Source organism: Coloeus monedula (assembly GCF_965178545.1).
Source record: "Coloeus monedula genome assembly, chromosome: 16".
Classification (NCBI taxonomy): Eukaryota; Metazoa; Chordata; class Aves; order Passeriformes; family Corvidae; genus Coloeus; species Coloeus monedula.
The window spans coordinates 9,209,537-9,280,561 of NC_138796.1; the positions used below are offsets into that span (position 1 = coordinate 9,209,537).

At 51.9% G+C, this 71,025-nt stretch overlaps 1 protein-coding gene across 1 annotated transcript; it reads left to right on the forward strand.

Annotated features, from left to right (window-relative positions):
• Positions 1–4,539: 4,539 nt before the first annotated feature.
• HS3ST4 (heparan sulfate-glucosamine 3-sulfotransferase 4) lies at positions 4,540–56,337 on the forward strand (the record flags this gene model as incomplete). The annotated part of the gene is made up of 2 exons (XM_082292038.1): positions 4,540–5,180; positions 55,701–56,337. The coding sequence occupies 2 exons, from the start codon at positions 4,540–4,542 to the stop codon at positions 56,335–56,337; spliced, it is 1,278 nt and encodes a 425-aa protein (XP_082148164.1).
• Between the last annotated feature and the right edge of the window lie 14,688 nt (positions 56,338–71,025).

Sequence of the window (71,025 nt, forward strand, 5' to 3'; positions counted from 1 at the left end):
AGAATACTGGAGTAGATGACCCCATGTCTAAGCAGCGAATGCGCTGGCACTCAGTCATCTCTGCCTTGGAGTGGAGTTCTGTTTCCCCTCATGAGCCAGGCCACCAGCCTTTGCACAGCACCAGCTGGGGCAGCAACACCTCTGAAGGGGCTTCCCAGTCTATTATGTGTGAAACATGGCTCTAACTGGAGCCTGGTCATCAGCATGTGCAGTCAGACCCTGGCAGCTGGTGCAGGGAAGGGCTCCCAGCTGCCTACCATTACTTATTGTCACGTCTCCATAACCAAGATTCTGGGACAAATCTCAGCACTGCTCTCCCTGTGGAGATGAGAGCATCACAGGCATATCACCCAGGTGGGAGAGCCACAGGTCACTCCAAGTGATGGGAACTTAGAAAAAACTGCATGCAAGGGGTGGCTGCTCCATGTTGCCCACAACAGAGTTCCTTCCCCTTTGTCAAAACCAACTGATCTTGATCCCTGCCAAAATGTAGGGCATGAACTAGGTGATGCACTGACCAACCTACCCAGGAAATTCCCAGTTGGCCTTGCTAGACTGGTCACTGCTGCCCGCCTTGGAAGTGCTCCCATTGCTAATTGATGTGCCTTGGAGGGGCAAGTATGCAGGGTAAATACAGAAGCCTTTAAGAGCAGAACTGTCAAATAAAGTGTTACACTCCATCAGCTCCTATTGCATCCATGGCTGAACAGCACTAGCCAGCACTGGATAACACTCAGATCTGCTCATGGATGCGTTTGACATCCGTGCAGGAGAAATACACACTCTGTGATGAATCAGGAGCCGGAGCCCAGCAGCAGGCATTTAATGCTGAACCATTTGTTTTAGAGGGCTTTACATTCTGGTTATAAAATTTCCTCTGGGCTGGAAGCTGGTGCCCAAGAAGAAATTGTCTCTCTGTTCGGTATGGCTTGCTGTAAATCCTGTTAGTCTCCTGTGCAGCACGTCACGGGAGCCGGAGCCACAGGGATGTCAAGCTGGGGCATTCTGCTAAGTGCTGCAGTTTGGGTGTGTGCTCAGTGTCAGAAAGACCAAAGCACTGTGACTTCATTAAATAGGGTCTAGTTTGATGTTTATCTTATATTTTTAGAACTGAAAACTATTTGGGTTTTGGCTTGGGTTGGATTGGGGTTTTTTGATACCGGGAAACTCGAGAGCAGGCTTGTGGCTGCCAACAGGCTCTCAGTGGGTTCTCCAGTTTGGAATAAATTGGAAGGATTCATCTCTCTCAAGGTAAATCCATACGTCCAGAACAATTATATGAGAGGCCATGTGTATATGCTAAGCAGAGCAGCCAAGCAAACCTGCTCTGCCCAGGTCTTCCTGAGAGTGTCTGCCTGTCCCCAGTCCCGCAGTGTGATCCACACTGCACCTACTGGGATTCTCATTTAAGGTTCAAGACTAATTTCCAAATTTGCAGCAGCCTTCCTGGGGGGCTAGGGCTGTCCAGGATAGGAACCATGCTCCTCCCGGTGAGCTCTTCAGCACCTGAGGGGACGCCCAAGGCCAAGTGCTGCTGCCCGGGGGTGCAGCTGTGCTTCTTCTCCAGCGCTGGGGTGGGACACTGTGAGAGGCAGCACTGTGAGCAGGGGGGGACGTGAGGCTTCGCTTCTGTCAGCTCGAGTTAGTCCCCAAACATTCACATTACTGTAATGCAGTTGAAAAGGAATCCACAAGTTACAGGAAATGATTTACAGGACACAAGACACTGCATTTCAGAGGTCTCATGTGTGCCATAAAAAATATATTATGAAGGAATAATCTCCATTGGAACTGGAGCTGCACAGAGAGAACACATGTCCAGCTGAGAGCAGCATTGAGCTTTTGTTCATTATGGGAAACGTTGGTGCTTTTCCTCTTTTTTTTATGAATACATTTCTCAGCGATGGGTAACTACCTAATATTGGCACTTAATTTTTGTTTCCAAATGTTGCTTTTGCAATGAGACCAAGTGTAGCTGGGACTCCAAAGGCACGTTGCTCTGGTGGAGCTGGCAGTCCTGAGGGATTTAGGTCAGGCGAAGAGTAAAGTCAGGGCTCTGAATTTTAGGAAAGCAAACTGCCAACTCTTCAAGGAATTAGTCAGTGTGACCCCTGGGAAACTGCCCTCAGGGAGAAGGAGCAGAGCAGAGCTGGCAGGTCTTTAAGGACACTTTCCATAGAGCACAAGAGCTCATGATCTCCAGAGACAAGAAATCGGGCAAGGAAGGCAGAAGTCTGACATGGCTGAGGTGGGACCTGCTGGTCAAAATCAAGGGGAGGACGGAAATGCACAGGCAGTGGAAACAGGGAGAGGTATCATGGGAAAAGTATAGGGAAACTGCCCGGTTGTGTAGAGGTGGAAGCAGGAAGGCCAATGCTGGAGCTGAGCTTGGCAAGGGACATATAGAATAACAAGAAGGGCTTCTACAGGTATGTCAGTTGAAAAGGGAGGTCAAAGAAAGCAGTGACTGGATAAGGGGGAATGGCTTTGCACTTACAGAGGACAAGGTTAGATTGGATATTGGGAAGAAATTCTTCCCTGTGAGGGTGGTGAGGCCCTGGCACAGGTTGCCCAGAGAAGCTGTGGCTGCCCCATCCCTGAAGCATCCAAGGCCAGGCTGGACGGGGCTTGGAGCAACCTGGGATGGTGGAAGCCCATGGCAAGGGCTGGACTCTGTGACCTTGAAGAATCTCTTACAATTCAAAACATTCCATGATTCCATGTTCCCTATGCAAGAGCAAGGTTTGGAATGGGCTTCCCCTGTAAAACCTGGGCAATCCCTGGGCTTCCCCTGTAAAACCTAGGCCATGGCTCATCAGCTGGGGGAGCACGAGGAAGCTCCGCCAGCTCTCTCCCATCCAGCCTCAGCCAGAACGCCTCTGTGTGATGGAATGCACAATCCAGCAGTTCCCCAGAGTGGTGAGTGGAGAAGTGTCACTGCCTCCAAATACTTGTCCTGCTCACAAGCAGGATGAGGTACACAGCATTCACAGATGCACAAGGCTGGAGACAGTCTGCATTTTCCAAGTGCTGGCTCAGAAGTGCAGCTGTGGCCCTCGCATGTGTGAACACGTAGCTGCTCTGCAGCTTTTGCCACTGGGGTCAGATGCTGCCTCTTTCTGTGATCTGCAGCCCTCAGGTAGTGCTGGTAGTGCAGGTGCACAAGGTTAGATTGCTGCTCATTCACCTGTGAGGGTTTTAGCAAATAGCCGTGTTCCTCCACTCATCACTGTACGTGGCACTGCCCGCACTGTTCTGCTGTGGGGCAGGATGCCAAGAGCTGTAACATGCCCCGATATCCTAGGGCAACACCCATGATGGAGAGACTCCTGAAGACCCCAGACGAGGTATAGGAGAAAGCTGAGAGACAATAATGCATTTCTTCCCCTCACAAAATTCATCCTAAAGCCAAAGCTGAGAACTGGAGGTGGGAAGTGACAAAACGTGGAGCTGGAAAGAGGTGATGGCTGCTCCAGAATACTGTGAGGAGGGAAGCTGTCAGCCTCAGCCTGCTCCACCAAGGCTAGGGACAGAGTTCCTGGAAGAGCATAATGCGAGGGTGTAATTGGCCTCATCTACTAGTGCAGCTCCTGGCACCTAAACCATGAACCCTCTACGCTCCAAATTAAGTTCCTGCCTGCCCCTGCCCACGGTCTGCCACCTCTCCTCAGGATCCCAGGAAGAAGGCAGGCTACCCTAAGAAACTGTCCTCTCTGTCCCAGATCCCTGTAGGGCCAGAACCAAGGGACCTGGGCCCTGCTGCATGGGGCTGTCCCAGAGGACCTGTCTCTTAGCAGCTGGAGGCTCTGGACAGGAGCCATGGGCTGGGGACAGAATAGACCTTGGGGGAGGTGGAGGGGAGAAGGCCAGAACAAGGGGCCAAGGAGCTGTGGCGCAGTGATTTTTGCAGGGGAAAAGGAGGAGGATTTGTAGCCTACAGCTGGCACTGCCCCTGTTTCTGAGGCCCTGCGTCCTCCCTGTGCCGTGGGTGCTGACACGGGTGGATGTGGCACGGAGGGTGGGTCTGGGCAGCAGGTGGGGCAGGCGGGGTGTGGGGCAGCGGAGGGCTGTCCCCGGCGAGCCGGGTTGGCCAGCGGGACTGCGGCAGCTGGGCCTGCCCGGGCCGGGGGTCTCCGGGCTCCCGCGCCGCCTCCCGCCGCTGTCCGCGGTGCTGCCCGGCCGCTGCCCCGCGGTGCCGCCGCCGCCGCCCGGCCCGGCGCGCTCCCCGCGCTCTCGGCGGCGGGGGCGGGCCGGGCCCTCCCCGCGCCGGGAACGCGCTCCCGCCTCCCACCCGGCACAAAGTTTCGCGGCAGGAACTCGGGCGGCAACAGTGCGGAGCCGGCGGCACCGGAGCGCGGCCGCGCGGAGCCCAAGCGCCCCGGTACCCGGCGGGGGCCGGCGGCGACCGTGCCATGCGGGCCCCCCCCCCACCGGCGGCGGCGGGGCGGGCGGGCAGCGGCGCCCCATGCGGCTGGGGCGGCCGGGCGGCGGCTGACACCATGTGCGCCCGGTGCCCGGGGCGAGGAGCGGGGAGCAGCCATGTCCCCCCCCGCCCAGCCGGGGGTGCCGGGCGGGCGCGGCTCTAAGGGGCCCCCGGCGCGGAAGCTCCTCTGCATGTGCAGCCTCTCCCTGTGCCTCACCTACCTGTGCTACAGCCTGATGGGGGGCACCGGTCCGGCCGCCCTGCGCTCCCCCGCCGCGCTCCCTGGCTCGGCGGCTCCCGGGGCCCCGCGTTCCCCCACCGCCTCCCCCGTCACGGTAGCCCCGCGCTCCCCCGCCAGCGCCCCGGGCAGCTCCGGCGCCCCGGCCCCCTCAGCCGCTCCGCCGCGGGCCTCCAACGGCAGCCGGGAAGGCGCGGCGGGCACCTGGCTGCGGACGCAGCTGGCCCCCGGGGAGGTGATCACGGCGCAGAGCGGAGCCTTCGAGAGGGACCCGCAGGAGTCGAGCACCACGGACGAGGAGCTGAGCCGGGCCGGCAGCCCGGGCAGCCGCGGCGGCAGCGGCAGCACCACGCCGGACTACGGGGAGAAGCGGCTGCCGCAAGCCCTCATCATCGGGGTGAAGAAGGGGGGGACGCGGGCGCTGCTGGAGGCCATCCGGGCACACCCCGACGTGCGGGCCGTGGGCACCGAGCCCCACTTCTTCGACAGGAACTACGAGAAGGGGCTGGAGTGGTACAGGTGAGGGCGGGGGACTGCGGGCGCGATCCGCGGCGGGGGGGGGGAGGAGGAATGCGCTTCCGTGCGGGGCGGGGGAAGCTCCTGTGTGGTCCCGGGGGTCTTCTGTTCCCCCCGGCGGGACCCGGGGCGACGGCGCGGGCTCCGGGATCCCCGCGTGCTTCCGCGGGGACGCGGCGGGTGCGGAGCCGGAGAGCCGAGCCGCGATGCCGGGGCAGGCGGGAGGTCAGCGGGGGCCGCGCCTGGCAGCGGTGGCGATTGAAAACGCGGTGTTCTGGTGGGAAAGTAGGAAATCTGTAATAACATCCCTCTCGGTTGGTCAGAGTGTGTGAGCAGACCGTAGCAGTTCAGCTGTACTTGGTGTAAAATACGCCTAAATAGGTCGGTAATTAATAATTACTGAAATAAACAAGATCGCAAGTTATTCCAGGTGCTGCTAGGGCTGAAGGATGCTACCTTCCTGCGAGCACAGGCTTTGCTTCACAAATAAGGTTTACTCTTTATTCAACAAGTTCCACATCAGGAAGTTTTCTCCATTGACAAGATCTAATTCTGTTCGTGAAGAAGTCTCTAAATACTGTTGTCTGATGGTGGGTAACATTTTAAAGGAGTTTTATGTTAGAAGTCCTGGTTATTAGAAAACACTGGACTGCAGTAAGGAAGTGTTAAGTGTCTTGGCAGGTTTAGCAAATCAATGGATTGTGAAGGCTCAGTGTTTCTCTTTAAAAATTTCTGAGCAGAATGCAGCACATCAGTAGAACTTTAAAATTCTCAGTAGTTCTGTAGTTCACTGTTCAAGACAAACTGTACTGGTTCTTGATAAGAAGTGATCTGTGGCTGAGCTGGTGAAGTTCTTGTTGTGGTTAGTATGGCAGCTGCTTAGTTGCTCTGAAAATGAAGCTAAAAATAAGAGGCAGCAGGTTAGTTACTGCCTGGTTTATCTGGTCACTCTTTATTAAAATAAAGTACATGGTCTTCGTGTCAGGGGTATTTAAATGTGAGAAACTCCAGGCAGTCTTCTGTGGGGATTGTGGAAGCAAAGTCTTCGTAACACTTGGTGTGGCATCCACTTGGCTCTGGTGAAATGCTGTGGGATTTTCTGGAGGGATTTCAAGAAAGTGGACCTCAGCACTGAGAAAGTGAGGTGGTCCCTGAGAGTGTTTTCAGTGTGCTGCTCTGATGGGAGGAAGAAATAAAGGACTGGCTATGGTTATTGTGTTTATAGATATAATTTCAGACACAGTATTTTGTTGTATTGAATTTTCCTGGGGGAAAGGCTTACCTTGAAAAATAAGTTTAGAAAACTTGCTAGAAGATGATAGAAAGTGGCATATTAAAAAAAGTTTGGTTTTATTCAAAACAGGCAGAAGAAGATCAAGCACTGAGTATGATGTGTAGCTGCTTTTTCATCTTTAAAGTCAAGCTACTAGAAAAGGGCTAGTGAGTGGGTGTAACTCCTCTCGTGGAATAAGAGGCACACACAGGTTTTCATTTGCAGAATTGCAGTTTGAAATTTTCCATCCTTGCAGCAGCTTTCTGGTGTGTGCAGCTCATTTCAAGCCCTGGAGCTCTGCTGCTCGGGGGGGAGAGGTGGGAGAAGAACAGGTTGGGGCACCCTTGGTGTGTGAGGGTCTGGGCAGAGCAGGCTGTGGGATGGATGCTCTGGGCACAGGACAAAGAAATGACTCTGCTGCTCTGTTGCTATTGCAGCCCTGGCTGCCTGACCTACAGTTACCTTCACACCTGCCCAACCCCAACACGTGCTTCTCCCCCTCTCCTTCCAAGAGTGTTCAGCCTTGCAGGGGCAGGACGCTGCTGGTGGTCTGTGCCTCAGCAGCAGCCACAACTTCCCTGGTGCTGTTCTGGTGCCAGGCTATCGTCATGGACTGGCTTTTAGTGCCGTACAAACACAAACCAAAAGCAGAATGGGGAAAGATCGCTGTCCATCCCAGCAGCTGTTTCTTCCTGACCTTCTCTGAAATTACCTGATTGAGTGCACCAGGGAAGCTGACAGCTCACAGCTGTGTCCCAGGTAGAATAATTGGAGATTTTTCCTATCCACAGAAATGTCAATGTTCTTTTAGCAAAGAAGCAACTATTGAAGTTTTTACCAGCCTCTACTTATGGTGACTTCTGCATTATACACTGTGAGCTTTTACGTTTTCAAGTTTTTTCTTACATAGTGAAATAAGGGAATGGCAGACCTTCAGGGTTCCTTGTTCAGTCCCAAGATTATCTCCCAGCCTCGAAGAGCTGGAGGGAAGGGAAATGCCTTCTCCACCTGTGAAATGGAGATGGCACCAGGGCATTGCCATTTCTCTGTGTGTACCCCATGCTGCATTGCCTGTGTCTGTGCCGCCTTGAGATTGAAAAGCCTTGAACGCTCTGGGTCTCTGTCCAGGATCTCTCCCAGCCACTGGAGATGCTGCAAACACTGGGCCAGGGGACGCCAGCTTTGTGTTGCCGGGGGCAGGGTGTCATCTCGGGATGGCAGTTCCACGCTGTCTGCTCTGTTTTTTCCTGGTAACCTGTAGGGAAAGCCGAAGGTTTGTAATGCTGTGTCTGACTAGCTCAGTTCATGTGGCAGTTGCAAACAGAGGTCTTCCCATACATGTACTGGTGCAAATTGGGCTGAGATTAGTTTTGGTTAGTTTCTGTTATGCTGCCAGAATTGTTTGTGTGGTTGCAGTTTATGATTCTGTCCATCCTAATGCTGGGCTGTCTGAAGGACAAGTTCCATGGTACAGCTTTCCTTAAACAGCATCCAATCTCCCTCTGTCGTTCCTTTGTAAGTCGTTGTCTTTAACTTGCTCCTTCCTTCCCCAGGATATGGCATCTTTCCTGCAGGAGCTGCTGCTGATTTTAATCCAGTGTCCAAGTGTCCCCCTGCTCTCTGACATGCCCAGGCACAGAGTGATCTCTGCATGTCCCCCGTGGCCAGGTGGGACTGCAGGCATTTGCTCTCTCCAGTGTGATGCTCATGCCTCAGTGGGCATGTCCCATGCTGTGAGCTCTGCCCTGAGCTATCCTGCATTTGGAAAAGCACTGAGAGCACAAAAAGGATGGCAGAATGACAGAGAGGCCTCTGAGGCCAGGGAATGGAGATTACATTCACAAATGCTCATTATAAGCACAGACAGGCGCATCATTTGGGTCATGCCTGAGTTCCCTGCCCGGGTGTGGATCAAGGGCACACAAGTGTGTAGGGATGTTGTGGATAATGGGAACTGCAAACTGCCCACAATATCCAACACCTGGACAGGTTTGTCCCCTTGTGGTGCTGGGGGCCATGGTTTGGTCTCAGAGAGGAGAGAACCCAGGGAGCTGGGCAGGGGTCTGCAGGGAAGCCCTGGAGTCAGTGTGGTCCCAGTGGCTTTGTGTGACTGGAGGAGGTTGGGGGTGATCCTGTTTGGTACTGCGCAGTGGCCATGCTGCTATGCACCAGCACTGTTGGTGGTGGACCAGGTTCTCCTGTGCAGAAGCCTTGGGATGCTCAGATGCTGCTGGTGACTGGTCTGGGGACAGGTGGCTGTGTGAAGGGAGTGGGAGCTCTGAGCACTGGCGTGGGGGGGCTTTACTTGTGTCTTTCTGCTGGTGCAAATGACCAGCACAGGAGACCTCATCAGCTGGGCACCCTTGAGGCTCTCTGAGCTGAGTGGAAGAGCCCAGTGCTCCCAGCCACCATCCCCAACTGCCTGCAGGCTCAGCATGGTGAGGGGGTTCAGTTCTGTCACATTACGTTTTCAAGGCTGTCTTGACATCCTGACTTTAGCAGAAAAACTGGGGATTTGTAACAGTATTTTGAAAACAAACTTGCAGTTCTAACACGAATATGATTTCCATAACACAAAGAGAACACCTGATAGTGGTGAGTTGAAATTGAATTTTAAGGTTCACTGATTGGAAGAGTTACATTCTGTGTGTACATGCACATTGCTTTACTCCTTGCTTCCTCCTCAGTGGAACCCTCATGGAGAGGCTGCAGCTGTGTCTGTGAGTAGATCACATTCCCCTCTCTGCCCTGGGCCTGCAGTGCTGAGCACTTGGACAGGGTGTAGCTGTGTGCGTGGAGTGGTCCTGCTGCAGGAACAGTCACTGTGACAGGCAGTGGAATGGCTTGCACGTCTAATGCTATTTGCACCACCTGTCTGGGTTTTTTGGAGTGCTCTCCCAAGCAGTCAGGCCTGCGTGTTATTTGGTGAGCTGCTGCCCTCATACAAATAATGAATAATGCCATGACAGGGAGCTCTTCTCTCAGTGATAAACATGCGCTCACGAGTCAGCGGTTCCGTGGGGCTGCTGCCGGTGGCTCTGGAGCTGGCACACCCAGTTGCATCCCTGTGGACCCTCAATTTGTCTGTATGGGGGAGGCAGCTGTTGTTATTGCTGCCGGGGGCTCTGCTCCCCATGGGGCCATCTCACCTTCCTTCCTGTGCTGACCTGGAGGCTGGGGCAGTGGGGCCACCCCTGTATGCCCAGGGATGACTCAACCTTGGAGTACCTGTCTTTTGCTGCCATGGCTGCTGGCAGGAATTGTGTCCAGGGATGTGTGGGGGGACTCTTCTTCAACATCCCCTAACAGCTGTTGGGCAGCAATAGCTTGGGGCCGTTTCAGCCTCATCCCACACAGTGTCACCTCGCTGTGAGCTGTACCTTGCTGTGAGCTGTAATTGTGTTGTTGGGTAATGCCTGTGCTGTTCTGATCGGCTCAGGGCATTCAGGAAATCAAACCCTTTCCATCAGCACTGAGAGCCTGTGCTGACAGCACTGTGGGAACACCTACAATGGGCAGATGGATTGGGGTCTGCTGCTCCCCACAGGCACTGCTGCAGAGCCTGGGAACTGCTGTGTTTCTCTGCAAAAGGCCTTCCTAGAGTGTTGTACCCACTGCACTTTTGGTAACTTAGGGAAAGTGTATTGATTTTGTTTCTGGGCACTCCTGTGAATTCGCTTTTGCTGAAATGTAGTGACTCAGCTGCCTCTCTCCTCTGTGGATCCAGTGTATTGGACTTTGCTGACACCTGGGTTGGGTCTGGGCTGGGGACTGCGAGCAGGGGTCAGGCTCTGTTCTGGTTGGCCCCCATGTTTCACCCATCTGGGGATTGATGAGAGGCCACTCCAGCAGTAGGTATGGATTTTCTTCTGCACCCAGAGCTACTGCAGTAAATCTGCTGTGTGCCAGAGCTGGGAGTCTCCTGGCTCTGCCCCTGCCTTGTGTGCTGGGCCGGGGGAACCCACCCTGTACCCTTCCTGAGCAGCAGTTGTCTCCCTCCTTTCTGCTCTGTTTTAGCTCAAGGAATGGGATGAAGGAATGAATTGTGTCTACTTGCGGTGTTTTATCACCTGATGATGGTTATCCACAGGCTGCTCAGTTGTAGCCATGGGAATGGCAGCTGCTCTCAGCACCTGCAGCCCCTATGTGCTGCGCTGGCTCTTCCTGCAAAGAGGGTGAGAGAAGTGCCAGGGCCAACACACTGGCAGGATGGTTCCGGAGCACCCGCTCCCACAGGGCTTGTCACTGCTTCTGCCTCCATGTGAAATGTATTTGTAGTTGACTGTGGGCACAAAGTGCTGAGAGAAGGGTGGGAGCAGGAGGGGGAGGCAGCAGGGTGCTCTCTGTGCCCCTTGGCAGCCCCCAGGCACCGGCCCCACTCCGCCTTGGCAGGGCAGTGACTGACCCCATTCCCTCAGAAGGGTGGAGGGGAGTGACCAGGGCCACATCCCACCACCATGCCTGACTGGGGTTCTGCCCTGCTCCCACTCTGATCACGGTGTGTGTGGGGAGCCTGTGAATGGAAGCAGTGACACAGCTCCCTTGGGAGGGTTACGGACACAGGGCTCAGCGCAACCAGCCACAAGTGCTGGGGATGCCTCTTACCGTGACTGTTGGAACATCCCTTGGAGCATGTAGGAAACTGGCATATGTCACCAGCCCTGAAATCATTGAACTGTTGCACTGTAGTCTCAACAACATCCTTTCTCTAGGATTTTGCTCAATAACCCACTCTGTAAACACTCTGGTGCTTTGCTGCTAACGGTTTAAGTGTTATCTGTGATGTCAAAGTTTGTGAGCTTCGCTCTCTTTGTGAGTGCAGTACTGCTCATGCACGTAGAGTTACAGAAAACTCGAGAATAGGCCTGGGGAAAAAACAGCCCCTTGGAGAAGCAAAAGGGGAAGTGTTGGGTGGTTACATTCTCTGGTTTACATGAGGCACCTGACCTGTGCTTGCTCCCTGGCTCAACAAGGCTCACTCTGCTCTGTGCAGAGCCCAGACAGGCAGAGAAGGACCAACAGCTTCTCAAAGTTATGGGCAAAGGCTTTAGGTTTTTGAAGTCAAAATTCCAACACGAATTTGTGATACCTTGTATCGACAAAGGTCAGAGTCTTTTTCTTTTCATGGGTTTCTTTTACCTCTTCTTGTCATGGGGACTCCTTTTCTCTGAGTCATTATTTCATGCGCTTCAGCAGAAATTTTATTGCTTTGGGGGCTGGGCCGGTTCATGTGGGACATTTCTCACTGCTCGGAGTGTGATACACAGAGGTAATTTCTTTCAGATGATCTTTGCTTGAAGTGGTTTCAATGAATTGCAAAGGGTGTGAAGGTATGAGCATGAATGAATGGCTGAAACATTTATGTGGAGTCCAGGTGAGGAACCTGCACAATCAAGCTTTCCAGAGCATCCAGTGTGGATATTGTAATTTCACTGCCCTGTGCATGTGAGCAGCAGTTCATTTTAGCCTTTTTATCCACTTATTAAAAAGTATTATTTAGGGTTGTAAAAGGTTTAAATTGGTTTCCCCTATATTTCAAAAACTTTAAAGGAAACTCCAGACTGTAAGAGGCTTTTCAATCACAGTGAGAAATTCCTGTTTAGATCAAAAGTGCCTGTCAGGGGTATAGGGGGAGTGGCTGGGCAGGATTGGGCCCTGATCCTGCCAAGAGCAGCTCCTCTCCCTGGGCATGGCCAAGCTGTTGCCCAGACCCTGCTCCACGCATGATGGCATGTGGACACTGCTCACCCCGTTTGTTAGTTAGGTAGCTGCAGTTTCCAAGCTGAAGGAGAGTGTTGAAAGCTGACTGTAGAAGGCTGGGGAACAGATTCATATTTATGAAAAGGAAGAAGAAAAAAGCCAAAAAACGCCCCTCAAAAAAAACCCTCCAAGCTTCTTTTTCAAAGTCTTCCATTTCCCTCCCCAGTGTCAACACACCAATTTAGTAAATGTTGCAAGGCATAGTATTTCCCCCCTTGTCGTATTATACATCCAGGCATCAAGGATGGATCATAAACTTGCTCTTTATGGCTTTAACATTTCAATTGCTAGTCACATTTTATGTAAATGAAGGTATTTACCTTGACAAGCTCTCCTGTGAAGTACAGTACTTCTTTACAGAATATATTTGGCAGTATAAACAGGCCAAATGCTGGGGGTGGATACAAAATTCACAATTGATTTTTACAGCTAGGTAGGATCCTCCCAAAATACACTGGAGTTGTCTGCTCCAATCTTGTCAGTGCTTGGAGAAACTGAGGCAGGGGGACCTGCGGGAAGAGGAAGTAGCAAAGGGACATCAGTTATAGCCACCGACCTACAAAACAGAACTAGCTTTGGATAAAAATAACTCCATCTGCCAGACTTTATTTTGTATTACAGAGATTGCTGTAACACATTTCAAGCCAAAATCTGATTTCCATTCCCTTCAGAGCCAGGCTGGACTGGACTTGGCCCCCTCCTTTATTAGCAGTAATGATTTTTGGATTTGAGCAGAGCAGCACTGCTGTGGTTGCCCAGATCCACAGTTCTCCTTTGCTTTAGTGTATTTCCTTTCATTTTGCATTGAGATGGGTACAGTGATGTATTTAGTATTAGTGTTCATCCACATCTGCAAATAACTTTATTTCAGCCTCAGCTCTGCCCTTTCTGTATTTGTTCTTGATGGGCACTCATATAATTAAGCGGAGCCGTGAGCACGCCCGTGGGAAGCCAACGTTAGCATCAGGACTGGGTGTTGAACCATGCTTGGATTCCGCAGCTGGCAGCAGGAGCTGCTGCCACCCAGCCAAGGGGGAGACAAACCCACCCAAACTGTGTGATACCAACATGGGGGGTGCACCAGCCCCAGAGGCTTTGAGGCTCTTCCAGGTGCTTCTGTGCCCCAGGAGGCTCAGCTGCTTCACCCCCCCCGCCATTCAGGGCCCACCACTGAGCCCCAGAGATGTGGGAAGGGGTCACCTCCCAGCTCAGTCCTGGGTGGAAGGTGCTGTGTGACAAACTGTCAATTACTTGGCTCTGGTCCTGCTTGTTCAACAACAAACTGAGCGTTTTCCATCCGAAGTGCTGACTCAAGAAATGCTGGTGGCAGAGCATGGATCCTGAAGTCATTGCTGCTGGAGGTCTTTAACTGGCTATTGGTTCATCCCTCCTCGGTCTCTTCCCCCAGGAGTGCCAGAATCGATCCCACAGTGCTGCTCCCCTGCACTGTCAGTGCTTGCACCTTCAGCCTCATTTTGGGGCTCTTCATTTGTACCTTTTTAATTCCCAAATTACCAATCACCACCTCTGCTCCATGCTCTGTGGCACTGGGGCCTGCAGAGTGGAAGGGTGCACTGAGGTACACTGGTACCTCAGGAAAGGACTCTGGGTACCCTAGAAAAGGGCTCTGCCTTCTCTACGTGAGCTGATCACCTTGCACAGAAAGGCAAATCCACAGTCAGGCATGAACTAGAGGAGCTCCCGGGCGCCGGGCCATGGGTTTGGGATGGTGATTTTGCAGCGTGAGGGAGGATGTTGGGGCCATGGGTGGTGCTGGTGCTGAGCTGCACCACAGAAAAGAGGGTGTTACACATGCCTGGGACCCAGCAGTGAAGGGAGGGCACTCAGCAGTGTTCCTGCTCTTGATCTTTGTTAATGGGTCCCCCAGAGAAATGGGTATCTGGCCAAATGAGCACAATCCAGGGCATCCTGGCACCTGCTGCAATCGCTGATGTACCTGTGTGCATGACCCCCCAGGAGCTGGGTCTGGCAGGGCAAACCCCAAAGGGGCTGGCGCACTGTGGAGGGGCACAGACTCCAGGGCTGCACAGCCCCTGAGATGGGACAGCTGTTGTTTGGGCTGCTCATCCTCCACTGCCAACGTGGGGAACAGGGTGCAGGAGCTCTGTTGCTGGGTCTGCCGCACACGCCAGGATCTGGAATGATAATGGCTCCTTACTCAGCTCAAAATCATCTAGAACCCCCCCTAAAAAATCAAAGCACTGTGAAAAAATGCCTGAGGCTACAATTTCATTGGTAAACTAAAGCATCTTGCTGAGAACTTCATAGACCCAGCAAATCATAACGCAATTTCCTATGCAAAAAGGGTTTACCTCTAACTAAATATTATTCTGCATCGTTACTCATCGTAGGGAAATTATTGCTCTCCTAGGTTAACTGACTGAACTTTGGAAATAGAGCTGCAAGCTTATTGTACAGACGGGAGCTTGACTTTTATTGCTCCTAAATTGTAGTGATACTGTTAGATGTGAGTAAAATATACACTCCATTAGAAAATATTAAAGTTTGGTACCACTTTAAAATTAAAAAAGATTAAAAGAAGCATTTCTGCAGTCTAGCCCACCATGAAATTGGAGTCTATTTGGTATGTGAAATGTGTAGTACAAATAGCCTAACAATTAATGACAAAGGAAGAGCTGGGATGAATTTATGGCTCAAACTACCCTGGATTTCACAAGGCTGGAGTGGCAGCAAGGGAAATGTGTTATTAGATCATTACAGGCTTTTCTGCTAGAGCCACTGCTGCTAAAGTTACAGCAAGGTGTTTTATTATTGCTCTGTTCCCACATAATACTCTGAAGCACTCTTGTCTTGGGATACGGTTGTCTCAGTGGGAGGCGATCCACGTCTCTGCTGCAGATGGGTTCCTTTGGAAAACCTGATCAGGAACTCCTCAGCCATTTTTTTGCAGTAGGCAGTGGTGAAGAAGTGCTTTCCCACGGCCAGGCTGTGTAAGGAGCTTGTTTATTAGTGTGTAAGTTCAGAGCTGCTGGCTGTCAGTGGGGTGATGGATGCGGGAGAGGGGGAGGGCCCCATGGCACCGTGGCAGGTCCGTCTCCTGCTGCCCGGTTCAGGGTCCTTCCCCGGGGTGCTCTGGCGTGGCATTGCCCAGTGCAGCTCCCCCCATGACCCCTATTAACTTTTTCTAATGCTTGGAGTATGTTGCAGGCAGAGGTGGGCCTGAAGCTCTTTGCTGTGCCCAGAGGGTAAGGATTTGGAATGCTGGTGTAGGGAGGAAGGGGGGGCTCTACGGAGAGGTGGATTTCACCTGTGCCTCTGTCTTCCAGTGAGCCTGGGGAGAGCTGAGCCCCCCATTACCCCGAGGCTGGGGAGACACCCTCATCCTGCAGCGCTGCTGCTGCTGTTGGGGAGGGTCTCAGCTGCAGCCCTTCCCCTCCCGCGTGTGCCTGTCAGCATCCAGGAGGGACCAGGGCACTGTATGGCCCCACCAGCACACCCAGGCAGCTGTGTTGTGCCTTGGGCTCTTTCCCGGGGTGCGGAAAGTAGATTGAGGTAGGACTGGTGTTTTGGGTGCCTTTGGGGTGCCTTTGGCACCTGTGGTGCCAGATGAACGTTGTATGGCCCTTGGGAGTATAAACTGCATTTCTAATCCAGCTTTCTCACCTTGCACTTCATATGAGAGTCATCTTGTACTGGTGCCTCTGTGCTGGAGCATAGAGTGCAGGATACATATCTCCTTCTTCATTAACAGGATTTATATCCTTGGTGTTCCTTGATGGATGACTTAGTATTGTAATGAAGAACATGAGTGCTGCCTTAATTAAAATGTAACTCCCCACATTAATATATATGTTTCCACTGAAAAGTAAAATTCACTGAAAACTGAGTTTAAAAGCTTGTGGCAGGTGTAGCTGGCGGCATGTGAAAGGCGAGGTGATTTGGGGTGAAGTGCCCCAGCTCAGCAGCCCAGCCATGCAGGACCACACTCAGCCCATGGCAGGGTCTGAGGTCAGAGCCGCCTTCATAGCCCCGCCAGCCGCCTGCCCAACTGCCTGGGGCACCAGAACTATCCCAGGGCTATGTGCTGCCACCTGCCCTGTGCTCAGCACCCGTGGGAACCTGTGCCAGTCCTGGTGCTCACTCCCAGGATGGTCTGTTTTACCAGGGTGGTGCAAAGCAACTTAACGAACCAGAGAATTTGTTCCATAATATTACTTAAAAAAAAAAAAATCTTGCAAATGCAAACATTCCAAGCCTGTCTCCGAGCTGTGCATGCATTGCCATTGGCAGTATGATCCGTTATGAAGATATTTTGCATTCAAGGATTTGCAGTTTCTAGGTCCATGAATATTCAGGCTCCAGCTCGCCCTTTTTGTCTGTGCTCCACACCTACCCTTTTCATTCCTTTGCTCCTTTTTTTTTTTTCCAGTGGATTCAATTAGTTCTATTTGCTGCTTTAGCAATAAAACAATTCCCTCTGTGGCATTAAAATGAGTTTCTTTCGTTATTTCATTTGGCTTCTTGTTATATGTGGAAGGAAGGTAGGGAGCTGTGCTCTGTGCCCCAGCTCACAGGGGCTGCCAAGCCCTGGAGGACATGAGATGTACTTGGGGCAGCATTAGGAATTAATGAAGGGCATTGCTGGCGCAGAGCCGCAGGAGCTGCACTGACAGAGCCACATTCGGAGCCACCAGGAAAATGTGACTGGTCCCAGAGACTTTCAGTAGGACTTTGGCACCTGAGTCACCGCAGCTTTCGATGTGCTGTGCTCCTGACCATGCTTGACTTGTTGGGTCTGGTCAGTTTTTGCACGGCCTTTGCATTACCTGTTGGTAATGAAATGCAGGGACTGCTCCCCTGTTTGGCTTAGATGAGGCACAAGTCAATCTGAGCTGAAACATCAATTAAAGCAGCAGATCGGTCTGTGGAAGCAGCGTGGCTGGTGCGTAGCGGCAGGGGCTGAAGCTGGTCAAGGGTCTTGATCCCATTTCCTCCTGAAGCAGAGCCAAGTGCAGTGTGAGGAAAGCACAGAGGCACTGTGAGAGCCAGGATAGCAGTGACTGTGTGGGCAGGGTGTACAAAGAATTACACACAGTGCCAGAACGCTCTCATCTGGCTACTCTTGGAGTGCCCTTTCAGGGGGCTGCAATGGCATTGGGAGTGTGTAGTGTGGACAGACCCATAAATCATTCGTTTCACACAGTGCTAAACGCAAATCCTATTAGTGCACTGAGGAGCATCTAAGTAGAGAAAAGAAAAAGGGAAGATAGAGGAAATGAGATTTAAATCTAATTGCTTTTCTGCCTGTGTTTCACCACTGTTTAGCTGGGACATGATGAAATGCAGTGGAGGAGAGCTGACACAGGTGGGAGTGGGAGCCAGTGGTGTTCCTGCTCCTCTGCCCTGGACAGCTGATGCAGGTGTTGAAGGTCAGTGAGAGGAGATGTGGCTTTGTGTATTCAAAATTATTTTTTGAATTACTTTTCCTCCTCTTTCTGTGACTGGGGAAGGTTAAACCAGTTGTGCTGATTCCAGTTCCTTTTTAATTCTGAAGTTAAATCTAAAACCAAATGAGAATTTCCAGGCTGGTGGAGGGGCTGCAGACCCTAGAGTCTGACAAGCACCCAAATTTTTGGAAAAAGAGGTTTGTGCCTTTCCTCTCCCCACAGAAAGGCCTAAGCCCCTCTGCAGCGGAAAGCGAGCGACCACTGGTGCTGGCTGCCTCCAGATGGAACTGCGGAATCAGGCAGGATGGGTGGTTGCCAGTATGATGGGTTAGCGACAGCAGGTTTCAGAGGGACAAAGTGAAGGAGCTGAAAAAGGAAAGGTGTCTATTAGGGATGGAAAACCATTTTAAAAGGGAGCAAAATTAGCGTGTGCACTAGGGTAAGTAGGACTGCAAAGTTCCGTAATTAATCACACTGTTGGAACTTGGAAAGGAAATAAATGTGATAAAAGGATTTGTCCAAATAGATTACAGGCAAATTAGAAAAAAAAAAAAAAGGTGGGGTCATCACAGCCTTGGAAATTGTGCTCTTCAAAAATCTTCAATCATTCTCACAATCAATTCTGCGTTTCTTTAATAGCACTGTCTTGGATTAACCGCTGCCCGCATCCAGACATTAAATGAAGTATCGAGTATTTGTCTCTCAACAATACACTTGGAAATTGTTTATTTCCCTCCTTGTCTTTTGCAATGTGTTTCAGTGCTGTAACCCAAGCTGAAAAACCCAATTTGCCTGAGGTGCCCAGTGCTTGGTCCTGCAGGCTCCCGCCCCAAGGATCTGCAGCACAGGAGGGTTTTCTCATAAACCACTTGTTTGTTTGTGCAGACAATTACACTGGCTTTGCTATACAACAGTGTGTTTCTCTGTAGCAAACAATCTGCTTTATGGGTTTTCCTAGGAAAATATCAGCTCGCTATGCTCACTAATATGATTCAATTGTGTTGTGTTATCTGACCTTTAAGGAACTTGCAATCTATAATGACATGGTTCTACAGCAGAGCCACTAGTAAAAGCCCTGGCTCCTGGGGAATTCCAGCTGCAAATAAGTGAAGTCTGGCTACAGAAGCAATAACAAGGCACTTTAACCCCTTGGCTGCTGGCCTGCGGGGGTGGGTCACCATCCCCCTGGCGAGGTGCTGTAGGGATGTGTGTGTGGGCAGCTGGCGGTGGGAGCGCAGCTCTGTGTGTCCCATCCAGGGGCCCCCAGACCTGGTGCCTCTCGCCCCTCTCCCCAGAGGCATGGTGGGACTCAGGGGACAGGGAGGGGACCCGCTCTCGGCCAGCAGAGCTGTTGGTGTTGGCTGTGCTGAGCAGGCAGGAGTGGGTCACTGGTGCCCTCGTTCCCGTGTGCAGCGCTTGGCAGCGGGGCAGTGCAGGCTGTGCGCTGCTGCCTTCGTGTGTGGTGCCACGGAAATGATTAACGCTGCTATCATTGCCACCCACCCACCATTCCCGTCTGCCCACTGTGCTCCGGGCACCCTGCCACGTGTGGAGGCACCAGCAAGCTCCAGTACAGATGGGGGACCCCATGTGTGTCTGCTTGCCCTCCTGGTGGTGTGGGGGTCATGTCACTGCCAGTGCTGGCTCTGAGCTGCCACTGGAGAGCGTGGGACTGTCCTGATCTGGCATAACATGGCCTCTGGCCCCCCATCTCCCTTCTGATCTGCCAGTGTCCCAGAGGGATGCAGTGCTGCGACCCATTGACCCCATGGCACAATGGAAGCTCAGGAGCCAAACTGTTATGTGTCCACATCCCACATCATCCCTTAGCTCTGGCTGTTCTTCTCGCACTTGGAATTTGTCTGCAAGGTGCTTAGGGGAGGTCTGCAGGTCTTGGTCTCAACCAAGACTGGAGTGACCCCTGGCTCGTAGATCAAATAAGCCTGTTTTCTCAGGAAGGGATGTGCCACGTGCCAGCTCATGCTGCTGGTCCCTCCCTGCATCTCTTCCAGCATGGCTGGGAAGACCTCAGGCTGGAGCAGGACACGGTGCTGTTGAGGAGGCCTTGGGAAGGCTTAGGGTGTCTGTCCACAGTGCTCTGTTTGGCTGTATTTTCAGCCCACTAATCACTGTCTGATCCCTCTGATTGCTTCTATCTGACCTCCCTCTAAGGCTGAAATGCTTTACCTAAGAGGCATTTCAGGGATTTTATTCAGCTGAGTGAAAGATGGGAGATAGGCAGGAATCTGTCAGACCCAGGAAGCTGGCAAGAGATGGGGAACTTGAGCAGAGAAACAAACTCTCCAGAGATTCACAGAATGATGTGGGTTGAAAAGGACGTTAAAGATCATCCAGTTCCAACCCTCCTTCCACCCAGGTGCAGGGTGGTGTGGCTGGAGTGCTTGCTGGCAAAGACTGAGGCAAAAAAATTTTAAAGGATTGGTTCATCAGAAGCTAAGGACAGCCTGTGCCAAGTTCTAGGTGCTGGGTTTTAAGAAAGTTTCTTCAGTCTGCTGTATCGGCTTTTGGCAGAAATCTTTGCGAAACGACTTTTCCACTGAGGAACAGGAGATCAGAGTACTGTTCCCTTTAACACTTGAGTGTGCATGAACTTGCAGGGATATCGTTTGAAGCTCTGCTACCCTTGTTAAAGGTCACTTTTTGATCCCATCAAATACCCTCTTTACCTGGAGATAAGATTTAAAAATGAAAGACGAAAGAGAAAGGGCTTAAGGAAGAAGGAGAAGCGGGAAGCTGGCTGAGCAGCCTGCGCCTCACGGGCAGCAGGGGGGAGATGAAAGCGGGCGCTGGCACAGCTGGGAAAATGGCTCTGCACGGTGGGGACAGGGTAGAAACAGAGGGGCCAAGGCATCTCCAGGGCTGTGGGGCAGCCCTTCGGCACGTGTGGCACCAGGAGCACTGATCACCCTGTGCTGCTGCTGCTCCCTTGCCCTGCCAGAGCCTGCTGCCGCCATCGCCACAGCGCAGAGGAAGGAAACCGCGCTGGGCCAAGGTCGTGGCTGAGGTCAATAAATTATACATGACAATTAATCTTAGAAACCTGTGATTCGGGGGAGAAAGGCGAGGACACTGCGGATCCTGAGCTGGGCTGGCAGGCAGATGCCTTGGCTCCATGTCAGCCCGGGGAAGTCAGTGAAAAACAAGTCTGTGCTGGGATGCTGTGAGTCGGTGTGAGTCACTCAGCACGGCTGGCACACTCTCGGTGCCCTTCCCGGCACGCAGGGGGGTGGTGGCTGTCACTGCCCGGGTCGGGGGCTTGTTCCCACTGCCCTGTGGAGTGGCTGGGCTGTGGTCCCAGGGTGCCCACCCGTGGGAGCTTCTCAGCCTTTGTGGATGCTGTGAACCCTCCATGCTGGGGGTTCAGCAATTGTTTGCCTGTTACAATCAATTCCCATTTGAGATGTTTTAAAATGTATAACTGTCTCTTTGAGACTACGGCATTCAGCAGGTGGTAACACTCAAAGCTTTTTTTTAAGTCTGTATTAAGGATTTACAAAGGAAACCTTGACTTTTAGATTGATTTTTAAATAAGCATATATTTAGCTGTTAGTGCTTGAAGTACATATTGGATTATATTCTTCTGCAAACAGAATATTCTAATTGATCTTGCTAATAAATAATGAAAGCCAGCCCTGCTACATATAATTCAAGGTTACACTGCATTTGTATTAGCAGCACTGGGGAGTTTTTTAATGCTTAAAAGATTATTTCTTTTGAATAAGGAAAAAAATGGGGGTGGGGGTGAGACTAAATGCTGAGCTTTTCTCTAGAATTTCCTTTTGTTGTTTTCTAAACTGTAGTTAGTAAGTGTCACTGTTTGAGACCCTCCTGTACATATGAAGCTATACCTAAAAGCCTTTCCCTCAGCCAAGGATGTGCAGCACAGCCCTGGCTGCCTGCAGCTGGCCCTGGGGCTGCCTGGTGGGTGGGAGGGGGCCAGGAACCCCCGGGGAGGAGGGCAGTTCTGCCTCGGGGACCTGAGAACAGTTGGAGGATCGATGTTGCTGTTTGGCCTCGCATTGATCAGCGCTGTGATGGGTCACTTGGCTGGGGCAAGAGCAGCTTCTGGGAGCCTCTGGGATGGGACAGGTCTGGGCCCTGCACACCCTGGGGACACAGAACTGCCTCTGGGGCTGGGCAGTGAGCTCCTGACAAGGGTGCAGAGCAGCTTTGTCAGCCAGTGCTCTCTGCAGCCATGCTCTGGCCCAGCATGAGCCAGGGACACAATGGCTGCCTGGAGCTGGGACACTCAGGGTGCAGGTTATTGTGGTTTGCAGATGTGGTGCAGGTTCTTGGAGGCAGAGCAGGCATTAATCACCCAGTGACATTGCAATTACCATAGCAGACAGGGCATTTATTTGGCATTTAAGTTGTAATTAGGGGAAATAACTATTTCTTCCCCGTTCACAGAAGTTGCATGTTGCAGCTGGCCAGCTTTGACCCAGTGAGTTTGGGCAGCTCAGCTGCATTGGCTTTGCCACGGGGCACAGAATTCTTGTGTCCAGTGGAGGTGATGCCTGCTGTTACAGGGACATTCACAGCAGCTGTCCCCACTCTGTAACACAGCCTCTGCCTCTGGGGTGGCGGCAGTGACTGGAGCAGTGGAGAGGGCAGGGCACCTAGCCCAGGGTCACGCCATCCCACAGGGACCACGGGTCAGGGACACAGGACAGTATTGCTCCCTAGTTCCTACAGTATTTCTCCAATCTCAAATGCCCTAAGCCTGAGGACCAGGACGGAGGCCAGCCAGGCACCCAGTGGGGACTGGCAAAGGATAAAGCTGTGTGGCTTTGCATCCCACTGGCTGCTGGAGGGAGAGTGAGACCTCCAGGGCTAGGGCAGTGTCCCAGGTGGCCAGTGGGTCAGGGCTGAGTGGATGCAAAAGGCTCCATTCTGCTCCACACCCCTGAGACCAGCAAAGCTCCTCATTCCTGAGCAAAACCCTGCGTACCTCATGGCTGGGACCTGCCACTCCATTCCCCGTTAGGGATAGGGCAGGGATCCATGGCAGCACATGTGTCTGCTGACCCTCTTGCTGCCGTCCTGCTCATGCTGCAAGAAGCCATTTGTTTGTGGAGTCAAGAGTGGTGCAGGAGGATGAGCCAGTGCCGGTCTCCCAGGCAAGAGGAGACATTGCTGTCTTCCTTTTCCCATAGGCAGCTGGCAACCACTCTCCCACCAGCTGGAGTGACAACATGATTGGCCAGGAAAGGCAGCACAATATTAAAGAGCTGCTGACACCTCATGGGAAATTCACTTTAAAATATTTTATTTAGGTGTGTATCTGTGGATTTTTCTGCTTCTCCTCCCCTTGCTCCACACCTCAGGAAGCACGCTTTGGAGTGCAGGCACTGTGCTGAATGGGGTCTCGTAGTTCTCAGAGGGGAGAGGATAAGGACACAGAGCCAAGCCCATAGAGTGTCCAGAACCCCCATGCCATCTCCCATGCTTCCAGGGCTGCCTCATGCCCAGCACACCCAGGTGTGGGAGCAGATTGACGTGGAGCTGCAAAGCCCCATGGGCTGCGCGGGGTTGCTGTCCTGGGTGGGAGCAGAGAAATGGAGCGTCATGGGATGAGGACAGATGGACTTTTCTGGGCCTGGCCAGGATGAAAGGCTGCTGTTGATGGCTGTTTATTAGCAAAACTTCTCATGGTTTTGCCTTTTGTCTGTTCCAGGAAGTCATGATAAATATGGATGTGAGTGCACAGGGAGATGGGATGGTTAATTAGAGTGGAGGGCTGGGAGTGGGATCTCCTGGGCTGTAATCTCACCCTGGGGAGGGAGCCAGTCCTGTGGGGACCCCCTGCGCACAGCCAGGCTGTGGGACCTGGGGCTATGGACGTCCCTCTCCATGGATCTAATTGTACCTGCCTCCCAGGCTTGTTGTGTGAGTTGGAGTTAATTAATGCTCATAAAGCCACTCGGCATCTTTGGAGGAGAGCAAAGGTATTGTAGGTGCTGTTATAATTTACTAGGCAATGCAATTAGTTTAATTTCAGAGAGTTATCAGCCAGCCAGCCCTTTCCACAGTCACTGTGCTGTCCCTGTTTGCCCACTGCCACAGACAGGTTCACAGAGAGCCAGCTTGTGCTGTCTGCTAGGGAGGAGACAGCAGCACTCTATGTCTGCTCCTCCTGAGCACCTCTTCCCCCCTGCCCCATCCCTGCTTCTTGAATCATCCCAGTTGTCACCCTTTGTCCTATTAATGGCCTGATGTCATTGTGACCTGTGGCTCTGGTCACAGCAGCCACCAGTGCTGTCATGAACAGATGAAGAATAAAAGTCATCCCATTTATCCTCAGCTGTTTACCTCAACATGAGCTCTGGTGATGCCAGTCCCTCTCCTCCAGCTATGAAGCTCTCTGATGACACCCCCACACTACAGCCTGAACTACTGGGAGCCCAGATGAAGGATGTGAATCCAAACTAGCCTTTGCTCTGGTGACAGTCTCCTTTTTTCATACTGCTTCTGGTCAGCGGATATGTGGGACAAGCTCTCTCTCAGGCTAGGTCCAAGCTCTTTTAGTGGTGGAATGTTCCTGTATCCCAGAGACGTGGAAGTGGAGCATTAAATCCATCTGTCATGGGAGGAGAACAGGGTGAGCATGGCTGGGGAACGCGTGGCTCAGCCCAGCCTTGCATGTCTGCAGGATGGGGGGGTAGAGGGTGTCAAACTGGCGGGTGTATTTATATATATCTATATGTATGTACGTGTGTCTCTGTGTGTCTGTATACATTTATTGGGTTAAGAACTTGAGGACCATCTGTTCCAGCTTTTGGGGGAAGCTAAAGCCATTTCTGGCATATGCTGAGGCTGTAGGTGATTAATCACCAAGGGCTCGGTGGTTTGCTGCCACAGAGTGGGGTTTGCACAGCAAACCCCAGAGGCTGGCTCCACCATCCCATGCTCTGAAGCCAGGGTGACCTCGGGCCCCATCACCCTCCCTAAGCATGGGCAGTAAGGCTTGTGGTGGGTGGTACTGTCCCCTCCATGTGTTGCATCACAGGGCCACACAGTCCCCAGCCCTCGGGGCGAGCAGAGCTGCAGCCCCTTGAGCTCAGCCTGAAGCAGTTAGACTGGTCACTTCTTTCCAGGCTGCCTCAGGGAGAACGTCTGGCCTCTACTTTTGTGCCCCATCTCTGCACAAACCATTCTTTATCACCAGCTCTTTTTTCCTCCTGAGACATGAAAACTGAGACCTGTCGCCTTTCTCTTTGCCTTTGCAGCAGATGAAGATGTCAGGAGCCTGACTGGCTGTTGAAGAAATCTGCCATTACCTTTTTCCTCCAATTTTTGAAATCATTTCATAGGAATCCAATTTTCTCTTTCATATTCACTTCTGCAAACAGATTTGAAAAACTCTTTGTTAGTCAGAATCATCTCTGAAATGTACTGCTGTATTTCTTTTTGCTATTCTAATTAGCCTTTTAACTCAGCACTGCTTGTATTTATAGCTAGCTAATCCTCCCTCTCCAGGCCCCATCCTCCTCCATAGCAGAACATTTCCACTGTTTAGAAGCCATTTGCTCTTTCCTGTTTTCTGTTTCCCAGTTCCTTTGCTGTCACTGCTTCAATGTTCCAGCTCTTGACTGAGCTCCCTGATCAGACGCAGGGTCCTCTTTGCTTCAGCACCTTTCCTGGAGCGAGATTCAGCTCCAGGCTGGCACAAGCCTTTGAGCAGCTGCCTTGATTCTCTCCTTCAAGATTATTTCAAGACCATCTATTTTAGCTCCTCAACTCCCACCATCCGCTCCTGCAAAATGGGCAGCCCAGGGTGGGCACGGATGTAGATACAATTGCCTTGCCGATGCCAATGTGGGCAAAGAGCCTCTGGCACGTTTTTGGTGGCCACAGTCGTGTCCTGCCATTCTTCGCAGTGCACAAGTGTGACCCCTGTGTTCTGACCTCCCTGGGTTCCTCCACTTAGAACAGTTCCTGCATCTGTGTAAAGAAGGCAATGGAATCAGATTTTTGTCCTCATCCATCATCCTAATTAATCACCATAGTTTAGAATACATTTTTACTTTTTGATGCTTTTATGTACTTAGGAGCCAGGAGGAATCGGTTTGCTGGAGTGTTTTAGTAAAGCCCTCCAGCTTAGCATTGGTAAGCGTCAGAGTTTGCCTGGGGGGGGGAGGGGGGTAAATACACACTTATCCCCCAAAGCCAGTGGGAGAGCACCCCCTAAGAACCCTTATTGCTGTGCGTCTCTAACCCTTGGCTTAGGAGCAATTCCCCTTGCTAATGCTTTAGCTCTGCATTTCTGAAGCTTAAGATAACTCAGAGCTCTTCTGGAGCAATGCCAAATGCTGGCATAAAATATCAAAATGTCTTGTATGGTGCAGAGCTTTATCTGTGGGCTGGAGCTGTGGGGCTTTCCCTTTATGTGGCCCTCCTGCCAGAGCTCCTCAGAGTGGGCTTTCAAAGAGCAAATACGCAGGAGATCTGCTGGCTTAGCACAATTCCTAAATGCAGATAAGGCTTAGAGCCTCACACCAGGTAGGAAGATTCCAGTGCCAGTTAAATGGGCTCGATTGTGCAAATCTCTGGCTGTGGCAGGGAGAGATGGGGAGCACTGACAGATGGTCTGGCATAGGCAGCGTGGGGAGCTACTAAGGCACTCTGGGTAAAAGACATCCTGGTGGCCTTGTGGCACAGTCTGGGATGACCTGGAGGTCCCAACTCCCCATCTCTCTGTGGCTAGTCCCACCATTGTGGCCACTGTTTTCACACTCCCTCAGCACATCATCTTCCCCTGGGGTGGTCTCAAACTGTCCATGAACAGTAACCACAGAAGTGTAAATCACTAAGGCTGCGGAGCTGAAGAGCATCCTGTGCCGAGAGAACAGCCCCTGGCACAGGGAGTGGGGCTTGGGGCAGCCCCTGGTGTGATGTGAGGATTGGGGCCTGTGGGGTGGGCTCTTCTGCATCCAAAGTCCACACACGGCGTTGTCTGTCAGACTTTGGGAGAAGGTGCTCCCTCTCCACACTGAAGAGCTGGAGCCTCAGGCCCATTCCAACATGGCAGCTCCCATGGGGAGGAAGGAGAAGGTCAGGGAAGAGGAGGGTGTTGGAATACAAGGCAGCACTGAGGGCAGGGTGAGGAGATTGTATATGTCAGGGACTCAAATGAGAAGTAGGGGAAATCAGGACTTCTTCCTAATACCACATTTTTAAATGTGCAAATCTGTTACTACTGAGTTATTTGCTTCACATAAAACATTAGTTCTTGTCAAGATATATCTTTCCTGTGCATAAACTGCATAGTTTGATGCCTTGTTTTTTTTTATTCAGTCTCTCTGCTCCTGAAAATTCATCTCCATTTTATCATTTGCTCAGTTTTCATGTTCGTGTGGCATTTCTGAGATAGTCATGGCATCAATCCTCTGCTTCGGGAATCTCAAAGTCCTGGCAGGGAAGAGGGGCTCAGAGTGCCCCCAGTCACAGATCTGCCCCTGGCATCAGTATCCACATAGCAGGGTTTGGTACTGGTGGATGGAGCATAGAGAACAGATGTGGGTGGGTGACAGCTTCCCAGGGGCCTGGGGATTAGTTCCATGAGTGGTGCTGTGATGCTCAAACATGGACTGTGGCCAGAGGCACAGAGCCTAGCTCACTCTAGCTCACTGGGCACCAGGGCACAGTGACCTGCCATTTGCTCCTCAGCAGCCTCAGGCTGAAGAACAAAGCACCATTTTCAGGATGAAAAATTGTTTTATTGCATGTAGCACTGGGTCACAGCATAGAAAAAATATTAAAAGAGGTAAAGCAAGAAATCCCCCTTGGAGCATATTTAGCCACCAGGATTGGACATGGCTGCCTCAGTATTTCAGCTGTCACAGCCATCTTCAATTTCACCTTCTCAGTGTGGATGTGATGCCCCAGTCTCCCTTATCCAGCCTCCATCAGATCTGGAATGTCAATGCCCTGTATCTGACTTTGGGATATCACATGGACCTGGAAGAGATTGCTCAGGCTCAGGCTGCTCCTAACCCTTCCCCACCCTCCCCAGATTTGCTTCTCAGTCCTTCCCCCAAGCTGGCATTCCCTCAGCTGGTGTTCCAGGCTCACAGCCTCTTTAAGACCTTGCAGTAAAACTTTACACATCATTTATCACGAGATGTATTAATGGTACAAACAATCTCTTAGCTTCCTTTTATCTCAGCAGGCCCACTGTGTGCTCTGCCTGTGACTATTGGTAGCACAGATGACAGTTTAGGCAGTGAATTGATGTTTTCTAGTTTCTTTTCCTTACCCCACTGTATTAGTGGGGGTTCTACCACCAGCCTAATGTGAGAGTAGACCAGGAATTTTACAGCATGCAGGGGGTTAAAGTCCTGTGTGTCATTGGTGTTAAAGTCTTGTGTGTCGTTATGCACAGACCAAGATTTCTGTCTCCCAGTCCAGTTGGTGCTTTTTAAGCATCATAAATCTGTCTTCTTGCTGCTGGAGCCAGCAAGAAATCACGCCTCACTGTGTCAGTCTCCAGTTGGTCTCTTGTCCTGATTTAAGCAAAACCATGCAACTGGTGTTACTGTATGGGAATGCAAACGTTAGCGCCTCATCTGCGATGCTGCTGGTGGTTCCGCAATCATTAATCTAATGAAACCGGTAATAACTCCTGGGGATGTGGTTCTGGGTGAAAACTTTACCAGAGACATGCTGGGCAGCCCGTCGATTCAGGCAGTGATTTGTCATCTGCAGGATGGAGGCACCTGGAATGAGATGACTCCTGGAAAAACTCGATGCTGCTTCTTGGTGGGGAACAGGCTGGGAAAGGTTTGCTGAAGGAGCTGCACACGAAGCACCGCACCAGCAGCCCCAGGGCAAGGATGGGCAGGGGTGGCCTTAGCAAGAGAACCTACAAAGCCTGAAGTCTCCTTGTGAAACCTGACCGGGCACCTTGGAGCCAGGTGTGTCAGCACCTTTCCAGCAGTGTGAGATGTTCCTCCAGGTGGTTTCACAGTCAGAGGCCAAGGGGAAATGCAAGTGCTCGTTCTCATTCTCACTCTCAGCGAGGAGCTGAGAAAGAGCAGCCAGCGGAGAGGCAGGAGGTTTCTGCTGCCAGGAAAGGGGCTTTCAGTGATTTGCCCCCTTGGAAAGGTTTACTCCTGTCTGGGGATGATGCACCCTGATGTCCATGGTGGCACCTTCTCACTGCTCATCCAGGGACATACCCCACGCGAGGGGTATCTGAGTGCAGTGGGGGCCAGTAAGGGCCCAAGCTGCTGATGCAAAACCCCAGGGACACAGAGTCACAGCCGTGCTCTGTTAAACAACACACCATTTTGTTGTCTTTATGGCTGGAGGCTTTCATGAGAACATGCAGTTTTTGTCTGCACTCCAGCAAGAGGAAGAAGGATGCTTATAATCCGGTGCTGGAGAAATTGGCTGAGAATCAGCGCTCTGTGCCAGCCCCCTTTGCTCTCCCAGAATCTGCAGCAGAGATGCCTGGGAGCGTTTCTTAACCGTTCTTTTTGCCACAAAAAAAGCTGCTAAATCAAAACCTAAACAGTTTGCAAACTAAAGTTGATTTTGATGAACCTTCAGTTTTTACAGTGTTTGGGGGAAGGAGTTCCATTGTTGACAGAACACCTTCTCTCAGCTGCGCTGGTGAACAGGCTGGAAAATGAGTCAGAATGTGAAGGCTTAATTACTTCAGGCCTAGCATGTAAAAAAACCCAAAACTAATAGGGCTGAAATCTGGGATGGCTGCATTTCCATAGACGCCAAATAATTTACTGAGAGATCATAAGATGTTGGTCTTCCATCCAGACAGGGAAAGCATTTTATATTTTAAAATCTTTTCAGGGGAAGAGAACCATTTCTGGCTTGTCTGTAAGCAGGAATTCCTTCCAGCCAAGCCCCAAGAGGTGTTTGTGTGAGCCGGGCAGGCTCTGAGAGGGACCAGGAGCTGATTTCAGGCTGGCAGCCCTTCATGCCCAGAGGTCCCACACCCCAGCGCACCCTGGCCAGAGCCTTGCCCAGGGACACCTTCCCAGGCAGCCACTGTGGATGTGGAGAGACTCTTAATGTGCAGAGATCCAACTCCCTTGCTCTGTGCTTGTCCTTTCCTCTCTGCCCAGGCTGGCACAGGCTGAGTGATGGTGCCAGCTCTGGGAGCTCCCCATGAGATCTACCCATCTACTGAGCCCTCTTTCAGCTGTTGCCTCCTCAGAGGCCTCCCAGGATGATGCTGGTTATCCCGCTGGTTTTATGCACTTCCGAGGGGGCAGAGGGAGGAAAGTTTATGGCTGCATTTATGAGGAGCTTGAGATTATCTGCATACGCTAGAAAAATCACAGAGGCTATATAAAAAAGGGAAAGTGCCATCCCTCGGCAAGCGGAGTGAATTGGTATTAGCCTGCAGTCAAAGAGGATCTTAAATTATTGTTGTCTTTTTGTATTGCTGTACAGTAGTTTAAAGATAAAAGCCATCTGGGAAGAGTTGAGATAAGTTGTGGGGGGGCCATCTGAGCTCAGAGCTCAGACACTGACTGCAGCATGCTGGAACGAACCTGCTGCCTACAAGGGTTTGTGCTTCACCTCCCTGGGCTCAGTACGATAAAGCTGGAACACCCAGGGAAGCAGGGTAAATCCTACCTGGGTGCTTCCCCCACAGCTGCCTCTGCAGATCCTGCTGGCTGCACCTGCCTGTTGCAGACACCTGCTCGTGAAGCAGCACTGGCTATAAATTCGCTTGCTGTCCTTGGTGCGTATTATCACTGCTCTTTCCCCAAAACAGAAGCTGCAAGCCCTGAGCTGGGGCTGCTGGCTTGTCCCCATGTCCCTTTTGCCTGTGACATCTTCTCCATCATTGGCACAGACCAGACGAGGTGTTTGCTCCTCCTCTCCCAGCACTGAGACGTGTGGCTGGGCATGTGGTGAGTCTCTTTGGCTGTCCTCGGGCCCAGGGGACATAGCTGATGTCTCACCCAGTAGAGGAAGGGGGGCTGCAGGGCCCCATCCCAGCTGATTGTGGGGGTGCAAGTGAGGGTTTTGTCTGGCCCAGTGCTGACTGCAGTATGGCTAACAGAGTGAGAAGCCCCCAAATCAGCTGGCCCCTGCCTGGGTTGGTAATTTAAACATGGGTTTATTAGAAATAATTAATTTAGCCTGCAGCAGAACAGTGCAGGGAGAGCAGCAGGAGCTGGCATGTGGTGGGAAGGGGAGCTGGTGGCAGCTGTGCTGAGGAGCCAGGAGTGCCAATCTCATTGGCAGCCCTCTCCCTTGCTGCTGCCACCCATGGCTCAGTCCCACAGGATGATCTGGGAGCATTGCTCCAGGCTGTGGTCACTCCCTGAACATACAACTGGCGTTTTGGACCTTTCCTGGGAGGAGGAGGTTTCTGGCAGCTTTACCCCATGCAGGGAGCGTGTTGGGCCCCACGAATGCCAAAAACGGTTCCACGCAGCCAGGTGTGATGGCAGCCTGCAGAGAGTGGCAAGCAGGGACAGGAGACTGTTGGAGAAGTCATCCTGCTGAGGCTGTTGGGAAGGCAGCAATGGAACACCTGGGGCTCCTCTGCCAGGGGCAAAGCCTGGGTGAAAGTGGTGCTGGGCTGCTGAGCCCCTTGCAGCTGGGACAGTGGGGGCATGAGGAGCACAGACTGGGCTGAGCACTCAGTCATGCTGGTAGCCTGGAGCACTCTGCTTTCCAGACCTGTCCAGGAGGGAGACCCACCAGGAGCAGCCCCAGGCAAGGTGCTGGGTTGATGATGGGCACAGTGGGCACGATCTGTGCTGCCTGTGGGGCTGAGGGCTGGTAATCAGCCCTCCTGGCAAGCAGCAAGGCATTACTGTAATCTAGTCTGCAGGAGATAAAAGCTCAACGAGCTTTGTGGAGTCAGACAAGGATAAGCACTGACAAAGTCTGGAACGTTTTTTCAAATGATAATGGCTCTCCTTAATAAAATGCCAAACACAACACTGGGCAGGGTTGAGAGCAGCAGCAGCGGAGGCTTCATGGCCATCCTGAGCATGGCCACCCCAGTCCAGGAGCCAGCCACAGGCTGGCTGGTGGCAGGGGCTTGTAGCTGGCCATAACATTGATCTGGCAGCCCAGCTACACCTCAGCCAGCAGCACCCACTGACTCCAACACCTCACCAGAGCCCACTCCCACCCTCCAGCAGCTGGAAGCAGCACCCCACTCCACGGGCAGTGCCAGGACTGACCCTGCTGCTGCCGTGTGATGGACAGTGTTGGGAGGGACTTCTGATCTGTGGAGGCCTTGCTGGGGCTGAGTCACTGCCTGGGTACCAGCAATGCTGAAACACAGCTCAAATCCGGCAGGACAGGCGCAGAGCAAGGGAGTCTGAGAAACTGTTCCTGATTCCCCAACGGCCTCAAAATCTGTCTTTGTCTGGTGCTGCTTTTTGAATTCCTTCATTCACACAGCAGCTTGAGGGGAGTGATAAGGCTCATGAATATGGAAATTTTTCTCAGATGGGGGAAGGGGGTTTGCTGGGACCTGGGGTGCTTTCCTGAAGCGCGCTCCTATGCTGCCTTTCTTGGAGCACCATGTGCTCCAAGAAGTGATGTCTGAAGCAGCCCCAGGTGCTCACACCCACCCTGGCTCTGGGAGCCAGCACAGTGCTGGACCAGGGGCCCAGGGAAGGGTGTGGGAGAGCTTTATGAGGATAACAAGACATTACCTGTGCCTATGTACAGACACCCAGTTTTCCAGCAGCCACGGGGGGACTGGGATGCACGCCATGCTCTGCAGAAACAGGCTCATTCCATTCAGCACGCACTGTCCCCACCAGCAGCACAGCCTAGCATCGTGCTGTTTGCCCAGTGAAAATGGTTTTCCAGTTTCTTGGCTTTGAGCACTTCTCTCCCTGCTAATCTGCATGCCAGTTTGAAGCTAAACTTCCCCTCGCTCCTCACAGCCATCCACACACAGCCAGAGCCTATGGCTCAGAATAGACATGTAGGAGCCCTGTTGATGGTTGGGCTCCATGTGCCCCCAGCCACAGTCCGTGGCAGCATGACTTGCTGTGCCCTGGGAACCCCCACCGGTGCTGGCCTGGTTTAGTTCTGCCCAGGTTCTCTGATGGTTCCAGGGCTCAGTGTCAAGAGCCCCCAGTGCCATGGGGCTCTGCATCCCCGTCCCTGGAGCCCTTGAGCGCCATGGTGCCCCTCAGTCCCGAGCTGGGACAGTCACCACCACTGGGCTCAGCAGGGGTGCTTGTTCCGCTGGTGCTGTGCCCCGCTGCTGCTCCAGCCTGCTCTGCACACATCCACTGGTTATTGATCACTCTAAAAATCTTTAAAGATTAACTTCTGGGAACAAATATGACATCTTTATGGAGAGCCAGAACAAGCTGCTTTAGCATTCGGGTGGCTGCTTTGCTGCACGGAGACATCTGTTTGCACCAGGACGCGCAGAGCAAATGATCTGTCAGCGTTCAAGGGGCGCGTCCTACGAGCGGCTGCTCCCCTTCTGGCAGGTACAGGTAACCTTGCCATCCGTGCAGCTGCACAAGTTGCACTCGTGACACTTGTTACTACACCAAGTTCCTGGCATGTGCTGTGAAATCAGCCAGTGTTTTTGCTGTGTTCGACCTCCAGTGTAAAGCCAGGTAGGGCATGGCCTTCCAGAAGTTTGGAGGGAGCAGCTGGCAGCAGCTGAATACATCCCAATCCTTTGGATTAATTTCTTTACCACAGCTAGAGAGAGCTTTTCTTGTGGCCACAATTGCAGAGCACACCTTGGAGTAGGGGACTCTGGCTCCCCAGGGTACAGGCAACGTGGCACAGGACAGCAGAGCCTCCGTGGTTATTCTGCTGCAAGAGGATAACCTGCTGCAAAGAAATAACTCCCCTGGTGCAAAGCCCAGCCTGTGGCAGGGCAGCAGACTGTGTGAATGAAGGCACCTTTACCCAGAGCAGTGAATCATCATTAGAAATCACTCAATGATTTGTGTCAGGAAGAGCAAGTCACATATTGGGTCATCCTGCCCATCTCACTAGCCAGCATTTGTGCATTCCCTCTGGGATATTTGCCAGGGATCTCTGATCCATCTCATGCAGTGGAGTTTTCCCCCTTTCCCTAGGATGGCAATTCCCTGATTAACATGGTTTGCTTCCAGAAAACTTTCTCCAATATACTCTCTGTGTTTTCCATATGTTAATTTCTTGCCTTTACAGCACCTGATTAATTACTCTGTTTATGCCACTAGAATATTTGCAGGCCATTGCCATTGATGCGGGGACACTTAATAGAAATGTCTGTAGGTCTAATTGCTTAATGAAGGGATGAAGAACGTTCTATGCTCCTCTGGATTCTGTAGGACCAGCAAATGTTTCTGTGGTCTTACTGTGTCCCCGTTGATGATCCCCTGGGCTGGCTCCAGCTTTCTGCTCACCCTTGTGTCTCCTTCTGCAGACTCCTTGTCCCAGGGAATGCTGCTTCCGCAATGCAATCCAAAAATGGGACTGGGTTTCTGTATGGCTTTTTACTGACTTGTAAATTAGGGTTAAAACCCACAGGGAAGATGCGCAGCAGTGAGTGCCTAGGGGGTCCAGTTTCCTTGGCCCCACTGCCCAGGTGTGTGTGCATTTGGCACTCCCTACCTGTTGCTGAATCCGTCAGTTCTCTCTCTGTTTCCCCAGCTCTGGCTGTTGTTTTTGCTCCCCAGCACGTGGCAGTTCCTCCTCCGCAGACATGTAACGCTGCGCATCCCCAAGCAGGAGCTGAAATCCAGCCCAATGTACATTTCCCAGTTATCCCAGTTTTCCTGTGGCACTGCTGAAGCCACACTCCCTGTGCGGCCGAGGGTGCCAGCTGGGCAATGCTGGCACCTGAGCCTGGAGATCAGTGTGGCTTCCTGCTGCTGCCCAGGCACCTCCTCCATGGAGCAGCTTGCAGGAGCTCAGTTCCCCTCGGCTGAGATTTCAGCAGCCTCAAAGTAAAAAGAGGCTCCAAAAGGTCTTCTCACCCCCCTGCAAGGCTCCCCAGCCTTCTTGAGTGGAAGGAGAGGATCCATTAATGTTTGGCTTCATTTCTGTTTATCAAAAAGAAAAAAGCTTTTGTCAAGCATCAAAGTGGGGATTCAGGACACAAAGCAACTGCTTTGCTGTGGTCTCTTGAGAAACCTGAGGAAGGAAAACACTTGTTTGAAATTCCCCATGAAACTGGTGAATCTGAAGACCCCAGTTTGTGAAAAGAAGAGGATCAAGAAATTCCCTGTCTGCTGTAAGCCTCTCTGGAGCTCCATCCAGGTCTGAAATCCTGGGCAACAAGGATGCCGGCACCGCACCCTGTGGGGATTAGGGGCTCCAGGCTAGGCTGAGGCTGGAGCTGGAGACAGAGCCAGTTGTGCACAGTCCTCAGACAGACCAGAAACCCCAAACAGGCTGAAGCAGCTGCAAGGGAAATTTAAAATAAACGTGTGGCCTGAAGTCCGGATGTGCAGTTTATTTTAAAACCTAATAACTCCAGATAATTGATAGTGGAGTGCAGTATTTTCCATGCGTTGGATTACGAGCGTCTGTCGCTCACCAGAAGCTGTAACCTTGAGCTATGAGACATTATTGGCAGTATTTAACACAAATCTGTTTTCCATCATTGTCAAATCCCACTTCAATATGCACCACAGGAGGAAAGCCGAATACTAAATTGATTTCTTTAATGGGAAGTGTTCTTCAGGAGATACCGACCTGTGTGGAGATGCATTAATAGGATTACAATGGAACCTTTTTATTTCGCTTTATTTTTTATGGAGATTTCCTATCCTGACACACCTGCGAGATGCTGCTTGGCCACAGACATGGTGAGTCAAAGGCAAGGCAAGGCAGCATACCATGAGGAGAGCATCTGTCTCTGGAGATGTAGCTCCTGAACTTGGAATGTTACTGTGGTGGCTCTGCCAAGCCGTGGCTGCAGGGAACAGCCTGGAAGCAGCAGCATTCGCCAAACACCAAAGGAGATCTCACCAGGTGCTGCTGACTAGGATAAGGTGCTGCATCCTGCTGGCACCTGAGAGCATCCAAGACATCCCTCCTCCTCCTGACCCAGCATTCCTTGGGAGAGCCTGGAGAAGCATCTGGAGAGAAGCAGGAGAGAATGGAGCACAGACTCAGTGTGGAGCGGGGTGTGTAAGCTAGGGGCTCAACACAGGCTGTGCTCAGCCTGTCCCAGTGCTGGTGCTGTGCCTGGGCAGCCAGTGGCCCGAGCAGTGGAATCAGCAGCACTGGCCACTGTCCCCACAGGCACTGGGTGATCAATGTGGGGATTGCTGGTGCCAGGCAGGGAGGAGGAAGGTTTGCTTTCTCCAGGAGAGTGGGAGTTCTGTAAGCAATAAGGTAATCACCTTACTTCAGCATAAGCTGATTGACAGTGAGCTAATTGACTGTTAAAAAGTTACTGTTTGTTCTGCCCGGGTTGGGCAAGAGCCCAGTGAATTTCTCTCACTTGCTCCTGCTGACATTGCCTGAGCTGAGGCTTGGCCGGGAGTCCCAAAGCCACGCGGTTGAAACCTCCCAGTTCTTCGGGGGTCTGGCCAGCAGGATGAGGAGTTGGGAGCTACACCCCCCCACCCCGCAGGGCTGGTGGTCGTGCCACAACCCTTGAACAGCAGGTTCACCTGGCAGCTGCTGACTCAGACATAGCTGGGTGCAAGACAGTGCCACATTAAAATGTCTGTGTCAGACTTGTGGGCTACTGCAAGGTTGTTTACAAGTCTGACTGGCAAAGCTGAACCTTTCCTTGTGATATGCTGAGGATTTTGTCTGTAAATATTGAGGGGATGCGTAGGAGGCGTGACGAGTAGCAGGGCCATGCAGGGCAGACCCTCTGCAGGCAGAAGGTTCGCTCCTCACAGCAGCTGCACTTCCACTGCAGGGATGGATGCTGCTGCCCAGCTGAGGGTCTCGGTACGGAGCAGGATCTGTGGCACACAGGGGCTGGCATGCAGGGGCTGCACTGAAGGATGCTGTTCAGGCAGGGAAGAGCCACCAACCACTTGACAAACAGGGCTTTATAGATTTATAGGAGCACATTACATGTTTCCAAAGGCAGTATGATATGCTCTGGAGCTAATTTGAAGGAAGGGTTTGGATTCAGAGACAATGCTGCTCTGGCGTACTCTGACAGTAAGTGATGCTGTTGCCGTGACAACTCCCCAAATCTTCTCTTTCACTCTCAGGACCCACCTGGGTCTCCAGCTGCCCTAGGAGTGCACAGGGCTAGTGCTGCACCCCCTCTCCCTGGGCACCTACCTTTGGCTTTTGGTCAGCAAGACTCATCCCGCTGGTCCTGTAGCTCCAGCCCATCAGGCGCTCACGCTGCTCTACTGCAGCTGCCCCACTTCTCCTCTGCTGCCTGTGCAGCACTGGGCCCTGGGTGGGTATAAACAAGCTGCCACTGTGATGGATAAGAAAATCACAGTGTCAGTTAGAGCGGATTACAGCTTTTTTCTCCTCTGACAGGAAGGAGATGTCTCCATACAAGCCTGAGGTTGCTCAGGGCAGCTACCACCTTCATCCATCACTGCTGGTCTCCAAGCACTCCTCAGCCAGAGATGCATTTGGTCTAAAAGGCATCCACGTGTGCTGAGGCTTTTAAGGCGATCAGAGCTGATGGAGACCATGCTGCCTGGAGCTCTGTCTCAGGCAGCAAAGTTGTCCTGCTGCCTCCAAAGAAGCATGGCCTGTCCCTTCAAGCTGCAAAAGGCACAGCAAATATGTAGGGTCTGGAAAAGCCCCAGGCAACAGTGGGAAAAGTGACTTGGCTCCAGCCAGCATGTGTGCCCAGACTTGCTGCAGCTCTCGGCCCTCTCCCTGCTCTCGAGCCCATGCAGCTGGGATGCACTGTGAGCATCTGCGTGTGGACAGTGGTGATAGATTAAGACTGAGCATCACCAGCTGGAGCCAGAGGAGCTGGGTCTGCCTTAAAGAGACGTGTTTGTGACTGGGCAGATAACACAGAAACATCTAATGGGATTACTTGTGATGCCAAGCGTGTTGGGTGTCCTTCAGCTTTGTCCTGTGCTCAGCACAACCATGAAAGGCAGAGCTGCCAAGTGTCCCGTGTGGCAGAGCCCCTCGAGGGCAAGGGGTCACACAGGAGCAGCAGCTGGGCCTAGGCTGAGGTTATTGTTCCTGGCAGTGTGAACAGGTTTCCCTGGGAGGCTGGTGCCCTCCTGGTAGAAGCTGCGCAGGGAGAGTGGTGCAGTTACGCACCCATGGCAGAGACATCCCTCCTCGCAGTGCACTGGGGACATTGGGGCCGCTGGGCTCCGGGAAGATGCCCTCCTCGTTGGGTAGGAGCATTCTGAGGGGCACAGGCCGTGCAGCATTTGCTGCTGCGAGCCCGAGGACAGGCAGGCTGGGAGTGCACCGGAGTACATCACCTGTCAAGCAGCATTGATCTAGGTCTGTCTTATCTGAACGAGCTGTGGCCCCGAGCAAGTGCCAGGAAGACATTCCACTTAACAAGCGCAATTAGGGCTGTGACACAATGGCAGGAAAGGAGCTCAGCAACGGTGATTAATGTCCTCACACCTCTGTGTGCCGCAGTGGGGCTGCACGGCTGCCTCTGGCGCAGGATGGGCTGACCCCGGCTCTGCTTACCTCCAACACCTATTTGCTGGGAACTTTCAGGAAACTTTCAAGTACAGAGGAGAAACATTTCCTCTAGGAAAACCTGTGGAATTGCAGTGCTTGTTTTTGGAACCAGACCTGTCGATGTTTCCCTGGCAGCCGGGAACCAGTGCAGGCAGGAGCTCGGGCCGGGGCAGGTGTGATGCTGCCCTGCATGGCAGTGTGAGAGCGGTGCTGGGATGCAGCGTGCCACAGCAGCTGCCAGGGACAGGGCAGGGCACAGGCCGGCAGGCTGGTGGCACATCGTGCCACTGTCAGCTGGAACGGAGTCGCGGTACAGAACCCTTTACTGCGGAGGGTGTGCTCCTTTTCCTTCCCTGTAGCCTGGGGCTTGTCCAGCTCCTTCCCAGCCATGCTCTCCCAGTGCCATCGGCCCAGTCTCTCTGCAGGTCATGTTCGTGGTCCCGGTGCCAGGGCCCTGCTGCTGTTGAGTGCCAGAGATTTCATTGTCTGTTCGCTAAAGGAGTTGGGGATTACCATGATTATTTTGCATTGGAATTGGTGGCATGTGTAGCGAGGAGATCACCATGTGAGGAGTGAGAAGTGAAGAGGTTTAGGGAAGTGGGATACTTGGGGGTTGAGACAGGGTGTTTGAGTGCCATGAGTCAGTGCTCTGTGGCCAGGAACCCACACAGTGTGGGGAACCTGCTTCTGGTGCTGCCCTGGTTGGGGGTTGTGACTGCCCTGAGCAGCCAGTGCAGTTTGGGGGTGCCAGCCCGCGTGATGGCAGGTGCCCAGCGCGCCGGTTGGCATCCGCCACAGGCAGTGGCAGGCGGAAGCTTTCCCTCCCACGATACCATACGGGAAGGCTTCTGTCACTGTGCCACTGCAGAGAGAGGAATTTAAAAGTGTGACAAGGCAGGTTCCTCTGAACTGCCTCCAAATACCCACCTAAGAATAGTTTCTCCCTCCAGAAGGGTGGCTGGCTCCTGGCTCTCGTCTCCCTGCGTTCCCAGCACTCCATCCCTCCTCCTGTCAACCTGCGGGCTGTGACCAGCTGCCGGGATCGATGTGTGAGGGGCAGGGTGGAATTTAGGAGTCACACAGACAGCACAGATCTTCTTCTGCAACCTAAATCTGCACTCCACCTGCACAAAAGCAGAAGTCCCGGATTTATTCCCCAGCTCCTTCTCCTGTTAATAGCAGGCCCTCTGCTCTGCCTGTGATGTCTGGGCACAGCAGCTTTACCAGGTGATAAACCTGGCTCAATGAAGCCAGACTTTGTGTCAAACACAGTAATATTCCCCAAGCACAGCCCCAGCAGTGCACAGCCTAATGCCAGCCATGCAGCTCACGGGGTTAGGCGGCAGAGCCCCTGTGTCCTGTCAGTTGAGATATAGCAAATCTGGTGTATGCGGCACAGGAGAGGGGGAGAGAAGCTGGCAGGGGCTTCCTCCCTGTTTGCCTTCCACTGCAGACATTTACCTTTGAAGCAGTGTGCTGAAAGGTTTCCTTCCTGATTAAAGCCCAGCATTAGTATGCAGATGAAAACATGAATTGGCCTAGATGAGGCTTCCTGGGCAGTAGCTGAAGTCAAGGATTTAATCTAGCCTGATCGTGGACATGGTTTAAACTCCTCAAAACAAGAGCACATAACCTGCTGCAAAGGTTTCATTTCAACAAACCTCCCTGTCAACAAGCTCCAGCAGCCTCTGCCTTTGCAGTGATGCTCGGCAGAGGTGAAGTGCCTGGCATTGGTCCCTGCACCCTGTGCTGCTGCAGCAGCCCCCAGCTGCTGCCAGGACAGATCCTGGCATCCCTCCATGCCCCATGGCTGTGCTGCTTCACTCCAGCACCTGGCTGAATCTGTTCCTCTGAAATGCAGTGGTCTGAGCCTTCAGCCAACTCCAACCAAGCCACCGGTGGTGGCTGGACCCTCTCCCAGGACTGTGGTGATGAGCAATTATGCTTGTTGCTGCTGTTCAGGGACCTTGAGACTCTCTTCTGCCAATCTTTTGCTGGTTGTGGAAAAGCCCTGCTTCATGCTCTCCCTGTACCTTTGCAGGACCCACACAGCTGTCCATGGGACCAGGACAGCTCCAGCCATGCTGGAGTTCTGAAACTCATCCCTTCAAGTTCCAGTATTTATTCATAAGAAACTAATTGTCATGTCTGTGCCAGGTTCTGGAATTTCTTCTGCCAAATCCTGCATGCATCCCTTTGATACAGAGGCCAAAGCTGTGGAAGTGCCAGCTAAGCCCCAGGTTTTGATCAGAATTTGCAGAAGCTCAGATTGCCTTGTGAGTCTCCAAATCTAAAGAGAATTCGTGAACTGCAAAGTCAGTGAACTGCCCATCCTGAGGGTACCTGGGGCAGAGAAGCAGCGATGACATGTTTGGTGGCCACAGTTCACATGAGCGGCTCACAGCCATGGTGGGGCAGAGAGTGGGGCCCCTCCTCACTGCCCATGGCTCAGGAGGTTCCTTGGCCAGGCTTCAGTGTGTCAGTGGTCCTGCCTTGTTTCCAGAGGAGCCGTGGGGAAGCACAGGGGGATGCCCTCACCAGCTTTCAGGGACGGCATCTTGGTGCAGCAGACCCCGGGCCCCAGACCAGTCAGAACAGCAGGAGAAGGGCGGACAGAGAGGGAATGTCTCTGGACAGAAGACCAGCTGACTTGATCAGTGAGCACTTAATTAGGCTCTGTGTTAAAGCCTCCATCCATAGCAGCTGTACACAGGAGCTGTGGGGACAGGAAAAATTCTTCAGCAAGAACAAGCAGTGAGACTGTGGGTTCCCAGACCTTCCCTCCAGAGTTGGAAAGCCTTCACACCAGGAGCACCAGCCAAGAACTGCTGGCAACGCCAGGCAGGCGAGCACAGCCCTCGCTGCTCCATCCTTGTGCATAAATTACCTCCAGGCTCTGAGCTAAACAAAGGGCCCTGAAATAATTTTGCATTTTAATAAAGTCAGCGTTCGTGCCACTGTCGTCCTTACAGAAAAAGAATTTGCATTTCCTTCTGCCAGCTCGCCCCACACAGCCTGCTGGCACTGAGGCCTGTGCCTCAGTGAATACTCACCTGTATTCCCACCAAGGACAACGTTAGATTTTGTTTCTTAATTACTGTGACACCAGAAGCACAGGGTAGAACTGCCCAAAGCCCCAGACTAGAGAGCACACCAATATCTCCAAAGCCCTCCAATGTGCAAGGGTGTCTGAAAAGCAGTGCTCTCCAAAACACTTGTGTGGGTGGCTGTGCATTTCCTTGTGTCCCGCTGGATCCCTCTGGCAGCGGCCTGTGGGCAGGCTCATACCCCACGGATCTGAGAGCCAGGGAGGAAGAGCTGGTGCTTGCACTGCTGGTCTGTGTTCCTGTAAAATCTGGAAAGACACAAACTGTAGCTTCTCCCTCCCAAAGGGAAGGCATCCCCTGGGCTTAGAGTCTGCCACCAGCTGTGCCTCCAGCAGGCAGCATGCAGTGAGCAGATGAACAGCATCAGAATTCTGTGCAGATGTGATGGGCACTGGACAGGTGCTTCCCTGGGCAGGCAGAGCAGAGCCATGTCACCCTTCTCTTTGATGAGCCTGTCACCCCTCTCATTTCCCTTCTCAGCCCCCTGTGCTGGACACACAGGCCAGGGGAGTTTGTCTGGCCTGGAGCACACTGCCTTTCTGCCTGGAGCTGAGACTGGGGCCAAAGCACCAGTGTGTGTCCTGCTGAGGGCTGTGGGGCTGCTGCAGGGAGAGAGGCTCTTGCCTGCTCTGGGGTTCATCCCTCATTCTGTGAGGGTCCCAGCCCACAGAGCTCTGTCCTGCCAGTGCTAGGTTGCTATGGGCTGAGCAAACCTCTGGCTGCAGAAGTCCCTCTGCATCCCTGCACGGCCTACTGTGGGTCCCTGTCCCGCTTCTCACCTCCATCCCACTCCCCTCTGCTGGCACCTGCGCCAGGGCCCTGCTATGGGGGATAGCTGCAATCACAGCTTTCAGCGTGTTCAATTACTGCCAGTTAATGATGATTAATTTACAATTAAGGGCCTCTAAAGGGTAGTGTGTCTGTTAAATAAATATTGATCTTTCATTTGTGGCCACAGATATATTGCCCCAGTTATTGGGAAGTGCGGCAGCAGCAAAACCGGGCTCTCCCAGAGAGAGATGCCCCGAGCTCACAGGACTGTTGAGAGACTGGGGGCTGCCCAGTGCAGGGGACTGGGCTTGCCTCATCCCAGGAGCCTGGGCTCTCAGGGCTGGAAAAGGATCATGATTACTGGGGTGTTTCAGTGCCGACTGGATGTGCTCAGTCCTGTTGGTCCTGTTCCCATTTGCAGAAGGGGTGTGGGAATGGGGATGCTGGAGCTGGTGCTTCCCTCTTGCATGACCCTTAATTGGCCTTGTAAGGTAAACAAATTGTCCAGAGGCTCCACTAGCAAACAATAGACTACAACTACTTCACTACAACAAACTCCTCACTGAATATACAGTGTGTTTTCCAGCCCCATTTCAGCCATGCTCTGGACTCTCTCTCTGGCCAGTGTGGTCATGGCACTGCCCACACATGCGTGCCACACTGCGGGCTACCTGACTCTGTGTGTCTGAGCCCACGCTCCTGTTACGGTGACCCAGCCGTTACGCTCCAAGAGATATTTTTCTAAAAATCTCTTGTCCATCACTTGTTAGCCATACAGTTCTCCCCCTTTTCCAAGGCATTGACTTCAAATAAACAAAGGCCATTTCAACCATTTGCCAGAGCCATCTAGTCCTGAATGCTGGAGCTCAGCAGGGATTTCTGCAGGAGTGTAGCACTCTTCTTTCTCACCTGTAACTTTTCCACATGCAGATGAGGTGGAAACACCGTCCCACCCAATCTCCAGCTACGTCCCAGGCAGTCCCTGAATGAGCCCTGCTCCTTCTCCCTAGCACATTCCCAATCACTGTCCCCCTCGTCTCCCTTCCCCTCTGCAGTGCATTCCTTGGAAGCAGGCTCACCAGGAGAACACTCTCTGGCTTCCTCTTTTATTTGAGGCATGTATTTGGAACAGTGCTTTTGTTCCAAATGAACACGATTCATTCAGAAGTGCAGTTTCTGTTTTTGAATCAGCAGAGCTGTTTATGCTCATAGTGTCCATAAAACTGTTATTTTAGTCCTGACACTGATGCTTATGAATAAAATTTAGATCTCATTCAGAAGAACATTAGCTGTAGCTGTTTGGCTTCTTGTTAAAGCATTAATTTTTATTGAGACCACATTGCCAAGCAGCTCCTTCTGCATCTTGCAGCAACCAAGTACCTCAAAGTGGAGACTTGGGTAGGACCAGATTGCAGCACGTGTGCCCCAGACCGTCGGCTCCGACCACTCCATCTGCAGTTGCTGGATGATGGTGGGAACCTCCCAGTTCCCCCAGCTGAGCAGGGCACATGGGAGCAGGGGCACCATACTCAGGGGAGATGCTGGGGTCTGCTGAAGGCATCAGGAACTGACACAGAAGTGCTTGCTCGTGCTGGGTGGATGTTGGGTGTTCTGGTGCCAATTAGCTCTCCTATGTATTTATTGCACCTTTTTGCTCGAAGCAAGCTGTTAAATGTCAGAAATACTTCAGCATTTTAACAGAAAGATAATTTTTAATAGATTCCACCTACAAAAAGGAGCTGACTGGCAGAATATTAAACTCAGGGAGATTTATTTTTACTCTGTGCCTCCAAACAGCTTGAGATAACCATTTTTGCATGGCTCCTTGCTGATTAATGCTGCTGTCTCTTGCCTGTCCTCCTCACTTGGTGCTGTGGCAGCTGTGGCCTCTCATATCCCATTAACCTTGTCTGCAGAAGGGATACCTGGCCAAAGCAAAGAATTAGCCCTTGTAATTAGGAATGTAAACATCTCACATTGCCTACTAACATCCCCACATCCTTCCCTGTGTGCTTCCGGTGCTTGTTAGGGCAGGATACCCCCAGACAGGCTATCCTATCATCAGCTTCCCACACACCAGCTTTCAATGATTTCTAGTAGAAGAGGTATATAAAGCCCAAATCAAACCCAAAATAGCTTTGGTTCTTCAGGGACTAAGGTGGGTCCCTGAAGTGCTGGTTGTGCTCTCAAAAAGTGCACTGGTAGCTGCTGGGGTTTGCTGGGACTGTGGTGAGCGTTTCCTCTTCCTTAGCAGGGCTGATGGATGACTGGGACTTGTGGCTGGCACCAGCCAAGCAATTGTGTTCTTAGTGATGGTGACGTTTGTACACAGGCACTGTAAGCTGGTGGCACAGCACCAGGCCAGCCCCAAGTGCTTCCACAGCAGCACTGCCTGAGGTGTTGCAGGGATGTCACCTGTCACCTGTACCTGTGGCCCAGGTTTGATTTTTGGGTGAAGCTGTTATCAGTCTGTTCTCAGTATGAGCAGTGACACCCTAGTGCTGGATGGAGCAATTGAGTCACTGCTCATAATACAGCACCTTCTGAAAATTCAGGTGACTTTATTTGTTTCTTGGTGATATAATGAACTGTTTTGAGTGATGTTAGATTTAATGGCTAAATCAATGTGTGTATTTAGTGTTAGCCTTTATTTTAGCACTAAGTGACATGAGATAAGCAGACTTAGAGAGTGTTAATTGGTTTGTGTTTAGCATTTACACTAATCAGACTGAGCAGTGCTGCCCAGAGCTCTTCAGCACTAGTAATTCTGTTTATCCAAACCAGGAATTGTTTACTCTATTGACTGGAGTGGCATCGGTCTGTTTTTTCACTCACTTGGATGTTACACTGCGTGTGTGAATTAGCAGAGAGCCCTGGCTAACCCTGCATGGTGCTGCACACCGTGTGTGGGGAGAGGTGGCTCAGCAAACCCTGATGAAACAGAACATGACAGGGCCCCTGTACGGGCAGCATCGCTTCAGCACTGCGAGTACCAGCGCCGCAGCCCTCCGTGGCTGGCGTGCGTCTGCCTTCATTACGAGCAGGGCAGGAAGCAAGAAGAGCCCACGCTCCTTGTCCCAGCCCTCTATCAAGATGGAGCTCCCATCACCCCATTTCTGGATGGATCCACTGCTGAGCTCTCGGCACCAGGATCACAGCACTCTCTTTCCATGAACCACACATGATACGGAGTTTATGGGCTTAGCTGCTGGGGCTGTACTGCCCAGAGAGAGGGGAACTCCCAGATTTGCCAGGCAGTGTGGATGTAGCATGTGGATGTGCCAGGACCCTCCTCCGTAGTTGTGGCTGGACTGCCTGGGCTCACATCCATCTTGTACTGATGGGAGCAGATGTCTGGGCAGGAGCCCACCAGAGCATCCCAGGAACCAGTAACAGCACACCCTGGCCAGCCCACAACACACAGCACGGCTGCCTTCAAAATGGCTTGAAAATAGCCTCACCATTGCTCTGTTCCCATCACCTGGCTGGTTTTATTAGAGTTGGTTTTGGATCATTTAATTTTTATCTAAACATTCACTTCCCAGCTGAGCTCTTGGAGACCTCTGGCTCCCAGGGCTGGTGACGAGCCCCTGGAAATGGAACTGCCTGCAGGATGTGCTGATGGCCCTTGCTGCTGCTGGGAGCTGCCTCCTGAGCCATCCTTGGCCCTTCCCTGTGCAGTCCCAGTGCTCACTTTCCTCCTGGGCCCTAGACTCTTGCTGGGGTAGGTGCGATTCACCTGTGAGAACCCACGGTGTGCTTCCCCAGCAGGGATGCTCTGGGTAAGAGAGGTCATGCCACAGGCTGCTCCTGCTCCAGGCTGCTCTAAGCTGTGCTGGGAGGCACAGGAAGATGAATTCCCTTTTGTTTTGCAAAGTGCTGTTTTACTGATCTCTGCCACCAGCCCCAAGCTGGGTTGCAGTGCCCCTCCAGTGCCACCCCTGGGGATAGTGGAGGGTCATTATCTGGAGTCACCATTATCTGGAGCTGCAGCAGCATCGTGACAGTCCCTGGGATGGACATTAAATCACTGTGTGAGGGCAAGCAGAGGGATGTCACTGGGGCTCAGGGAGGAAGCTCTGCTGTACCGTTTGCACTGACTGTGTGATCCGAGTCAGAATGAGAATCATAAATCTTGATTATTCTCTGTCTCAGCTGATTTGAACCAAATGCCTTGGACAGGGATATAGTTCACATCTCGCTGAAAACTGCAAAAAAACTGATTAAATGTACAAACTGATATCAATAGCACTCTATCTCTGTTAATGCCCAAACTGTCAAGAGTTTGGGGAGAGGATCCTGTGTGGGCGGGCTCTGTCCCAGCCCAGAGCAGCTTCCTGGAGTTTTCAGAGCGGGCTTTCTCCCCACTGTTATTTATTTTGGTACTTCGTTCCTGCAATTCTCGCTGTTATTATGATGCTGTCAATTACAGATGGCATCTCTGATTCTGATTGCACTTTGCTTACAATTAAGCATCCTATAGAAAAATGGAAATGCTGGGTCATTAACATAGTGTAATAATAAGGTAAACCATTCAATTATGGAGGAAAAACCACTTTGAATAATAAGGATATTGTATGCCTAAAAGACATTCAGATGCCAGTGTATTACCATTCTTGCATACATAATAAATGAACTTAAACCCCAAAATAACCAACAGAAGCAAATAATAAATAGCTGTGCCCTCAGCAGCAGCCTGGCTGGCATCACTCCTTCCAGGGGCAGAGGAGCAGCTCTGGGGTGGGAATGGAGGAGTCTTGGATCTGTGTAGTCCTTGACAGTTGCTTTGGGAGATTGGCCACCGCAGGACTTGTCTGATACTGGGACTGAGGTGGTTCCCACTTGCATTGGGAGGAGGCAGAGAAGGGGCTGGCGCAATGGTGTTCATGGCTGCCTGCAATAGCAAGGGGAGCACTGGGGCTCTGCCCAGGGCGTCTGCTGGGCTCCAGAGGCTCGATGCAAACACTGGTCCACTGTAGATTAAACAGTGGGATACTGTGCTTTGGACAGCTGCGAGGCTAGTGCAGCTGGGAAGATCTCACCACTCAGTGTCTCTGTGGAGGGATTTGGAACTGGCTTTGCTACCTCCAGCAACTGCTGAGAACCTGTCACCTCCCCACCTGCCCCTTCAGCTGCTCTGCCCGCAGCACTGATGGCTTGCATGGATCCATCTCATTGACAACTAGAAAAGGAACAGGTAACTGCAGGTGTGAAGACATAAAGGGTCATGCTCCTGGCTACCACTGACCAGCCTGGGGCTCCTGTGGCAGCCTTGATGGTGGTTTTGTGTTCAGCCTTTTTATGCTGGTCCCTCTGGCAGGAGGGCAGGAGTCCCTCTCCCATCCCCGGCTGCCAGCAGTGCTGGAGCTCAGCGCAGGATGTGAACGATTACTGCTGTTTTCAGCCTATTTGGCAGTATTGCTCCTCCATAACAATTCCCAGCCTTTTAGCTGTTGATGGCTTACCTATTACTCTGGCACTATGTTAGAATAACATCCAGATACATCTGAAGAATGGAATTTATTTACTCTTTTCCCTGAAAAGCTTTTAGTATGATACAGCCGTGGTGCTTTCACTTAGGCAGCCATTATTGCAAGGGTGTTTTTCCTGATAGAATTAAATTTTCCAGAAGATGAAAAAGGACTCCTCAGGATATGCAGCTCCAAACCACTATATTTGAATATTTTATTTTCCTGGCCTTCTTTGGGAAGGGCCCCTCCCATCTTTGGGAAACTGGAGTGGTTTGAACCACCCAGTTGGGTCTGATAAGTGTTAGGTGTCAGCTGCATGGTGTGCACAGAGCTCTCCCCAGCAGCTGTAGCTTTCCCACATCCAACTGGCTGTTCCAGGAACCGCAGCCTGCAATACCAACAGCATCTATTATTGACAGACTTGAAGCTTCCACAGGCATCACTTAGCAACCGTCAAGGCTGAACTGGGTGGGAGCACTCCTGGGTGGGAACATTCCTGCACGGGTGTCCGTGTGGGCTCCTGTTGCTCTGCTTGGGGCAGGAGGAACACGGCTGGTGCTGGGGGCTTGTCCTGCTGCGTGTTAGGATTGAACTCTCAGATCAGGAATCCCAAGGGGGTGGGAAGGGGAGGTGTGCGATGACTGCTGCCAGCAAGGGGCACTGGATTGCACGTTTCAGAGAGGGTTTCTGTCCTGCAAGCAGAGGTTGCATATGCATCAGCATTTCATGCAGCTCTGCCCTATAGCTGGCATGAAGACTGGCATGAGGTAGGCAAAAAACAGTGGAAAGTGAGTGAACTGGCACTGAGGGGACTTCAACTCCTGTGTTGAAGGGAAATCTGGACTGGGAGCAGACTACCTTGTCTTGAACATCCTCAGTAAGAGGAGGCAGGACTCACCCCTGCCTGCCCAGGAGTCCTTATTCCAGTGCTGTGCGAGAGGCTCAAGCTGGGGCTGCTTTGCTATAACTGTGACTAATATAGTAATTAAATCTGGTAGATGATACCAAGAGATTCCCAGTGAATAGGATCATCGTGCTTCTGTAGAGAATGGTAGTGAGACTTAGTCAAAATAATTTTGACAGCAGAGGGGTTAGAAATATGCATTTCCAGCCTTTTTCACAACCTGTCTCATGGCTGACTGCTGACCAACAATAAATCTTGCACTAAAATTGGAGAGATCGCGCCATGTTTATCCCTGGTCAAACAATGTCACACTGAATACACATCTCCATCCACAGAGCTGAGGTTCCTTTGCACAGCCAAAGCCAAATGGTGCTGGGGCTGTTTGTGACACCTGAGGTGCTGTGTGCTGACACAGATGTGCCGAGTGCTCGTAGCCTTGCCAGGAGCTCCCCAAGTGCAGGAGCCAGCATACCCCTGTACATCCTGCAGCTGCTGGCGAGGAGGGTGGTGGGGAAGGGCAGTCCCCATCAGGAAGTGCATCATGCACTTCCCCATCAGGAACCCCACAGCGCTAACCTGAGCCTATCCAATTTCTGTGAGAGCTGTGTGCTCAGACAGGCAAGGGATTTTGGCACAAGGCAGCAGCCATGTCCCAGAGGAGATCCACTTGAGGAAAGAACAGAAGAAAGCAAGATTTAGCATTAGGATCGTAATTTCAGATTACATTGTGCCAGTATCAACAGTCTATACTCATGAGAGCCTTGGGGAGCACGATGCTGCAGCAGCTCTCCCAGCTAGCCTGATCAGTGAGGGCTGGTTTTAATTGCAGCTGAATGGATCTAACCTTGTGATGTCTGTTCACAAAGCATTGCTGAATTAATACAGGTTCCATGGTTGCTTCTGCTAAAAGACTTTAATGGATCAGCTTAGTACTCTGCTCCATGATTATAGCATTCCTACCCACCTATCATGCCTGAGCCAGATGGTCCCAGTGAAATCAGAGCATATTTGTATTTTTGTCTGCTACTCAGCCACCTGCCCACTGATTTTGTTGCATAGTGGTAGGAGGAGAGGAGTCTTCCTGGGTGCAGTCCCCCCCCCCCCACCTTTCCCTAGCCCCGGTATGTGCCCCACCTCCTAAAAGACACCGAGGGAGCCATGGAAGGGCTGTCCCCTCAGGGTGCCCAGGAGGCTTGCCTGGCCGTCTGGAGGGCAGCCACACTCCTGGACAGCAGCGTGGCTCTGACTCCTGGCACAGAGACAGCTGCTTCCCGGGGTGCTGGGGGTTGTTTCCAGTTCTATCGGTGATGAGAGCCATTAAGAAGGTACAAGTACTAAAGAGATCTTGAGCGATGCCTATAAAACCTTTGAATCCTTGACAGAATCAATAGCAGGTTCTCAGGAGTAACTTCTTATCCAGGCCAACTTAAGCACATGCCAATGAGCCGATAAAGATTTTGCATTTTGTGGAGACACAGAAGCCCTTTCATTGTGATTGTTGGACTCTAGACTAGGCGATAATATGAAAAATCACATTAGAAATAGATTGTGCTCCAGAGGCATTTTCCTCAGTGTCTGGAAGCGTGGCTCAAATGGTGCTCCTGAGTGGCATCCTCCCTCCAGGCATATGCCCTGAGCCCCTGGGCTGCAGAGCCAAGTCCTTTGAGGATTGCTGCAGTGAGCAGCACCGACCCCTCGGCACGGCTGCCATGACAGCAGATGGGGACAGGGAAGGAAGGAGCAGGGGAGCTGTGCCCCTTGAAATGGAGGTCCTGGGGGTGGCACCTGAGATGCAGCCGAGTCCCGTGGGGTGCCCTGAGTAGTCCCACCAGCCCAGGAGCAGGAGCCACGGGCAGCCTGTGTAGGTAGGTACCCACTGGGGTGCCCGCAGCCCCTGCCAGGCACTGCATCTGCACGCACTTGCCACCTCTCGGATACCTTTGCTATTGACGCCATTTCCAATTTGGCATCTCGGTTGCCATGGCAACTCCAAGCTGCCATTCTTTGATCAGATCAGCTCTCAGTTAGTCAACACGCGTTAGCACCTGCGTTGGTATGGCAACCCAGGACCGCGCTCCATCCGGCCAATGTTGCGGACAGCTGGATGGACGGCTCCAGGCAACCCTGGCAGCACTGGGAGAATGGCTGGCCCTGCTGAGGGGCACTGAGACAATCCCAAGCCCCAGCTGCTTCTTATTCCCCGGCTGCACTGGGGTCCGGGGCTGCCTCCACTCCAGCTATAGTGTCCTGGGCTCCCACAGCCTGCACGGCCTGGGGGACACTGGGGAGAAACTCAGCAGGGACATGGCTGGCACAGAGCAAGGAGGTATCCTTGCAATCCCAGACTGCCCCTCACGAGAGTGTTCTGTATGGACAGTGAATGGCTTTGGAAACTCTGGGAAGAGGGAAAGCTCCTTATCTTGGAGAGGGAGACCAGCGGTACAGACAGCCACTAATTCAGAGTTAAAAGCCCTGCAAAAGCAGAAGACAAGTCACAGAGAGGGGTGGTTCACCCCCTTCTCCCAGCCACCAGATTCTTAACCATTAAACTCTTCCAGTGAGTCTCCTGGAGATGGTTTTTGTTCCTTTGGCCTCCAGTCTGAACTGGCACCCACTTTTCTGAAAGGGCTTTATAATTTGCGTTTAGTGTTTTTTAACAGACATATGTGAGCCGCTTGAATTAGAGCAATGTGAATCTATTAGGCAGCGACAGATGCAAGTTTTGTGTCTCTTATTAGAAGGGATTGGCTTCTGAGGTTTAGTGATGTGCAAAGGATTGGACTTTGGAGAGATTAAAATTATTTTCAGCGTTAAGCACAATATTTCTGAGCTAATGCACTCACTCTTGAATATAGATTCACAGACTGAAAAGATTATAAAACATTAAACCTATGTAAATTCAGCTGTAAATTTATGTTTGAACAAATTCAACAAGAGATTTGACTCGGGGGCTTATAGCAAATGGGTTCTGCTTTTAATTCATACTGCGGGCTCAGTTGCAATGCCGCTCTCCCCTTGAAAGTCCCACGCCTGCTGAATTACTGGCAGGTCACAGCTGACAGCTCAAGCAATTATACCAGAATGTGTTAATAATAAAAAGAAAAAGGATTCATGTTTGTCTTTCCAGAAGACAAAAGCAGCTGTTTGCTCCGCCCCGAGGAGCAGGAGAGAGGAGCTCTGTGGGCAGGTGACACTTGCAGCACCTGGCCATTTCCTCTTTCCATGGCAGCCGTGCAAATCCGTGTCTTCCTCTGCGATTCCCCAAGCCCTGGGAGTTGCTATGAACTTTTTTCTCTTGTTGAGAACATGAAAATACAGTTAACAAAGACTCCTTTTGAGTAGGATTGCAGGAAACCTGCAACATCGTGAAAAAGCTGCCTACACAGAGATAAATGACAGCTGTGACTGAAGGAATAAACAAGATAATCTGGATTTAAATAAACCACAAGGGGATTTTGGCAGCATGCAAATTCGCAAATTTATAAAATGTATCCTTTGAAAATAAAGAGCTTGTTTGAAGCCAGCAGTTAAGAACAATTACTACAGCACATTTTCCCAATGAGGGCTTAGAGCTGGCCTCTGCTCCAAGCCAGGGCAGGCAGGAGCCAGCTGTCCTGCCTGCCGCCCACAGTGGCTGGGGGCCTTCCATGCACAGAACAGAAACCTGAAGGAGTGACAGCAACAAGCCCCTGTGCAGCTCGGGGGTGCTGGGGGTGCACGGAGCAGTCTGGCTCTCCCCAGCCTCTGGGCACAGCACTGCAGAATGAACAGGAAAGGAGAGAAATATCAAAAGCCAAAGCAAGTACTCAGTAATATATATTGGATCATCTGCTTGGAGGACGAGGTAATTCCTGGGTCCAAGCCCAGCATGACAGTTTAGTTTTGGCATTGCACAGGGTAGTGATGCTGCACCCACAAGCACAAGGGGATGATGCTCATCCCGTAAGGGAGCAGAAGGTTTGTTCATGCCTGTGTCAGTGGAGCTCCTGCCAGTGGCTTGTTGTCATTGCTCCTCTTTTTTGGGTGAGCAGTGATGGAGAGAGAAGAGGTGCAGGTGGGGAGACACCAGTGGCAGAGACAGGAGTCGACACATCCCGTTCCAACACTTCACCTCCTGCACTGCCCTGTGGAGCCACATCAGGTGCAGTCACTGTGTGGCCATGCCTCTTCAGCAACCAGCCTGCCCTCAAAAGGGACACAAACACTGCAAGGAAAGCCAAAATGTGTTCCAAAGCCTGTGTGCTCCCTCCAGGAGCAAAGCCCCATGCTGCAAACTGCTCTGCATCAGCCACTGCAGGAGAGCGATGCGGAGCGTCGCTCTGCCTGCACACACAGAGCTGGTTAGAATTCCGTCGGCACACGCACAATTAGGGTAGAGCACATGGCAGCAGCTCTGTGAAGGTTAACTGCTCTGAGGAACATTCCTGCCGTGCCAGAGGCTCGGTTGCTCCAGCTTTAACACCCTTGTTATTCCCAGCAGCAGGAGCCAGCAGCGCCGTGTGCCACTCTCTGTTTGGCAGCAGTTATCGCGTGCCACCGGCTGCATGCAGGGCACCTGGCCCTAGGGCTGCAGGCTCAAGCCTCCTTCACCTGCACAACGTAGCTTGGCTCCTGCCCTGGTAGGGCAGCACATGGGGAGAGACTCTGCAACACAGCAGAGTTTGGGGTAAAGCCTTTCTGTATGTATGTCCCAGAGCCACAGTTGTTCGGGGCTCTGCGGGGCCAGGGTGTCTTGAGGACACACTGTGGCTTCCAGCTTTATCCCTAAAACTGTACAGAAAAAGCTGAATCTGCTTCTCCTCCTCTTTTCCTTGATCACTGCTTCCCCATTTTCTCTCCTCAGGGCCAGCCCATCCATCTATTTGTCTTTAATGTGCACAGAGTTAAAAACACAGTCCTTAAATGTGGCAACACATCCAGATTATTAGCTCTGCAATTTCTTGGCTCCTGTTTATTGTGGTAGCATCATCTGAAGGGGCAGTTGTAATTAACATGTTCATGCTTCTTTTATAAACCCCCAGTGTGTTTGTTTTATACAAACCAAATGCCCTGGGGCATCTGGTGCTGCTGTGGGGAACAGACCCCATCATGGCTCTTGTCCTTGCTGCAGGTGGGTTGCTCCCCATCCTCCACTACCAGCTGATGGCCGTGGGCTGTGAGAGTGGGCACGGAGCAGCGCTGCTGGTGGCAGCCCACCCCCCCATAATACAGCAGTGGGCACCCAGGGGTTCATCTCTGATCATACTGTGGGGCTTGCTGTGATGTACATCGCCATAAAAGCTGCTTCCTTCCCACAGGGCTGTTAAATCTGGGTGCTGGATTCCCCAGGGAAGCTGGTCTGTAATTCTGCAGCATCTGAAGCCCCCAAGTGTTCCTATCCCTCTTGATTTGTTCAGGGTTTTCTTAAAGGAAAAAGTAGCTCGACATGCATCGTTCTGACTAATCCTTGCTCCCTTCATGTCACTGCTACTCAAGTGGCTGATGCAGGGCATGGATAAAGCGCCATAGTGCTCTGGGCAGAAGATGGGATTGCAGGTGCCTTGCCTTTGGGAAGGCAGCTCCAGTGGGACCTGATGTCAGAGGGATGGGCTTCCCTATAGAGCCTGGCCACCAGCATGGACAGGGAGCTGGAGTCCTGCAGCCCTGCAGGCTGCATTGCTGGTACTCAGACAGACTGTTCAACAGGAAAGGTTCTGCAGCAGGAGAGGGGCAGCCACAGGAACCACCAGCCTCTTCACCTAAAATGCTGAGGACACTGGCAGCCCTGTGGCAGCACCAACTCACCCTCACTCTTGCCTTGGCAGGAGGCCCCTCACCACCCCAGAAAGAGAACTTCAGCAGAACAAGCCTGGTGGGCTTGGTGGCACCAGCAGTGAATACACAAATTACAGGGGCATTAAAGCCAGTTGATGCCTTTAGCAGTCACAAATAGGAGGTGACATTGACAGGCACATCTAGTGGGCTATGCCTATCAGCTGCTTCTGCTCCAGGCTTCAGCTGTGTGATTCCTGAAATGGGCCTTCCTGGGGCCCAGCAGTTTGACGTCAGTGTTACTGTGGCTGTCGCTGCCCAAGGTGCTTTCACAGAGCCATTTCCAGCCTATTCACGTTATTTCCTCGCCATATGTTTGTACTAAAAATAGTTGCAATACAAAGGGATAATCCTGCAAGACTATGGGCATCACCGTGCTCCATGTCTGACACAGGAGACCTGCCCAGTGCCGTGAGTGCTTCCCCGGAGCAGCGACCCCATTTCCTCCTCCTTGGCACTGTGGCAGGGCTGGGGCTGCCCACAGGCAGGGCCGTGGTGCGGGTGGGTGTGGGCAGCAGGCAGGTCCCTGGCTGTGGCACAGCCTCCAGCCCCAGTGCCACCTGGCAGCACAACAGGTGTGAGTGAGGCTGTGATGCTTTTGCAGGGGACGTCTTGTAGGTCCCTTCCAACTCAGCTTATTCTGTGACTCTGTGGTCACTTAAAACCCTCTGGCTGGCTATGATAATCCTTAACTGGTGGCACTGGGACAAGAATTTACCTCTTCATTTTCTTAGACATAACTGCTATCTCACTGCAGTTCCATTTTATAGTATGGTAATGTGCTATCCAGGAAAATCTTGCTACATGCTAATTTATCCAGCAGGCAAATTCCTTTTGGCTAATAAAGTGCTTGCACAGGAAGCTCAAAACCCAGCAGCAATTAATTATTGACAGAGCATGTGAATTAGAGATAAAAGAAAAGTCATTCTTTCTCACACACAAGATAGTAAATAAATTTAATTATTGTACTAGAAGCAAGGGATCTTATTCTGTATTAAGTTTTATTAGCTGAGACATTTAAAAGCATGTCATCATAACAAAAAGGTCCTGTGTAATCCGAACTGCACTGCTCTGTACACGGCTCTGGAGTGAATAGGCTTAATTGAGCAAATGGGAGCAGATGGCTTCTGAACAGGCAGGTATTGTGCAGGTTTAGTGTCAATTAGCTTTGGTCTACATATGCCTATGGCAAACTGTCTGCATAATGTGTCACCAAGGCTGACTTTACATTTTAGGTGCCCACCATGGCCAGGGGCTGAGAAGAAACAAAGCCAGAAAGACTTGGGTCTGGGGGTCACATAGGAGTGACAGCGTCCCTCCTCCTGCATGTCCCACCAACACCTGCACAAGGTGCCCACCCCTGCCTGGCCCCTCGCTAACCACCTCCTCTGCTTCTGCGCAGGAATGTGATGCCCAAGACGCTGGATGGCCAGATCACCATGGAGAAGACCCCCAGCTACTTTGTGACCAATGAGGCCCCCAGGCGCATTCACTCCATGGCCAAGGACACGAAGCTGATCGTGGTGGTGCGCAACCCCGTCACCCGCGCCATCTCGGACTACACACAGACTCTGTCCAAGAAGCCAGAGATCCCCACCTTTGAGGTGCTGGCCTTCAAGAACCGGACTCTGGGGCTGATTGATGCCTCCTGGAGTGCAATCCGCATTGGGATTTATGCCCTGCACTTGGAAAACTGGCTCCAGTACTTCCCCCTGTCCCAGATCCTGTTTGTCAGTGGTGAGAGGCTCATCACTGACCCAGCTGGGGAAATGGCCAAGGTCCAGGACTTCTTAGGCCTCAAGAGGATTGTGACAGAGAAGCATTTTTATTTTAATAAAACAAAGGGGTTTCCCTGTCTAAAGAAGCCAGAGGACAGCAGTGCTCCCCGGTGTTTGGGCAAGTCCAAAGGTCGAACTCACCCCAAAATAGACCCAGACGTCATCCACAGACTGCGGAAGTTCTACAAACCCTTCAATGTCATGTTTTACCAAATGACAGGCCAGGATTTCCAGTGGGAGCAGGAAGAAAGTGATAAGTAGAACCACAAAATCAGGAAAAAATCTTTTTTGTTTTTGGGATGTGAATCATCATTTGAGACCCAAAACTCTTTTGGGGCCAGAGGCTCAGCCCTGTGTGTAACAGGCTCTTGTCTTGTCAGGGCTTCAGCAGAAGTCACCCCACATGTCCAGTTCTGGAACTGTAGTGGCCTGTCACCTCAGGCTGCACTTGGTTCTCCCTGCCACGACGCTGGGGGTCAGGGGCAGGTGGGAGGAGGGGGAGGCAGAGGGAGCAGGGCTCCTCAGGGTGATGGGGCGCTTTGTGTCAACGTTTTGCTGCTGGTGTCCCCCTTGAAGCCAGGCAGGCAGGACCAGACCTCCTGCCATGACAAGCTGGGTGAGAGGGTGGTTCCCAAAACCCAGCACTGGGACAAACCCATAGATTTGATTTCTCCTGCCCTGCACTTTAGTTTTGCCCAAACAGCAGCATCAGGTCTGGTAAATTCAGGCCACGTGCAGTCACGTGCACACTGGACTTTGTGGGTGGAAGGAATAAAGCCAGTTAATGCTGCAAAGGAACTATGTACAGGAACTTCATTTGCACCAGACGTTTCAATTACTTGTTGCACTAAAACTAGAATTTACCAAGTGCCACAGACACCTGGCCTGAATTCTCCTCCGACTGATGGGTGCACCTCACCTGTTGGAAGAGAGTTGTTCCTTCTTTGCTGAGATGCTCAGTGAGATCAGAACTGGGTCCCCTGGTCCCCACCCTCCTGGAAGCTGAAAGAACATTCCCAGGCTCCCCAGGAGTGAGCCAGGCTCCCACTACCCCGCCAGGCTGCCAAGGCACAGTCTGGTACCACACGTCCACACAGCACCTCCTGGCCAGGCTGTGCCATGCCCTGCTCCATGGTTTGGAGCCAGGTGTTGCCAGTGGGGACGGAAGGGGTGGCTGCAGGGTGGAGGCCTGCGGACAGCCCCAGCACAGGGTCTGACAGTCAGGACCCCTGGCACTGCCATTCATTTGCACCTTGAAAACGCGATCCCTGCTGCTTGCTGTGGACAGCTGGGGTCGCAGAACAGGGAAGCCCCCTTCATCTTACTTCAGAATTACAAAAAAGCAACTCCCAGGGCGAGCACTGCTCAGCACACAAAACCTGTGCTTTCCAGTGGAAACAGCCCAGTCACCCAAATTTGCAAATCCTGGTAGAAACTGTAGAATAAACCTGTATCCCCACCCGATCCCCCAGTGTCATGAGAGTTGTTTGCTGGGCCCAGCAGAGAACAGGAGCAGCACTTTCACACAGCTGCACAGTTCCACCACCACTGCTGCGGGAAACCAGGCAGAAGAGGGAGCAAAGGTGAAACGCAGAGCTGCTGAAATGGTCCCTCGCATGGTGATTCCTGAGGGCACTCGGATACTGCTGGCAGCTCTCTTTGCTCTGATGAGGGCTGACACTACCTCCAGCTTGGGGTGTAGCCACATGAGGGTCCCTCCCATTGGGCAGGTCCCCAGCAGAGGTGCAGAATGGGATTGCTGCGGAAGGACCAGGACTTGGTTCTGATTAAGGTGAAAGAACTCCCTGCAGCTCCAGCTAACCAGATGAAATCACCGTTGCATTCACTGGGTGACACGCTGACCCTGCTCGGGGTTCCAGGGCCTGTTGTGTGGCTCATACGTGTGAAATGGTGCCGGTGCCTTGGATTGGATGAGAAGAGCTGAAGCCATTTGGACCATTTACTGCGTGGCCCATGCTGGAGGGGCACTGCGAGGTCCCTGCTGATGTCACATCAGTTCCCATCAGCCTGGTCAGATTTAAAAACAGCTCCTGCCATTTCACAGTTTTCACAAACCCACAAACTCCCAAATTACCACAGGAAAATTGGAAGTATATAATAGGAATAATCTTACCGTGTTTCACACATTATTAAAATATCAGAACAGGTCCTAAATGAAACCTGTTGTTGCATAATTTGGATTTGGTGCAAGATGCTCAGTGGAGTACAGGGGGCTCTAGGCCCAGTGTCCTCCTCACCAGAGGGATATCTAGGAATCTCTGCCTGTCTCCAGAGTGGTGCATGCCCAGTGTGGTGTCGGGCTGGCCCTGCTGGTGCTGAGCAGAGGTGCTGGGGCTGGTGGCTCTGGGAGGGGCTCAGCTCTGGGGGATGATGGTTCCTGGGCGCGCTCGCTGTGCCCTTCCCGCCTGCCCCCCACGCTCACTTCTGTTACTTCTGCCATATATTCAGAGGTTTATTTTTTATACCAGATGCCATCTCCAGCTCGGCAGGAGCTGATGGGTGCCCACTGGGAGGTGAGACCCTGCTCCTCTGCCCTGAGTGCCTGCTCCATGGACACCAACCACTTCAGCATGGTGGGACAGGACCCTCCAGCCCCCCAACCCTTCTCCCCAGGTGCAGCTGTGGTGCTACCAGCACTACAGTGCTGGAAGGGAGCAGGGACATGCCAGTCACCCTGGGATGGGCTGAGGGCATGGGTGGTGTTATTTTGTTTTGTTCTTTGGAAATGCGCCCTGTGGATGCCCCACTGCACCTGGGGCTGGATGGGGGGGATTATTTTCTATCTGGCCAGAAAGTGGCCTGCCAAATGAGAGTCAGGTTAATAACACTTTTTTTAAAAACTATTCAAATGTCAGCATTAGAATACACAGGAAATTGAATTTTGTATTTGGTTTCAATTAGCAAAGCATAAATTATATTTAATTTTTTACACAGACTGAGTGATTCATTATTCTGGAAAAGCTGGTACTTTCTGGTTCAGAGACTGGTAATGGAGAGTTGGTCTGTTCTGAACCTTATTTGCTGTGCTGTCACTGCCTCCCAAATGCGTCTCTGTCCATCAGTGTCTCTGTACCTGAACGATGTGACTGTCCTGAGCTGAACCCTGCAACCCACAGCACTAAACAATAAATCATTGTAGCAGCTGCACTTCTTGGCTCCATTTCTCTTGCCCCCCCCCCAGCAGCACCAACACCCCATGAGTGGGAGCCAAAAAGGACAACGCTGGCCATGACCTGCCTCCTGCCAGCCCTGCTGGCTGCTGTGACTTGCCCCACAGGCCGTGGCCCCCACAGCCAAAAGGGCTGGGGAAGGCACATGCTGCAGGCCAGGACCAGAACGAAGACCAGGACCAGGACCACCTGGGCCAGCCTGCAGGTCCTGGTGTGGGGGAGAGCTTTCCTCACTGACCTCTCAGTTTGGGGTGCACCTCCCAAGGTCACAAAGAACAAATCCCCAAGCAATGCCTGGGAGATTTCACTTGCTGCTGATTAAGGATAAATCAGTGGCTAATAAAAAGAGAGGGCTGAGAGAGGGCTGGCTGCCAGGCAAAGAAATTAGGAGGAAAATTCTTTTATCTTATTTTGTGTGCACAATTTCCTGCTTGTTTGAAAAAAGGTTATTTCACAGCATGGTCCTATTGTGTCATCTGATAAAAACCACAGAAAAACTTTTATCGACAAAATTAGGAAGTACTGAACTATAAAATTGCTAATTATTTTCTAGTAAATTTACTTTTAAATAACTTTAGACACCAATTACAGGCACCATTAAGCACCATTAACACTGGGTGTATTTACCAAACAAGGATGGAATACTTATTCAAATCAAGATCATTTTGGTGTAGATTCTGCTGTTTGGAAAGCAGCCCCCTCTCACCAGATATTTAAAAAGCCATCAGAAGATCAATTACACCTCAGGTTCTTAATCTTTGAGTTGTGGTGTGATGTAATTCAACCCTTGAAGGACACACTTGTGAACAGCAGCTGATACCCTGAGGAGCTGCCCCGGCAGCGCCCGTGCCTCGGTACAGGACCGGGGCCGGTGTGCTCCTGTTCCGCAAACCCCGAGGAAACCACTCTCATATTCAGCTGATCCAGCTGCCTCTTGAAACGCGTCCATCGCTGCTCCGAGCAGGGTTAACCCCCTTGGCACACCCCGCCACAGACCAGCGAGCGCGGCTCCCGCGGCAGCTGCTGCCCTGTGTCTCTGCGCTGCTGTAGCCGGGTGCCTCCCGCTGCGTTTTGGGACTTGCTCCCGCAGATACACATTGCTCTTCAAAGAGCCTGTTGCCCGTGCCCTCGGGCTGCCCAGCCAGTGCGGTGCCACAGGCTGCTCTGGTGCCGCATCGCGACTCCCCGGTGCCGGACACCGTGCCGGGATGAACTCCGGCACACGCCTCGTAATTGGAGGTTGCCAAGCGGCTGTCAGAGAGCTGGCTGCAAAGCTGCTACCTGCTCCCACTTTCCTGCTGTCATCTTTGACATCCTCATTATTTATTAACTGCCCGGTACCCAACAGGCTGCCACTGGTGCAGACATGCTCAGATTATGCAGGTTCGATATGCTGCCTGCCTCCAAGGTCATGTCCTCCAGGATGTCTTGCAAACCAGATTGAAGAGGTACCAGCAAAGATGCAACATGTTCTGTATTGCTGATGCCAGATTTCAAACAGAGCCCTTTGAATAAGGATGACTTACTACATAGCATTATAGAATCATGGAATTGTTTAGATTGGAAAAGGTCTCCAAGACCATTAAGTCCAACCATTCCCCCAGCACTGCTGAGGCCACCACTAAGCAATGTCTCCAGATGGTGATATCAGGCCCTGCTGCTCGCTGCTGTTTCCATTCCTGCACGCAGCTCGGAGCATTCTGCACCAGCGTCAGCAAACACAGGACCCAGGATGTCAGGTGAGAGCTCCACCACCAGCTTTCATACTGTGGGATCAGGGGTTTGTCTTTACACCCAAGCCCAGGAGGATGGCAGTGTGGGGATTATTTAGCTGGGCAGGTTGCAGTGAACTGTCACAGCTTGGTCAGCAGGAATAACCCTGACCTTGGCCACTGCCTCCCTGGCACAGTGCCAGTGCCCATGACCCTGCACCCTGCAGTGCCGTGGCATTGGCACCCTGTGCCAACAGCCTGTGACATCCTAGGCAGAAACAGATAAACAATCTTTCACATCCCAGATTATCTGAGGCCCTGTGCTTGGAGTTTTTTGGTTTTGCTAACCTCAGAAACTCTCCCTCTATCTCTCAGTCACTTGCTGGGAAAAAGATATGATTAGAAAAATTTTGGTGCCTTTTAAGATGCTCTTCTAACTTCTGGTACAGAAGGAAATGTTTGAGGGTCACATCAGTATTACTTTATGCCACCAACAGGGAGATTTTGAAATTTTTAGTTGCAATATAAGGACTAATACCAGATATCAGCACTTGCCCATATGTACCCTGTGCAAGAATAGAGGCTGACAGATGTACCTACAGATTTACAGATTTCTGCTGTCCCCTCTGCTGTCCTATTGCCCCCACAGGGCCCATAGGGTGGGTGACCGTGTGCACAGTCTCCCAGGAAATGGGAATGGAGGGAACTCGGTTTTACAGCACCTCATTTGTGACTGAAGTCATTATGTGCAGAGAGACGTATGGGTAGCTGAAAGACAGAATTAATATAGTAGGTAATCCTCTCCCTTTAGCATATCTTTCTGCATGAAATAATGGTTTAATGTCTAACTTTTCTAGGCACATGCTTTTCCTCATAACAAACACTTACAGGAGATGCAGCTATTTATGTTTCAAGGCAAAAAGTGTGGAGTGTAATGGACTCTACTCTGACTATCTGCCCATGAAGAAATTTCACTGTATCATGGGAAATGAGGAAAAACATTTTATTTGGAGGCAATTTCTTTCTTTTTAAGCCATTCTTATCTTTCTGCCTTGTTCTCTGTTGGAAAGGATATTTGCTGGCTCTGAGCTGCCTCTCCTGTTTGCAGGGCATCCCCAGCAGGGATGCCCTCGCTGCTCTTGAGCACCCCTTGCAGCAGGCAAGCGGCCATCTGGGGATTTTCCTGATGCCTCCAAAGCAGCGGGGCTGGCACGTGGTGTCAGCTCCAGGAGTGAGAGCCGTCGGAGGGGCAGGACACTGCTCTCCACGACCGCAGTGCCTGACCGTGTTTAGACCTCAGTGAGGAGCTCCACTGCTCCTTTTACCTCCCACAAGCCTAAATCCAGAGCAGCGCGGGACAGAGATCTGTCTCGTACAGAGATCTGCCTCCAGGGTGTTACTCTCTGTAGTCACCCAGGCAGATCCCACGAACACCCACACCACGAAGGAGCAATGAGGTTTTCCCTGGCAGTGACACCGCTCAGTGCACTCATCCAGATGATGCAGGAGATGTCTGTGTAAAGAAGGCAAACGCTACATCTGGCAATTTTCCACCCAACTGACAGAGATAAACAGTTATAAATATACCCCATTAATGGTGTAAGCATCCTTCAAAGCTTTTGTGGAGAGGCTGTGGGGCCGGCGTGTGGCAAGGGCTGGTGCTGCAGCTAGGGACCTGAGCAGCAGGTGTGGCAGAGCCATCATGCCTGAAGCCCCTCACTAGCAGAGACAAAACGAAGGCTGGCAGTGGCAAAGGGAGACACTTCCCAGGAACAGAAGAAGCTGGGAAACCGTCAGGGCGCCTGGCAGCACGGCCAGGGCAGCAGCATCATCCTGTTGGATGCCAGCTGAGCTGTGCTCTCCCAGCCACTGTGGTCACTGCCAGCTCAGCCCTCGCAGGTCAGCAGGTGCCCAGGTGTCCCACCCCAGGGACTGACACCCATCCCTCTCCCAGGGGACCCTCTGCAGCACGCAGCAGTGATGAGCAGGTAGACCTGGCTGGGTTTCAGCCCTAGTTCAACAAGGGAAAGCTAATGGCAGGGTTTTGCCTTGATCTAAGAAAGCTGCTGCAGGATAAATTGCAGTTAATGAAAAGAGTGAGGAATAGGCAGGTCATGGGGGTTACCTCACTCACCTCTTGAAGGATTTTTTTCTGAGCAGAATAAGCAGCCGAGAGCAAGTCCTTTGACAAATTCAGCTTTTTTCCAGGGAATCTTTATATTCACATGACATGTGAAGCTGGAGGACTGGATGCTGTGCATGCATCAGAAACCTCTCCCTGTCCAGTGCTGTGGTAGAGGATGGAGAAGTGCTTCCTTTTCTCAATGTTCCAAATTTACCTGTGAAGAAGTGTCTCATCGTGGCTAATTCATGCTAATTTAATCTAATTTCTCAACACTATGACTGGCTGCTCCCCCCTGTCCCATGGTTTTGGAGGCACAGTGGGTGCTGCTGGAGCAACAAGACTCCGGGCCTGGCCGATGACACGAGCCGCTCACAGCAGAAGATCTCCTTGGAGCAGGGCAAGAGATTTACGGTGCTTTGCCCAAGCAGTGATGGTTTTGACTGCCCTGTGGACTGACCTGTTTGTCCAGCAGATATTTACTGCCTAGCAAAGGTTTACTGCTCAGAAGTCTGCTTTGTCTTAAAAGACCCTGAACCAATTGTGCCATTTCTTAGTCCTAAGCACTGACACCAGCATGGCCCCACCTTACATGAGACCAGGCTGCCCAGACTCTTCATTAGTGACTGTGCAAAGAGGCTGAGATTGGACCATTTTCCAGTTCACACAATCTGCCAGAGTTGACAGCAGAGGAGAGTCCTGCTGAGAGGGGCTTCACAGCTCTCAGACAGCTGCAGCTCCCAAGCTGGAGAGCAGGCACAGAGCAAGCACTTGGCTCATCCATTTGGTCCAGGGCCATCCCTGCATCTCTGTAATACAGAAAAACAGTTTAACTTACATTTTCTTCCAGCAAGATTTAATAATAAAATCATAAGTCTGGTGTTTTCCTTCCAGATATGACAACTTGTGGAAAAGTTGATTTGTAAGATTTACTGTTTAAGAATTACTCTCAGAAAGGAAAAAAACAAACAAACCCAAGGCAGTGGTCCCTGAGATGTATGTTAAAAATCTTGTAATGCCCTGAGAACTGTGAGTTTTAGACCCATTCTAATATGGAAAATGTCTTTCCATGTAACTCAGAGGGAATGGCATGTGCCATTGGCTTGTCCATCTGTTTTGCTCTCTTTGTAGCAGCAGAGCTCTCAGACCAGCCAGTCAGCTCTTGGTCCTGTCAAAACTGCAGCATCCACTTATTATTTTAAACACAGAAAACAAGAGCTCACAGGAACGTCAGATGCAGCCCTGACCATGCACACCCCAGTTAGGAATTCCTGAGGGATGCATACACCAGCGCTCTGCAACAGGCAGGCGACCATGGTGCCCCAAACCCTGCGCCAGAGGAGACTCTTCCTCCTGCAGCATGGAGTGAACAAGCTGACCTGCACCTTCTTGTGGGAGGTCACCTGTGGAGACAGATCACTGACAGCACTGGCCATGTGGCTGCTGGTCCAGTGCAGTGCAGCCTGATTGGAGACGGTGCTCATGGCCTGGTGGCCTGGTTAGGCCGGGCTTGGGGCCACTGACACCACGGGCTACCAATAAAATTGTTGCCACACTTCACCATCACCAGGCGCCCACCTGCTGCTGGAGCCTTCCTGCTGCCACCAAGGAATCTGGCTCTCTCCGTGGGCACAGCTGCTGGGACTCAGTCCACACAGCACCTACAGTTTCTCTGCTATTCACCATCTTGTTTTATGTTTAATGAGTTCATGTAACTTTTTGTTAAGCAGCGAGGAAATGTTTTCCAGGGAAGCCACTTCCAGCACATCCTCTGTGTGTAGGTTGGATGTTATGGAACAGTGGCTCTGTTGAATGCATTAGCATACAGCACTTCACTTACTCACCTAATCTGCATATTTTTCTCCAAGGATGAGGAAAACCTCCAGGTGCTGGTAAGAAGCTCAGGTGCCTGTGGCTCGGGCCCTGAGGCAGGTGGGCATGGGCAGGCGTGGGGCAGAGTGCTGTGGCTGCGCCATGCCGTGGGTCTGACAGTCACCACGGGGTGCCTGACTGACCGTGTTCTCCAGCCAAACCACAGTAAATGGGACCTGCATGAGGTAGTGCTACCTCCTGCCAAAACTCTCACCTTCACCTCCTGTCCTCTGCCCAGGGCACCTGCTGCCTCAGCAAGGAGACCATGCCAGCCCATGTCACCACCCTGGCCCCCGTGAGGAGGATGAGCAGAGTTGCCCCACAGCTCCCTCCTGGGCTGTGCTCATGGAAAGACACACACATGCTTCTGGCACCCAGGCATTTTTTCATCTTGGCACAGAATTCCTCCAGAGATGATTATTTGAAAGATGAGTCACCAAATACAATAGCAAAGACACATCCTTGACTTACTGGCAGAGAAAGGATGTGACCAGCATTAAGTCTCCATGCAATGTCTCCATCACACAGTGTCTGGCGTTTATTCTAAACAGCTCTCAGTCTTGAGCAGAATTGTTTTTTTCACATCAGAAATCCAGCTACTTTTTCATAAGAAATGTTCCTTAATGAAAGGAAAACCAGACAGTGTTCACGGATGTAAAAATCATTATAGCACAGCTATGTGCTCTCTGCAGCTGCTGCCTGTTCCAGCCTGTTTGTAGGACACAGGGGTACACGGAGATGCACATCAGTATCCCTGCACTGGGGGTAGCAAGGCTGTACCCCTCAAGTGGGGTGTAACCAAAAGGACACCTTTGTACAAGGAGTCACACGGAAAACCGAGGGGAAATAGGCACCAGTTTCTCCCGGGGTGGGTCCGTCTGGACACAAGAGGAAAATTTTTCACAGTGAGGACACAGACACGGAGTAATCTCCCCAGGGAGCAGCCCCTGCTCGGCCCCTCCCGTGCGGGACCGCCGGGCAGAGCCCGCAGCAGAAGCCCCTTCCCTTGGCCAGGAGGGAGCTGGGAGGAGCACGGGCGCTCCCCGGAGCAGGGGCTGGGCTCCGCACTGCTCCTCTGCTGAGCAGGGGCTGCTGCCTTGTCGCCTACTCCAGCTCAGCGGAGTGTCCTGACCTTGATGATGTTGGTTTAACTAGGATATGAAATGCAAATACAGCCTAAGCTCAGTAATTCTGGCACCCAGCAGAGAGCCTGAAGGGTGGAACGCTTCCCAGAAGGGTCAGCAAGAGCAGAAAAAATTATATAGAGCAAATAAACAGAATAAAAGGCTTCTCACTTATCCTGGTGCAGAGGGTTGCAGCTCCAGGGGACTGCAGGAGATTGTGCTGCTCTGAGGCTTATCCTCAGGGACAAGCTGCTGATGGGGAGACAGAGGAAAGGCGAAGGGCAAGGAGTCAATTTGTTTTAAATAACTGCAAGCCAGGAGGAAGTCACCCCTGTTCTGCTTCTTGGCTGGTTCTCTGTCACCCATCACCTCGCCTCCCAGCCAAGGCAGTCCCCCCAGGGATTTCCCGGGACCTAGGGCCAGACCTTCGGAGAGGGTTTAATGTGCGATCAGCGTGGGGAAGGGAGACACCCTGGGGGGCAGGGCAGCTCCTACCGAACCTACCTCCCCCTGCTTAGAGGAGCTGCCCCTGCAGCCTTGTGGGGAGCTGAATATACCCCAAGCTACTGCTGCCAGACACAAAAGATCTTTAATTGAACAGATTAAAATACCTATTTTCAAATCAAGGTGGGGCTTGCTCGTTGTTAGTAATCTTCAGCAAAACCATCCAGAATGCTGATCCTGGCTCTTCATCTCCCAAGAAGAGCAGCGCACGCACTGGTGTAAGGGTCACAGCCCGGTGAGGTTTGGCCCCACGGGGATGGAGGGAGAGTGCTGCCGGCTCCGAGACGGAGCAGAGGCAGAGCAGACACCAGCCCTTCCAGCTGGCTTTGCCCGGGAGCGCCACAGCCTCAGCAGCCTCAGCGTCGCGGCGGTGTGCGCCTCGGAGCAGCCCCGGGCAGCAGCGCAAGGGCCGCGCACCCGCGGCATCCCGGCGCCCGCCCGGCGCTGGCACTCCCGGGGGAAGCACACAGGGACACGTTTGGATTCGGACACGGCTGAGCTGATACGAAGGCTGTGCCAGGGGCATCGGGGGCAGAGACAGAGGCAGGGAGGGAACTGGCAAAGGCGAAGCCGTGGGCTGGTGCCCCTGGATGCTGTGGGGCAGTCCCACAAGGCACCAGGCTGGGGGAGGGAGCCCAGCGGGGCTGACCCTCAAGCCGAGAGGAGCACCCTCATTTAGGCAGCATGACTTTATTAAACATTTAAAACACAGAGTACAACATTTATTGGGAAGAATCGCTTTCCTACCAATTACAGTTAATAGGGTAAAATTAATGTACCAATTAATAGGGCTGCTTCTAAACTTGGTCTAATATGTTAAATACTGTTCCTATCTCTGTAAATGCAGCAAAATAAAGTGATGATCAGGATAGGAGCTAATAAAGTTTTGCTTCTCTATACTTAAACTATTTGGCACCACTGAGTTAAGGCACAGGAAAAAGGAGATTATTTAACATTTTAAGGTTTGTAAGACCCATAAATCATTTCATACATGCCATATTTGTTGAAAAGGATAGAATACATTCAATTTTACAGTATATTAAACTTCATCTAATTTGAACGTAAGAACAGACCAGCAAAATAAATGACCAATTTCTGAAGCAGAAATTACCATTTGGCTGCTGCCATTATGAAGCTGCTGGTATTTTATCATGTTCTTAACATAATATTGCTTGTCTATTGATGCATAGTTATAGTGCTAGCCCAAATTGGAAGGCGGTGAAAGAGGACAGTGCAGAGGGTTTTTTTAATAGGCGTCATTTGTCAGATGTTATTTCAGAGGTCTTTGCACTGATGATAATATGCAGATTAAACCCGAAGTAAATAGGGGAAAAAAAGAGAGAGAGAGAGAAAGGAAGGCAGAAAGGGAATGAGAATTTCAGCCCATTTTGGCTGCAGCAGGTGGACCAGCCCCGGTGGGGCCAGATAGCAGTAATTAATCTGGGTTTAAGGGTTTCTTCTGAAACCTCACAGTACTTGACAAAAGGAGATTTCCTCCCTTGCATCCCAATGCTGCGGGGGCCACAGGGACTGTGGGAGCACTGAGCGCCAGGGCAGGACCGGGGATGGAGTTCTTCCTGCCCAGCACCGTTTCCCCCTCCTCTCTCTCCCTGCACCATCCAGAAACCTGAGCACAAATAAAAATTATGTTTAGTTTGCAAAACAGGAGGAAGGTATCTCCATCCTCTAGAGTTCATTGTTCTGCTAGACTTGGTATTATAGTGGCAATATATTACAGAGAAGAAAAATCAGCTGGCTGCTGCCTCCAGAATGACAATGGAAACCACAAACACGATGGAGCTGCAGCTGCCCAGAGGGGATCTGCCAGGGCTCTGCGGGCACTGGGGCACCAGGAAGGGTGCTTATGGGGGTGCTTATGGGGAAGGAGTCCCCAAACGGACACCTCCTGTACAGCAGGGACAGCCACGCTCTGGGACGGGGCAGGCAGGGACCCAGCACCCTTAGTCACTCCTGCTGCTTCTCAGCCATCTCAGGCTCTTCAGGCAACAGCTCCTCTGCCAGGGCAGAGTACCATCCCAGGGCAGGGCATGACCCCCAGGACAGGCCACTACCCTGAGCAGGGCACTCCACTGGCACCAGGAGCAGCTGTGCCCGCAGTCAGAGGCAGTCCCTGATCACTGAGCACAGTGCTGCCCATGGGCACAGCTACAGAGCTGAGAACAGCTTCCTGCCAAACCCACCCAAACAAAAATCAACAAGGCCGTTCATTTGTATTAAGGACAGTCATCCTGACCCCTAATCCTCCCATTCCCTCAGTGAAGGGCTTCTGCTGCCTACAGGCTGCCCAGAGAGGGGGCACAGCAGGCGGGGCAGCAGGGCCGCTGTGGGCAGAGTGCTCTGCACTGGCACCTATTGAGAACCCCCCGTGCCTGAGTCTGCTTAAACCAGATGAATTGCTCAGACATTAGAGCTGGAACTGGGTGCTGTGCCTGCAAATCTGCACAGGGATATATTGTGCTTTAACATAGATTTCAATTACTTCCCAACCTTCAGTGTGATGATGCGACATTATGCTCTACTGTCAGGGTTTGCCAGCATGCTCCTACTTTTATTTCTCCTGTTAAATATGGTCTTTGTTGCGCTTCATTGATCTCTGAGCATATTCTGCTGTTTACAACTTTGATAATCTTTGTGTAATCTTCAGGGGTAATTGAATTCTGACAAACATAGCTGAATTTTAAACACCACACAGATTTCAGTGCACTGAAGAGCCATGATATGAAAGTCAAAACTGGAGATGGAGAGCAGCATTTGCTTTCAGCTTCTGTCCTGAACAACAGGAGCTGAGCCAGGCTCAGAGCCTGGGGACATCAAGAGCAAGTTAGGAGACATGACTGGGGGTGGGACCAGACCTAGCCCAGAGCTTAATCCCAAGTAGACAATATAATGTCATTTAATGATTTTTTAATATACACCCCCGAGACACTTCTTCACTTGCACAAAATCCCAGGAATCCCACTGGGTCTACTCTGCTAGGATAGGATACAGTCAGCAGCTACCAATCTTTGTTAAATACCTTGGGAATTGCCCTTGTACAAATAAATTATTGTTTTTATGGGCATATATTGTGAATTAGACGAGGGGGAAAACGTTGCAGTTGGATTTTGATGTAGAAGGTTGTTTTGCAGAGCCCATGGGGCACATGCATAGCGCTTCCATAATCATTATTGTTATTTATTATTTGCCAGCACCAGGAATGTGCCCAGCCCAGCACTGGCCAGATGGAACACGGCTGCTGGGCAGCACTGTGCTCCCAGTGCCCGCACACCCCGGGCACCCACCCAGCCTCCTGTTCCTCGCCAGGACACCAGCGCCACGTCCCCTGCTCCAGCCTGTCCTCCTCTCCCCCCACTGGCCCCCATCTGCTGCAGTAAGGCACAACCTCTTTTTTGGTGGCTGGAAAAACAGCTGTCTTGCTTGAGGACATCAGATTTTTGATGCATTTTCTACAAACTTTAATTTCCCAAACCCTCCTTGCTCAGGATGCAGGGGGACTGCTCAAGCACGCTATAAATTAGTATGCCAGCAGAGCTGCTCCTGGAAGGAGGATAAGCTCAGCCAGACAAGAAGGAGCCTCCAGAAATCTCAGTGCTGGAAGGGAAAACTTGCTGCTCTCCTGCTGTTCGTGCTGGAGCTCTGTGTCTCCAGTTTATTGCAACAGCACATGACGGCCTCGGTGCAGCAAAGATTTTCTGCCGAAGGGTCTGAGCTGCACAGAGGGTCCCCATGCAATCGAAAGAAAAGGAATTAAGGGTTGTCTGGCCTGAGAAGAGGGATATTGAATCTAATCTGAGACGGTGTAATTTGGAAATCCAATTGCAGTTGTCCATCAGCAAAGGCAGCCACTGGTGAGGGGAGCCAGTAGGCTGTGGAGGACCAGAGCCCCCAGCACCAGAGCAGGGAGGGCTTAGCCCCACAGGACCACCAGGAGCCCCTGGAGAGCCCCAGGATAGTGCAAATCTTCTGCCACCTGTCACAGCCCACAGCCCTTTCCAGGGGCTTTTACACAGCCTGGCAGTGCCATGGGAGCCAGGACACACGGCTGTGAGTTGGAAAGGAGAAGTGCGGGGGAAGCAGCTCCTCACGAGCTCTCCCCACCTTCACTCTCTGCCGTGGGAGATGGAGGAAGGGGAACGCTGGCTGCCCCCACACCCAGCATGGCTCATCCCATACCACACTGACATCTCATCCCCCAGGAACAGCATGGCTTCCCCTGCACCTCCCTTCCCTGGAGGTGTTTCAGGAGAGACCAGACACCGATTACAATTGATTTAACACCTTCTGCTAGAGTTTAACTTGGGCTCAGATACCTCCTCATAGTTCATTTGCCCTGGGTGGTCATTACACTGATATTTTACCAGAAGCCAGACAGTTTTTTAAGCTCCTGGATGGACCCAGTGACC